Source organism: Citrus sinensis, chromosome 6 (assembly GCF_022201045.2).
Source record: "Citrus sinensis cultivar Valencia sweet orange chromosome 6, DVS_A1.0, whole genome shotgun sequence".
Lineage (NCBI taxonomy): Eukaryota > Viridiplantae > Streptophyta > Magnoliopsida > Sapindales > Rutaceae > Citrus > Citrus sinensis.
Genome location: NC_068561.1, coordinates 10593838 through 10665492, shown reverse-complemented (window position 1 = coordinate 10665492; position 71655 = coordinate 10593838). Strand labels below are relative to the sequence as shown.

The window sequence follows — 71655 nt, the reverse complement described above, 5'->3', positions numbered from 1 at the left end:
ACAGGTGAGGTTAATTTCTCTGCCACAAGTGCAAGCAAAATCTACATAAATCTTCAAATAGATTATGTAGCATCATTAATTGAAAGATTTTCTACCATCTCCAATGTTGTGCAAGTTAGTAAAAGTCTTTACTGGTATTTTACTTATTTCTTTTATAATTCAACGCATTGCTAAGGATCCTCAATTACAAAATTTAATTTGGAACTTATCAACTACAAAAGGTTAAGGTCTGTACACTTAGACTATACACGTTAATATATATTTTTAATGTTAACAAAAAAGTAGTTAACTTTCATAAATAACATTAATTTTATAAGGCTGCCTCATTTTTTAAAAAAATCAATTTATATTTTTTTATCAATTTTATCGAGTATAAAGAAAAAAAATTGATAATATTAAATTTATTTTCTAAAGCCGCGCGAAGCGCGGTTTTATTTTCTAGTATATATATAAAGTTAGGACTAGAGGAGGTGATGTGGCATCATTATTTCTCATCTTCTTGTATTCTCTATTATCTAATAAATTGGTTGATATTAAAAAAATAATTACATTACAAAATATTAAAAATAAAAAATAATTATTAGATTAAAAAAGATTATATGTCTCTTTCTCTTTCTATTTAAATTCAATAATATGTAACCATTAATAATAATTAATTATAAGTCTTCAAACATTAATTTATTTTATTATGCCAACAATTAAACTTTAGCGGCTTAAATATATCAATTAATTAATATAGGAAAGAATGTTCCTTCATCTTCCCTCAATAATGCCATTATGGTATAATTTTAATGCTATAATCTAATATTTAATTATGCAACCTTTTGCTTAGTGCCTTTTGGCTTCTTCAAACTCTATAAATATTAAGTAGTTAAGATTTGTGGCATTATTATTTCTCATCTTTTTTATATTCTCTATAATCTAATATATTGGTTGAGATTAAAAAATAATTATATTACAAAATATTAAAAATAGAAAATAATTAGTAGATTATAAAAGATTACATGTCTCTTCTTCTTTCTATTTAAATTCAACAATATGTAACCATTAATAATAAATTAATTATAGTTTTGAAACATTCATTTATTTTATTAAGCCAACAACTAAACTTTAGTGGTTTAAAATACATCAACTAATTAATATAGGAAGGAAGGTTCTTTCATCTTCCCTCACCAATACCACTAGGACCGAATTTTAATGTCACAATTTCATATTTAATTATGCAACCTTTTATTTAGTGTCTTTTGACTTCTTCAATCTATATAAATATTACGTATTTAAGATTTGTTAAGTTTGGGTTTTTTTTTAATTATTTAACCAACATCCTCTTTAGAAATGTTCTTGTGTTTTTATTTTTTGACTTATTTAAATTTTTTGTATTGTGTGCTTCATGTAGTATTCTTTTCTTCATGAGTTAAACAATAATAAAGATAGTTGGATGATAAGGGTTAGGCTTTGTAAAATGTGGGAGACTGTTAATACCAAGAAGAATAGAGAGTTGATTAGTGTAAACATAATTTTTATTGACGAAAATGTTGTATACACTTAACTATACACATTAATATATATTTTTAAAGTTAACAAAAAAATAATTAACTTTCATAAATAGCATTAGTTTTATAAGGCTGCATCATCTTTAAAAAAAAAAGAAATTCATATTTTTTATCAGTTTTATCAAGTGTAAAGTAATAAAAAAATAATACTAAATTCTTTTTTTTAAAGTCGCACGAAGTGCGGTTCTATTTCCTAGTATATATATAAAGTTAGGACTGGAGGAGGTGATGTGACATCACAATTTCTCATCATCTCATATTCCTTATTATCTAATAAATTGGTTGAAATTAAAAAATAATTACATTATAAAATATTAAAAATAGAAAATAATTATTAGATTATAAATGATTACATGTCTTTTCCTCTTTCTATTTAAATTCAACAATATGTAACCATTAATAATAATTAATTATAAGTCTTCAAAATTAATTTATTTTATTATGCCAACAATTAAACTTTAATGGCTTAAATATATCAATTAATTAATATAGGAAGGAATGTTCCTTCATTTTCCCTCAATAATGCCATTAGGGTCTAATTTTAATGCTATAATCTCATATTTAATTATGCAACATTTTGTTTATGCCTTTTGCCTTCTTTAAACTCTATAAATATTAAGTAGTTAAGATTTGTGGCATTATTATTTCTCATCTTTTTATATTCTCTATTATCTAATATATTGGTTGAGATTAAAAAATAATTACATTACAAAATATTAAAAATCTAAATCTATCTATCTCTATATATATATATATATAAAGTTGGGACAAGAGGAGATGTAGCATCACTATTTCTCATCTTCTTGTATTCTCTATTATCTAATAAATTGATTGATATTAAAAAAATAATTACATTACAAAATATTAAAAATAAAAAATAATTATTAGATTAAAAAAGATTATATGTCTCTTCCTCTTTCTATTTAAATTCAATAATATGTAAACATTAATAATAATTAATTATAAGTTTTCAAACATTAATTTATTTTATTATGCCAACAATTAAACTTTAGTGGCTTAATAAATCAATTAATTAATATAGGAAAGAATGTTCCTTCATCTTCCCTTAATAATGCCATTAGGGTCTAATTTTAATACTATAATCTCATATTTAATTATGCAACCTTTTGTTTAGTGCCTTTTGGCTTCTTCAAACTCTATAAATATTAAGTAGTTAAGATTTGTGGCATTATTATTTCTCATCTTTTTATATTCTCTATAATCTAATATATTGGTTGAGATTAAAAAATAATTACATTACAAAATATTAAAAATAGAAAATAATTAGTAGATTATAAAAGATTACATGTCTCTTCTTCTTTCTATTTAAACTCAACAATATGTAACCATTAATAATAAATTAATTATAGTTTTGAAACATTCATTTATTTTATTAAGCCAACAACTAAACTTTAGTGGTTTAAAATACATCAACTAATTAATATAGGAAGGAATATTCTTTCATCTTCCTTCACCAATACCACTAGGACCTAATTTTAATGTCATAATTTCATATTTAATTATGCAACCTTTTATGTAGTGTCTTTTAGCTTTTTCAAACTATATAAATATTAAATATTTAAGATTTGTTATGTTTGAGTTTTTTTTTTTTTTATTTAACCAACATCCTCTTTAGAAATGTTCTTGTGTTTTTATTTTTTGACTTATTTAAATTTTTTGTATTGTGTGCTTCATAGAGTATTATTTTCTTCATGAGTTAAACAATGATAAAGATAGTTGGATGATAAGGGTTAGACTTTGTAAAATGTGGGAGTTTGTTAATACCAAGAAGAATGGAGAGTTGATTAGTGTGAACATAATTTTTATTGATGAAAAAGTTGTGTACACTTAACTATACACATTAATATATATTTTTAAAGTTAACAAAAAAATAATTAACTTTCATAAATAACATTAGTTTTATAAGGCTGCGTCATCTTTAAAAAATATCAATTTATATTTTTTATCAGTTTTATCAAGTGTAAAGTAATAAAAAAATATTATTAAATTCTTTTTTTAAAGCCGCACGAAGTGCGGTTTTATTTCCTAGTGTATTAAAATTTGTGGAGTCTAGAGGAACAATGGATAAATCGCTTATCGTTCTAGTGCATGTTAATTGTGTACTCTACAAAGCTCTAAAGGGCTAATTTAGAGAACTCAACGGAGCTCAAAAGGAAGCTCAAGGGATTAAAGAGTGATCATAGAGCTTAGACAAGCTTAAAGGAGTCTCAATAGGATATCATAAAGAGCTCATTGAGGTCAAAGGAGCTTTATGGAGCTAACAAAAAGTGCAAGAAAGCTTCGAAACAACTTGGAGGGCTCAAGACCCAAACATAATATATTCCTCTAGAACTAAAATAATGGTGTGTTTACTAATTAGTAATTGGAATAGGGTAGAATCAGAATGAAGTGGAATTGAAATGGGCTGGAATCGGAATTGAGAATGGGAATCAGAATAAACTGTTTACTTTAGCTGTGGGAATTAAAATCGAAACGAGTTGTATTGTCATTGATATGTTTACTTTATCTTGGAATCGGAATAGATTGTTATAAGTTACTAAACTGACCTTAATTGATTATTGTCATTATTTATAATAATAATAATAATTATTATTATTATTATTTTGATAATTGTAATAATTATTATTATAATAATAATTTTTATATTGATAATAGTAATTAATTATGAATATTAAAATTTATAATAATAATAATAATAATTACAATTATCAAAATAATAATAATTATTATTATTAATCATTATAACTAATATTAATAATAAAATTACTATAATAATAATAATATAAGGAATGATAAAATAGAAATTTCAAGATTTAAGTAGGGGTAATATGGTCACTTTAGAAATGAGATTCTCATTCCCACCTCCCCATGGGGAGGTGGGAATGAGAACTCTAATAATCATTCCTAATTTTAGGTAATTCTCATTCCACCCCTCATTTAAGGAATTAAACACATCATTAATTTCTATTTCCTTATTCTTATTCTCATTCCCAATTAGTAAACACACCATAAAAGTAAAATCTACATAAATCTAAATAACACATCAAATTTATATAGTTCAATCTTTAACTTACATCAATGAAGTTTGTGATCAACCAACCTACTAGGTAAAATAAGATGTTACGAGTAATTCTCAGAAAAATAAATAATAAACAAGATAAACTATGTTGTATCTTAAGGGAATTACCCTCTCCTTTTATTTAATCGGCACAATTGTATGCCATAAAGCACTTACTATCGAAATTTTAGATAAAACCACGAGTACAGCCGTCGAAAAGGGGAAGAAAAGCAAAGCAAATAACAATTTTTGGGGCACACTAAAAACAAGTGCCCGCAGGTAAACAAAAGACACACAAAGTGCTGCGGGATCTACACCAGCTCTACTAAATACTGATGCAAATAAAATAATGTACAAATTCCATAGTCGCGAAGGCGCTTGACAGCCATTGATTAATCCTCCAGTAATTATTTTAAAAGTTAATTAAATGTTGGAGGAGCTTTTGAAGGATCCAAGAGCTTTAGAAGCAGATGCTCTGAGGATGAATTGGTGGTAAAATGCAGCAATTGCAGCACCAATGAAGGGGCCAACCCAGAAGATCCACTGCAACAAATACAAAAAAATAAACTTTATATTAGCATAACAAGAAACAGGATTAGAGAGAAAATTAGAATCAAATTCGGTTGGTGCATACTTGATCATCCCAAGCCTTGTCCTTCTTGTAAATCACTGCAGCTCCCAAACTTCTAGCGGGGTTGATGCCAGTTCCAGTGACTGGGATTGTCGCCAAGTGAACCATGAACACAGCAAATCCAATTGGCAATGGTGCCAAGACCTTTCAATTCAAACATATATAAACAATCAATCAACCATTCAACCAGATGTTGGTAAAGTTTCTGTTATCTCTTAAATCAGATGAGCATAAGAAAGTGTGATCACTTACAGGAACATGGGAGTCCCTAGCATTTCTCTTGGGATCGGTGGCGGAGAAAACAGTGTAGACAAGAACAAAGGTACCAATGATCTCAGCACCCAATCCAGTGCCAGTGCTGTACCCATCAGCGAGCTCATTGGCTCCACCGCCGTATCTTGTGTAGTAAGACTTCTGGAAAGCCTTAACGAGCCCGCAGCCACATATGGCTCCCAAACACTGAGCCACCATGTACATTACGGCTCGCACCAGTGACACCTTCCGCGCCAAGAACAGCCCAAATGTCACCGCCGGGTTAATGTGTCCACCTGTGCGTACAATTTCATCAAACGCCTTTGAGAAATCTACATTCGTGCATATACACAGCAACAAAAAATATCAAACGCCTTTAGACTGACTTACCAGAGATACCAGCAGTGCAGTAAACAAGAACAAAGATCATGCCACCAAAGGCCCAAGCGATGCCCAGAATGCCAACACCACCACATCCGTCACCGCCGTGGTTGGCGTCCGTCTGGCTTTTGTAACCAATCACTGTCAGCACAGTAATGTACAAAAACAAGAGCGTGGCGATGAACTCAGCTATAGTAGCCCTGTAAAATGACCATTGGGTGAGCTCCTCGGCATCGATCAATGGAGCTGGCGGAGGGTCATGGTAATCCTTAGCATGGAACTCGCCTTGCCCACCAACCTCAATGTCCTTGGCCATTGCTACGGATTGGTCTTCACTGAGAATTTAAAAAAAAAAAAAAATTCCCAATAGGAGATAAGAGAGGTGTGGATTTATTTAAGTGATGAAAAAGAGTGAGGAAAGTGGAGGGTATTTATGGGGGAGTTTAAAGAGATGATTGAGTATGAATTAAACTTAGTTTTTTGCCGCCCCATCGAGCTATTGTTTTGGTGTCTTTCATTTGCTACTTTCTTAGCCCCACAAATTAGATTATTGGGGTTGCTTTTCTGGATCTCAATGATTTGGCTGGCCAAAAGATCGATAAAAGACTTTAATTTTATTTTACACTTTATGTATTACTACTTATAGAAATTCTCAGCTGGATGTCCCATCATTTTTTTCTTGCAAACATACTATATTAAGCGATTTAGGTTGATAGAATTAATATTCAATTCATTATAAAATTATATAGTTTAATAATATATATGTATTAATTTTATTAAATTATAAAATATGACTTAATAGTGTGTTTACACACAAAAAATAAAGACCCCTACACTTGAGAAAAATTTTTATTAAATATATTCACAAAAGATATTTACTATTTAGTTGTGTATCTTTTATCCTACTCTTGCATTTTTAATTAAATTTTTAGTTGAATGAAGATGCATTTAATCAAGTACTACAAATACAATTGTTATTAGTTGATGAACTAGTTGAATTAATGGGTTTAAGTGTAAGATGATTCTGATCATTTTCCTCACGATCAATGTTTATTTCTTAAATGGTACTATCTTTCATCAAGAATATTTTGTAATCATTCAAACATTACGGTTAACTTACTGAAGGAATATACATGAAATACTACTAACAATTAACAAAGCAGCAGCTCACCCAATGGATGCCGTAATATTTTTCCGACCAATGAACTAAATTTAATTTAAATTAAATTAAATTGACCCAAAGAAAAAAAACAACTTCACATAAATGGCTGATAATATGACACGTTTGGCGTGTGGCCCCACAAATCATATGCATTATGTGTATTGGGAGGTCGTGACGTGGATGAACACACCGACCAATCACCAATGATCATTCATCTATCAGCACCACCGCCCATCCAACCCATGGTCCAACCGGCACCACCTCCGTCAATTCTTCTAAGCACTCATATCCTGCCACGTTTCATTGTTAATGCATACGGCCGCCACCAATCATTTTTTTTTTTAATTTAAAATTAGTCGGAAAAAGCAGCTCCTATCTCTATTCATCACTAATTAATCCCAGTTAAAAATATATATATATATTCTTGGCCACACTGACACCGTGATAATGTAATGAATGTAAAGTTTTTGGCTCCTATTTTGCCACTTGTCATCCCAGCTGGCCGGTTTGTCCTCTTTTGGTTCTTGGCTTGTACGCTGCGGTCCATGATAATGAATGTATGTCCACATTAAAAACGTGGCAGGTCTAAGGGTAAAAGGCCAAGTACAAAGTATGAAGCTTCGAGTTTTTTTGGTATTTGAATATATTTAACATACAATTGATGATCAAAAGCATATATTTTGATCTCCAAATGTGAGATTTTTGTTTTTATTCAAAACGTAACCTCTGTAATTTCGGTTATTAAAAAATACTAGAGTTGTCTGCATACTAATTGATTCGAATTGAAACAAATTGTATTTCTTAATTTCTTACGATTTCGATCCCTGAACACAAAAACAGATTACAACAAAATTATATATTTATATTTTTTAATACGTTTGACGTATTTTCCATATTTCTTACACATTTTATTTTAGACATAATAAATGTGTTTATATAGAAACTTATGGGAGAAATAAAAGTCAACCATTGGACTTTATAAGTGTTAGAATCTAATTATATTGGGTAAAAGCTTGTTTAATCTCTATATTATGAGTTTAATGCCCATTTAATTTTTATATTTTAAAAAATACCTCAAAATGTCTCTGCTGCTAAATATTGACACTCATACCATTATTTTTTTTATTCTTTTTAGCTTGCTTTTATAATATTACACTTTTACAGTAATTTTTTTGGATATTAATAAAAAAATAGATTTTTGAATTAAACCCAAAAACAAAATAAAAACAAAAAGGTATATATTAATTTTTGTGAAAGCTCATGTATGTTCAAAAAAATTAATATTGTAAAAAAATTAGGTTATCAATTTTTTAGAAAAATTAATATTTTAACTCCTCAGGAGAGTGTTCCACAAAAATTAATATATATTTTTTATTTCTATTTATATTTTGGTGTTAAACTAGTAATTTAATTTTTTTTATTTTAATAATGTCTAAAAAAAAGAAACATTATTGTAATAAAGTGATATTATAAAAATAAGTTAAAGGAACAAAAGGTAATGGCAAGGGTGTCAATAATTCAATGGTAGGGATGCTTTGAGGTATTTTTAAAAATATAAAGATTAAATAGACACTAACCTCCAAATATAAAGATTAAACTAACTTTTACCTAATTATATTTACAACGGTCATGTGTAACTCTTTTTAAGAGTTTCTTTTCATTGCACAGGTTGAGCCCGTTATGGGCGCTAATGTCAACATAGCTATTTCCAAGAGGAGTAGCTTATAACCCTATGGAGAAGAAAATAAAGGGAAAAATCTTCACAACGACAACAAAACCTTTTGCTTTCAAATTGATCTGTGAACAACAAAAGTTAATGTTTATTTATTTATTTATTTATTTTGATATGAGTTAACGTTTAAGTTAGGACTCTATTTTTGAAATAGAAGCTAGAAATTTTTTTAAGATAACGTTTATATTTTAAATTAAAGTGAAAATCATGTGATTAAGAGTGTAGAGTAGAAGTATTTGAGGTATGAATGCTTTGAGGTATTTTTAAAAATATAAAGATTAAACAGACACTAACCTTCAAATATAAAGATTAAACTAACTTTTACCTAATTATATTTACAACGGTCATGTATAACTCTTTTTAAGAGTTTCTTTTCATTGCATAGGTTGAGCCCGTTATGGGTGCTAATGTCAACAGAGCTATTTCCAAGAGGAGTAGCTTATAACCCTATGGAGAAGAAAATAAAGGGAAAAATCTTCACAACGACAACAAAACCTTTTGCTTTCAAATTGATCTGTGAACAACAAAAGTTAATGTTTATTTATTTATTTATTTATTTTGATATGAGTTAACGTTTAAGTTAGGACTCTATTTTTGAAATAGAAGCTAGAAATTTTTTTAAGATAACGTTTATATTTTAAATTATAGTGAAAATCATGCGATTAAGAGTGTAGAGTAGAAGTGAGAGTAGATTGTTTACTTATACTGGAATGAGAGTATAGAATCGAAATTAGAATCCAATTTATGTGTTTACTTTATTTTAAATTGAGAGTAAATGTTTCAAATTACAATTTTACTCTTATTTAAAGAATTATAATTTTTAATTTAAGAATTAATAAAAAATTATATAGGACAAAATATTTATTTTATTATATTTGTAAATTAATAATAATTATTAATATTCTTAATTATGTAAATCATATTTTTATATCAATTTTAATTTTAATAATGTAAATTAAAATTTATTGATAAGAGCAACATAAATAAAATAATATTATTAAAAATATACTACAAATTTGATATTTTCTTAGAAAAAAAATATTTATTATTATTAATCATTAATATTAGATAAATATAATAATATTAAATTTTTAAATAAAAATAGTACATAATAATATTATTAATTCTTTATGAATATAATATTATTATTTTTAAGTAATTTTAACTTAAAATCTATGTAAATTATTATTTTTGACTAAATATAATAATATTATATTTAAATAATTTTATTATTATTGTTATTTTTAATAAATATAATAAATAATATAATATAAAAATATTATGTAAATAAATATAATATTTTTTATTTTATTTTATTAAATATAATTATATTAAATTTAATAAATAAGGAATTTTCCCACCTCCCCCCGTGGGAGTGGGACTCCCACTTTCCACTAAAAAAATGGATGAGACCCATAGAGTGAAGTTTTCACTCCTCCCTTAAAATATGTAAGTAAACACTAAATTGGGAGAAATCCGCACTACACTCTCACTCAGTAAACATAGCATAAATTTTTTATTAGACCCATCACTACAACAATTAAAAAAAAAAACATTTTCATCCTTAGGGTTTAACACAATAGCCTATTTCATCTTTACTTTCTAAATAATAGTTAATTTCATCCTTATTTTTCAAACAATTAGTAAATTTTACAATTAGTTTCTTCTATAATTCATTGAGGATAAAATAGGATTTTCATGTAAATAAATGCAAACCATTTTAAAATAAGAATCTCAAAAATAATTGAATAACATCTAACTTTTTGCAGTATTTAAAATCTAAGGATAACTTAATAAAACAAAAATAACACTAAGGAATATGTAACACACATACACATGTATATATATACATGAACGCATGTGTGCATTAAATTTTTTTATGGAGTCAACTAAATTTTAAATAATAATCATAATAATAAATTTCCAATCATGAATTGGTTTCCCTGTTAAGATCAATGATAAGCTAAAAGATTAAAAAAATACACTCTAATGCAGTTTATTTTATTCTATAGTATTTTTAAATATATGTTTTTATGTCTTTAGTATGTATTTTTCTCAAGTAAATGAAGGAGTCTGTGTTTACTTTTAGTAGAATAACAGTACTGATTGATTATTTATTTATTTGTCTTGACCATATTAAAGTCAAGGATAAGCTAAAAGATTAAAAAAATTCACTCTAGTGCCTATGAAATCTATATTTTTTTCCTAAATATATCTTTTACATATTACTTAGCGTTATTATTGTTTATTCATTAATTTATCCTTAAATTCTAAATTTATGCAGAAAGATAAAAGTTTTTTTATTGTGTTTGAGAGTTTGTTTTAAAATATTTTGCATATCTTTATTTGATAATTCTATTTTATCCTTAATAAATTATACAGTATGTAACAATAAATTAACAAAATGGTGTTTTGGGCTATTGCTTAAAAAATATGGATGAAATAAATTATTATTTAAATAATAAGGATGAAACGGGCCATTTTTCCCTAATCAAATGGGGCTTTTATTGGACATGGACTGAAATAAAAATTTTTAATGGGTGCTGAAGGTTCATGAAACCTTTAATTATCCTATGTCAAATGATTAATGAAGAAACCAATAGTTAATTATACTTGTTTACTTCACCAGCTCTAAAGTTGATCTGTAGCCCTTGAAGATTTCCACAAATTGAACCCGAATGTGTACCTGCAAAAAGTGTTCCAACACCAAGTCAGTGTTTGTATTTAGAGAATTTTTTGATTTGGATTTCTCTTGACTTTTTGTTAGATAGCCAAAAGATCATTTCTGAATCCATTTTACCTCAAATTATAAACCGAGAAACACAGAATTGAGAGAAATTTCTTTCTAGATCTTAGTCTCCACCATCATTTTGTTCATTTGATTTTATATCGTTAGATTCTATAACTGTTTTTGCCTATGTCTGAATTCCTAGCATGTGATTTAGTTAGTAATTATGTAGCTTACCATTAGTATTTTTGAATTTTATCATTATTAATTATCTTCAGACTTTTCATATAAACTACTATATAACTATTGATCTCCAATTCGGGATCAATATAAGCCATATCCACATTGACTCTAATCTGGAATAATTATAAGTTGTATCTGTATCGATCTATCCAAGATTAATATAGGCTATATCTGTTGTATGAGCTAATAATATTTGTTGGACACTTGATGCGGTATAAGTGGTTATATTTTTTGTCTTTTGCTTTCTATGGCAAGTATTATCCATGAGTTTCTAATCCATTATCAATTTTTATAAATATATACAAAAATGGGAAGAAAACGTGCTAAGTACCAAATTATACTATGGATCTTCTAGTTTATTCTCTCTTGATAGCCTTATTGATGGGAAAAGTTATTTAATCTAGGCTAAGGACCCTTTAATAATTATGATGGATTTGATTACTTCCGTCCATTTAGATAGTGAATAAATTCCTCTTTATTTAATCCTTCACGAATTTGTTAATATTAATCCTATTATTATCCAAACCTTATGAAACACGTGAGTGTTTATATATATATATATATATATATATATATATATATATATATATATATATATTTTAATCACTGATATATATTACACAATCAAAAGTCTACTTCTATTCACATACACATCCATTAGAACTATTTAGATCAAGTTTGATTATAGCACAATTCAAATTTCTACCTCTACAAATCAATATTGAAAGAACATCTATTTCACCCATAAATCATTAGAAAAAATACCTATCTCTGCTTAATTTTTAATTGGAAGAAGAATGAAGAAATTAAAACTAAATAGATACATGTACGTGAGCTCTAATCAAATTAAATCTTGGTAAATGTGTCTGTGAACCACAATTTTTGATAAAATATTAGTGAGTGATTACAAGTTTTTAAAATGTACGCATAAATGTTAAGAAAGCTAATGGTATCCGGACAGAGCATATGCTTGTGAATTATCAGGAAAGTGGAGCTCAAATAGATAATGCTGGCTAAATTCAGGAACCAATTATTGCACATTTCCTGGAAGCTGGGGGTTGTTTCTCGTTGCCATTTTTGTCGTGAGAAGCTTGTCCTCTGTTCTTTCATTGATCTGTTAATTAAGTAAATCTACAAACTGAAAGATTTTTTGTAGAAAGATTTCCGTGTGATAAAAATAGAAATCGTCATGAGTCTGTAGCAGCACTGGAAAAGGTCACTAATGCTGATAATAAGGGCGAAAATAATCAGAACAAAAACAGAAGACATAAACAACACTGGAATCAAAGAAAGAAAATGAACATATGTTCCATTAAACTGTCAAGATTAACTACAAAAATTAAAGGTCCGATACAGGACATTTTCCTGTAATTAAACAGAAAAATGAACTCCCCCACTTCACAAGTCTTCTTCATATTCCTCTGTTTCCTCTTCTGAAATCGTATCAAGACTTGGAGAATTTGAAGTTTTAAGAGGAGAAATCACAAGGGCAGGTGCAACTTCAATCCAAGAAATCAACCAGCTTGTCTGCTTTGCCATTGAACTTGTAAAATTACAATGAAAGAAAGCCTGGCAACTGTTAATTTCAATTAGAGATTTGGGACTTTTTTTTTCTGGAACTAACTTGCTTTGAGGAGAAGCGAACGAAGGTGGCCTTTTTATAACCATTTAAGGGCTTAGTAGTGGAATGGAAGGAAGGCCAGTGGGTCACAATGATTAATGAATGCTAATAAGGGGCATGTGGAGAATGTGGAAGATAGAGATGACACTTGTGACAAAATAATTTGATGTACAGACGGCATCCCCTAAACCGTGAACCTTTTTTTTTATTTTTTATTTATTGTGTGTGGGTGACTCGACTTCATATGATGAAAGGAGATTTTTTTTCATTCATGAGTCTTCATATAGTACAGTGCTGTATGACATACAGCTTACTTTTTCCACTTGAACAACCGGTATTTTACCGGTTGTTCTTTCAATAATTTTAAAAAAATCATTTTTAATGGAGAAAAAATAAAATAAAATGAAAAAAATTAAGGAAATTTATAAACATTTAACTTAAAAAATATTTGAGTGAGAAAAATATTTTTAATCTAAATGAAAGTTAAAAAAAAGGTAAAATAATCATGTCCCAATAGTTTTCGTTAAATATCAATATATTAGGTTGATGTTTCAAGTTAATTTCACATGTCTCTAATTTTGGTTAAACTTTCTCACAAATAGGTTCATTTGTTTCTACTTTCTAATTCACTAGTTTTGTGCTTAATATTCCTATTAAATTCGTTAGATACTAATATTTTGGGTTAAATTCCAAGTAGATTCGTTTCTCGTTAAAAAAGTTTCTAAATTTGGTTATTCTTTCTCCTCTTTTGGTTTATATGTTTCAACTATTATTCCACTGGTTTTGCATTTAATATTCAAACCAACTTGGTAAGATTTCGGTTGTTTGGGTTAAATACCCAACTTATTTTTTTTGGTTAGATTAGTTCCTGATTTTGGTTAATTTTTTTCATTTATATGTTCATATATTTCAATTTATTATTCCACCGATTTTACATTTGATATTCCTACTAAATTCGTTAAATGCCAAAATTTTGGGTTATGTTCCAAGTAATTTTCATTTTCCGTTGGATGAATTCCTAATTTTCATTGCACTTTCTCTCTTATTGGTTCACGTGTTTCAACTAATTGTTACTCTAATTTTGTGTTAAATATTCCCATTAATTTGGTAAGATTCCAATTATTTTGGTTAGGTACCAGATTTATTTTTCATAATTTTATTTTTGGTTAGGTAAGTTCCTAATTTTGGTTATACTTTCTCCCTTATGGGTCTATATATTTCAACTATTATTTCACTGATTTTGCATTTAATATTTTAATTAACTTGGTAAGATTCCGGTTGTTTGGGTTAAATACCCAAATTATTATTTTTGGTTAGATTAGTTCCTAATTTTGGTTAATTTTTTTCATTTATAGGTTCATATGTTTCAATTTATTACTCTACCGATTTTACGTTTGATATTCCTACTAAATTCGTTAAATGCCAAAAAATTTTGGTTATGTTCCAAGTAACTTTATTTTTTGTTGGATGAGTTCCTATTTTTCATTGCACTTTCTCTCTTATTGGTTCATGTGTTTCAACTAATTGTTACTCTAATTTTGTGTTGAATATTCCCATTAATTTGGTAAGATTCCAATTATTTCGGTTAGTTACCAAATTTATTTTTCATAATTTTATTTTTGGTTAGGTAAGTTCCTAATTTTGGTTATACTTTCTCCCTTATGGGTCTATATATTTCAACTATTATTTAACTGATTTTGCGTTTAATATTCCAATTAACTTAGTAAGATTCCGGTTGTTTGGGTTAAATGCCCAAATTATTATTTTTGGTTAGATTAGTTTCTAATTTTGATTAAGTTTTTTCATTTATAGGTTCATATGTTTCAATTTATTACTCCACCGATTTTACATTTGATATTCCTACTAAATTCGTTAAATGCCAAAATTTTGGGTTATGTTAAAAGTAACCTTAATTTTCCGTTGGATGGGTTCCTATTTTTCGTTGCACTTTCTCTCTTATTGGTTCAAGTGTTTTAACTAATTGTTACTCTAATTTTGTGTTGAATATTCCCATTAATTTGGTAAGATTCCAATTATTTCGGTTAGTTACCAAATTTATTTTTCATAATTTTATTTTTGGTTAGATAAGTCCCTAATTTTGGTTATACTTTCTCCCTTATGGGTACATATATTTCAACTATTATTTAACTGATTTTGTGTTTAATATTCTAATTAACTTGGTAAGATTCCGGTTGTTTGGGTTAAATACCCAAATTATTATTTTTAGTTAGATTAGTTCCTAATTTTGGTTAATTTTTTTCATTTACAGGTTCATATGTTTCAACTTATTATTCCATCGATTTTACGTTTGATATTCCTACTAAAATTGTTAAATATCAAAATTTTGGGTTATGTTTCAAGTAACTTTCATTTTCCGTTTGATGAGTTCCTAATTTCCGTTGCACTTTCTCTCTTATTGGTTTATGTGTTTCAACTAATTGTTACTCTAATTTTGTGTTGAATATTCCCATTAATTTGGTAAGACTCCAATTATTCTGGTTAGGTACCAAATTTATTTTTCATAATTTTATTTTTGGTTAGGTAAGTCTCTAATTTTGGTTATACTTTCTCTCTTATGGGTCTATTTGTTTCAACTATTATTCTACTAATTTTGGTTTGAACCTTCCCATTAACTTGGCAATATTCCAATTATTGGGTTAAATAGTCAATGTACTCGTATTACCAATAACAATAATATTAATAAGGTGAATTATGTTTAACCCCTTACTATTTTAGTAAATATCAACTTACTATATAGTACTAAAAATCTTTATTACAACCCTTAATCTTTTCTAATATTTTGTCTATAATCTAAGTCCATTTTTTTTCTATTTTCTTCACTTGAATTTGATTGTGTGTGTGTGTGTGTGTGTGTCTATATATATACATACTTGAGCGAGTAATCTTTATACATATTTATTCTCATTTTATCATTTTAATTAATTATTTTTAGTTATCAAGTAAATTAATGCATTCATTTTCAGCTTTCTCTTTACCTTTAAATAATTTCTTCAAAAATTTGACAATAGATTAAAAGTATATATAAAGGTGCGTGCAATTGCTGTGTTTTTTTTAAAAAAATAATTTTTTAAAAGTTTTGACAGCATAAATTATAAAAAAAGTTTAAACTTACAAAAGTTAAAATTTTCTTAATTTATTTGTGTTGAATTATCTTTTTTCTCTTTTTGGGGGGATCAATTGAATTGATAAGATTTCTTGAACTTGAATTTATTTATACTTAAATTTTGATTTTTGTAAATGTTATGCTCATTTTATCATTCAATTAACCATATTTATTTATCTTTAAACTAAAATAAATCAAGAATTAAGATTTTTTTTGAATTCGAATTAAATTTTTACCACTCTATTTTCTTTTCAAATTAGTTTTAGTAATTTCCAACTACTTCAACAAAATATTTATGTTATTAATTATAAATATTATTATATTATACTTGTATTATTACCACTATTATTATTATTTGTTTTTTTTAAACTATTACTACAATTATTATTACTACAATCATGAGATTTTTTAACAAAATTTTTTCTTACAATGAGTATTCTTCCTTTTCATTTTTAAATATGTATATAATTTTCGATTTATAAAATAAGTTCTTCAATATAATTTTCAGAAATTTGTTATGCCCAACAATATGGTACGATGAAAATCTAACATTATAGTAATATGATTTTGCATGTTTAATTAATTTATCTTTTTCAAATGGTCTTTTTTACTCATAAATTTATTGACATTTATTTGCAAATAAAATTATAACGTCCTACTAATTTATCCGATGCACTTAAAAATTACTCAAATCAAGAGTTTCATTACAAAAATGAGAACTTCGATCACTTAAGCAGTTACTTACAATAGTAACCTAATGTGAGGCTTATTGAAAAGTTAAAATTGCAAAAAGAGTCGAGCCTAAAACTACTTTTGTTCAGAAATTTTTTTACAAACTTGTGAGAAAATAACTCTTTAAAAACTATTAATATCAATAAAACTATTACAAAATTAAATCAATTCACAGCTTCCAAAAGCTAAATCAAATGTTAATAATTTGAGATTTAGATTTCATGGGTCTCTGCATAAAAAAAATACAAAAACCAAATGAAATTAGAAAAAAAGGCTGCAAAAAATAACAAAAATATTCAAATTTCAAAGGTATGATCCAAATTCTTAGGCAGGATCAGATATCTATTGTTTTGAACAAAAAAAATTGAAACTTAAATATAAAATAACACAAAACTATATTCTAATTTTAACAACATATTTTTTTGATGATTTTTTAACAACAATATTCAAAATATAAAAAAAAAATTCTCGACTAGGGTTTCTAACAATGGAAGAATGAGAGGTATTTATATTTTGAATCAAAATTTGGGGAAAAAATTAAAAAATTGTAAATGTACGTGGTATTAAAACAAAATTGCTTTTTATCTTGGCGGTAGTTTTACCCACCTAAATGAAACCTAAGTACTTATTGTTTCACCAAAAATATAATTTAATTTAATTTAAAAAATATAGATATAAAATTTAAGCTTGTTAATATTTTTACGTAATTTTATATTTTTAGTTGTTATATAAATTAACTTAATTTTAAAAAATATAGATATAAATGTAAGATTGAACTAATTTTGTGATCATTGCACACTATTCAGTATACAAATCATGAACCATCAAGTGAGTGTAGTGTTACTCAAATAATTTGATTTAATTTAGAAATGTAATTGTCGTGCTTAAAGTATATAACTGTAAAAATAATTTAATATAACATTATTCAATATTAGTAGCATTCAATTTGTAATTATCCATATTATGTACCATTATAAATTTGATTAATGTTTAGCAAAAAAAAATTACTATACCAAAAAAAATTAAATAAAGTAATTAATTTGACATAATTTTGTATGAATCAATTTGCATAAAAGATTGTTTGTGAGTTTTATTTAAAAATATGAAATATTAGATGCTTTATATTTGTCTAATATATGATTTTTTTTTAGAGGGTATACAAAGAACATATATTAGCCACTAATAATAACAACAACAACAACATTTGAGGGGTAAGTATGATGTTTGGTATAATAATTATTCGATAGTTGGATAAACATTACAATCATTTTCGTAGGTAGGGATTTAAGTCCTTATATGTGTATTGTGGTTTGTGGGATATTGAGATTGATTTCTTCCAAATATTTAGGAATGAATTGTTTTTATTATATGTTTAGATACTTGGATTTTAATGTGATTAAAAGTTGATAAAGTTGTTTTGATAGTTTTTTAGGCAAAACATCATTACATTTATAAAGTAATATAAAAATAGTTTAATTGATATATAATTTATTTTTTAATTAATATATAGTTTATTGTAATTTTTATATTAAAATATTATTCTTATTAGTACTTAAGTTACATTTTAAAGTAAAATATCATTAAATTTATAACGTAATATTAATAAAATAAAATAATTATTTTTGTTTAAATATATTAATCTATTAATTTTACTTAATTATATTTTTATTAGTACATAAGTTAAATATATTAACTATTTTTTCATGAATTAAAAGAAAAAGTAGTATTTTCTTTTTTTAAGTTGAGGGGGTCTTTGATAGTTTTCTAATTTTAGATTGATTATCGTAATATTTACCTAACGTGAGGGAGCGATATGATAGTTACCATTTAATATTTGCCTCTTTTAAACAATTAAAATAATAATTAAAAGTACCGGTGGCCGGTTATTGGTTGTATTAATAAAATAATAAAAAGCGGCTGTATGAGATACAACCGCTGTATTATAAGCGGACCCTTCATTTATATATGTTGATTGGTGAATGACAACGACATGGCTTTTGGGACTTTTTATTTATTTATAGTTTATTAATCTTGTTTTTACCATCGAGTGGGAACGGGCATTTTCGAAAGTTTCGAGGAAAATACTAAAAAAAGAACGTGAAAGTGAAGAGGAATTTTAAATTCACAGCATGGGAAATATGAGGTGGAGAACGAACTTTTTCGGAGTGGGTACGGGTGTTCACCTTTATAAGAGATTCTCGCACTTCTAAGATTCAGTAAAATAAAAATATCAAAAATATAATAAATAAATAAATTAATCACAAAACAGAAATTTTTATGTGAAAAAATTATTTCAATCACTTTAGTATTTTGATATTTTCCTTAAACCTAAAATATCAATAATATTCAATTTTTCTAAAAACTGAACTCAATATTATACAAATAAGTGGATTCAACCTCCCCATATATAATGATTATTTCGTTTACAATTGAAAAATGGAGTAACTAAAAAAAAAAATGTCTGATCCGAGGCTCAAGATTTTGTAGGTTAAAAATTTTTGTTTCAATCAATAAGATTACAATAATAAATATAATATAGATCTTTAAATCAATTAACCATAAAAACACTCCATTAAAAAACATGACATCGAAATATATTTTAATTTCAGTTAGCGTCAAGTGTTCACACAATAAAGTTGATTGTTGGGAGTTCTCTTCATTTAAATTTAGATATTTGGTTTTTTTTTTATTGTTTTATTATGGTAAAATGGTTTCTCTCTTATTTGAAGTCTCCAATTCCTAAATAAAAAAAACCATGAACTTTATATCAATCTCTATGCAAGAACGGTGAAGCTATATAACTTTGGTGCAAGAGGATGATATAAAAAATTTGAGGGATTGTTTTTTCATACACACACGTATATATAAAATATCAATGTCTTTAAAAAAAAAGAAAAAGAAATCAAAAGAATAAAATGAAAGTTACAGATATTTATATGAGGATTTTTGTTATGTTGCATAATTATGTAACAAAAATGATTATATAACAGCCGTTGGATGAAAATTCAATTATTATAGAAAAAATATAATTTTATTATTTTATATTTCTACGACTGTTTGATAAAAATTCAACTGTTGCTACATAACCATGTATGTTGCATGATTATGTACCGTAACAAAGTAGAATATTCCTAACCAACAGCCTAAAAAGGCTATTGGAACTCATTTTGCATAGGTAAATGAGTTTCTAGAAGGAGTGAAAGAGAGAAACGAATCTGTCACTTTTTTTATTTAGTTAAGAGTTCGTTTTCTATTTTGAAATTTAAATAGATTTGAAATGTCTTTTTTTTTTTTTTTACATATTTAGTCAAAAAAAATAAATAAGCTTTTAGTATTAAAGTCGGTTTGATAGATAGATACGTGATTTTGAACAAGAAATACTACAATTACAAAACTAATATACAAAGTTCACAGAATTTATATCCCAACAGATACACGTACAGCTCTTATTTAAGTGGTTCTCAAACCATTCGCTGTGTGATAATAAGATAATAGGTAATTAATTATTTACACACAATAGTTCATAATAGTGTCATGTCGTGCGTTGTGATCCACTCAGCGAATTAGAAAACGAGTTGGGAAATAGTTTTGGGTCATTTACAAAATTAAACGGTCCAATACAAAATTTGCACCATCGACTTTGAAGTTTGAAAGCATTATTAACAAACCTATAGGAAGATCCACAACTAATCTTCATCAAAATCCTCGGTATCCTCTTCTCTGATCGTCTCCAACCTTGGAGAAATCAGAAGGGCCGGCGCAACTTCAATCAAAGAACTCAAATATCTTGTCTCCTTTGCCATTTCTCTAACTTAAAAGAACGTTTTCTGAAAATGAAAATTCCAAGGACCAAATTGCAAAACAGGCTTATGCCCAGGTGAAGGCAACGAATCAGTCGGATACTGCTTCCCTCAGCTTCAAGAAAAGAGATAAAATGAAAGATGTAATTTTCAAAACCTGCTTAAAACGTAATCTGAATTTGTTTATGAGAAGCAAATGAGTGCAGCAGGCCCTTTATATAATGCAATAACAAATGGAGTAAAATAGAGGCAACAGCGACGAACTGATAACCTTGGTCAGTCACCCACTCAAATGGAAAACGACATGTGGAAAATGAGAAAGATGGGACAGACACTGAATTATTGATTACACTTGGCAAGCTGTACTGTTTACACGTTTTGGTGTTAATTGTGAGAAATTATTGCATGTCATTGATGGAGCTTGACACTGACTGGTTTTGGTGTTTTCCGTTTATTTATTGGTTACTTTTTGTTAGTGCAAAGATTAGTTTTTAGGTTTGTTGAACTAAGTTGGTTCGCTCTTTTCATTCTTTAATAAGAAGAAGCATGCAAAATTGAATCTACTGCCTAACTTGATGCTAAAAGCGAGAATCTCTTTACTTTTTCGCTTAAATTAATAAGTGTATCATCAATTATCATATGGAACATAGGTTTTGCTTTCAATTCCAATGCAAGTGAACGTGCATTTCACTTCCAACAATTGGGTTAAATAGACTAAGCTAAATTCATAAGATTTCTACAGTATCTTATAAGATCATAACGTGTAAAGCCTTTTTTTTTTTTCCAGTTATAAGGAATTTTTAGTGCACATATTCGTATTTGTATGCTAGGGTCCTAACTTAAGATTCAATCTTAAGCATGACTTAAATATTGTATATTCTCAATGTGGTCTCATGTTTTTACTCGATATGACGTGCACTGTCATTTTTTTGACAATTTTAATACAATTTATTATTTTAAAAAATTACGAATGCTAATAATTGAACACTATACTTTATATATCACTCTAAATAATTTTACCAATTGAATCAATTAACAGACTGTTCTATTCTAAATCAAAGCCAAAAATGTGACTATATCTTCGGCTTTGTGGTAAGAACTTGAGCCATCAATTTCTAGTCCCAGCTTTCATGTTGGAACTTAAATTTTTTCTCTTAGTTATATAATTAGATAGGAATCTCTTCCCACAGAAAATGTGGGAGTATATATTGTTGGTGCAAATTTTGTCCCAACTTATGATATGGAAATTTTGACTGAGGACAACCCCCTTAGGACTTGTGTTCCTCTTTGTTAGATTTTATGATTGTGAGTTCATTCTTTGGGCTGATCTTTATGGGCCTTTATATATGCTCTTCTGAGTCCACTTCCTTAGGCAATCAGAAGGTCCTTATCTTGTGATACTCTACAAACACAAGAAAATGATCAGAGGGCCGGCTTTGCCGGTGTAAACCCTCCGACGGTCAAGTCAGTCACCGAACTTTTGGAAATATAAATTTAAAAAGAGAAAGATTAGAGGGAGAAAGTTAACATTTTCCCCTTTTGAGTCTCTTTTTTGTCTTACCTTTTAATGAGAATGAAAAACATATTTATCGACCAAACTAATTTGACTTGGGTCCTAGTTATTTTGATGACAAATGTCATTGTTCTTGTGACATTTGGCAACACTTGTCCTCTAGTGTCCATGTGGATTGACACATGGATATACAAACTTGTCTACAGATTAGAGGAAGGAACGTTTTATCCTTAAGTTATTTTTACTAAGACCTTGGGATCATAAGAGCCTTCAAACTTAGGAGGTTTGTCCTAGGATAAGAGCTTAGAACCTCAGCACGTTTTGAATTTTAAATCCTTGCCACATAGTTGATTTATCCTAGGTGATTTGTCTTACGATAGGAATCTAGGACCTTGGCTCCATTTGGGCTTTGAAACCTTGTTACTTAAGAGGATCATTCTAAGTGATTTGTCCACTACTTCGTGGGCTTAATTGGGAGGAAATTTATTAGATGGGCCTTATTGAGATTAAATTTATTTTGGCCTTATTAGACTTATTTTATTTTTGGTCCAACAGTTCCCCCCCCCCCCCCAAGTCTAAAATTTTTAAATAAATAAAAAATTTAGACTTTCTTATTATTAGTTTTTAATATCTTTAGGAGAATTTTCTCCAAGAATTTTATCCTTATGAGGGTTTTCTTTAAGGAAATTTTCCTTAGATTTTATCCTTATGAGGATTTCATCCTAAGATGATTTTCTTTAAGGAAATTTTCCTTATATTTTATCCTTAGGAGGATTTCATCCTTGGATGACTTTCCTTAAATTTTATCCTTAAGATGATTTTATTCTAAGATGATTTTCTTTAAGGAAATTTTTCTTAAATTTTATCCTTAGGAGGATTTCATCCTATGATGATTTTTTTTAAGGAAAATTTCCTTATATTTTATCCTTAGAAGGATTTTATCCTAGAATGATTTTCTTTAAGGAAAGTTTCCTTAGATTTTATCCTTAGGAGGATTTCATCCTAGGATGACTTTCCTTAAATTTTATCCTTAGGATGATTTTCTTTAAGGAAATTTTCCTTAGATTTTATCCTTAGGATGATTTTCTTTAAGGAAAATTTCTTTAGATTTTATCCTTATGAGGATTTCATCATAGGATGATTTTCTTTAAGGAAATTTTCCTTATATTTTATTCTTAGGAGGATTTCATCCTAGGATGATTTTCTTTAAGGAAATTTTCCTTAGATTTCATCCTTAGGAGGATTTTTCCAAGGATCTTTATCCTTGATTTCCATCCTTAGCAATGATTATTTTATTTCCATCCTATGATGATTTATTGATGATTCAAATTTCCATCCTATAATGATTCTTTCCATACGTGGATAATTTATTTCCATCCTAGGATGATTTTTGGAGATTTAAGCTATCTAAGGAGAATTTGATTCCTTCCTAAGAATATTTTATTTCTATCATTAATTGCCTTAATTGCAAATCCTCTTTAATTGATTAAGATCATCTCTCTCTCTTCTATATAATGCCTCATTTCTCATTATCTCATGCAATAGTTTACAAGAGAAAAGAGAAGAGGTTAGAGAGAAAAATTTCTCAAGGTGCCCGACAGTGGTGTTCATAGTAACTGGCGACGAATTTTTGGCGGCCTTTTGCCGACTCTCTAGTGATTTTCCTGTGACTTTCCGACGTCTTTTTGTGAGTATTTATTTATCTACTTCTTCCTTTACAGCCAGAGATCTTTCGGCGTTCATACTTCTTCTTTTCTGTCGAACTGGTTTCATCTTTGGGTTAGTACTTAAACGATGTACCACTACCCAAGGATCAATGCTTGTTATATCATTATGCGTCCAAGCAAACACATCATGAAATTCTTTCAGAAAGCTAACAAGCTGCTTCTTCAGCGGATCAGGCAATCGACCCCCAATCTTCACGACTTTACTCAAATCTTCACCAAGTGGAAAGTCTTTCAAGTCATCAACTGGGCTCGCCCTTTGATCATCTTTTACTATCCTAGGATCAAGGCTTGTGATTTGAAGAGTTTCTTTGCCCATCTTGAACGCTATCTCATAACACTCCCTTGCTTCTTTTTGTTCTCCTCGCACGACTTCAACCCCAGCTTCAGTTGGACACTTCAACACATAATGATAAATTAAAGTTGTTGCTTTTAAAGTATAAAGAGTCGGCTTTCCTAAGACAACATTATAGGAACTTGGTTGATCAACTACAATAAAGTTAACCATAGTGGTCACCTTAGTTGGGCTTTTTCCGAAAGACACTATAAGCTCTATAACTCCTTTAGGAACTACACTTCCTCCTGCGAAACCATGAAGTGAAGTAGTGTAAAGTTTCAGTTGTGATCTTTCTAACCCCATTCGAGCGAAGGTTGACAAGAATAAAATATCAGCTGAACTCCTATTATCAATAAGAATCTGATGAAGACGTTTATTTGCCACTGGGAGGGTGACGACTAAAGCATCACAATGAGGATGATGAACTCCCCTAGCGTCATCCTCGGAGAAGATTATTGGTATACCACGAACCATTGATCCTTGAGATTGATTAGTCAAATTAACCTCGGGACCATTGGGTTCATGTCTTGCTTGGCGAGCTAGATTTTTCCTTGACTTCCTGGAGTCTCCTGCAGCCGGCCCTCCCCAAATGCGATTGACATTAGATATGCTTTCATCACTATCTTCATTCTTTTTTCCTTTTCTCTTCTTTGAAGATTCTGGTTGCTCACTCTTCACTCGATCCTCGGGATTTCTTACATACTCCTATAGTTGTCCTTGTCGAATTAAGCTTTCTATTTGTTCCTTAAGCTCAAAACACTCGGAGGTGTCATGCCCATGATCTTTATGAAAATGACAATACTTGTTTGGATTTCTTCGGGATGGATTTGTCCTCATAGGAGGCAGAGTTCTAAACAAAGTTGGATTTCTTACCTGCATGAGAATTTGCTCCCGAGTAGTATTAAGCTCTGTAAAGTTAGTGAATTGAGAGGCTAACCGAGGACGAGTGTCTCGGACTTCAGAGCGTTCCCCAGGACAAAATTGGTCTCTTCTTAGAGATGGATCGGGTCTGACCACTCTTCTTTCTCTCCGATCATCTTTCTCTCCGATCATCTTTCTTTTTCTTTCCTTTGGTTGGTTCTCATTTCTCTTGATTTCTGTTCTTGAATCTTTCTTCCGCATTGGCATATTTCTCAACTCTCGCAAGCATCTCAGAGTAAGAAGTGGGTGGTCTTTTTGAAACTGACCACCATAGTTTTCCCATCTTAAGCCCTTCCATAATACCAAAAAGTGATATGCCATCATCATAACCATCTACTTGGATGATCTCATTATTATACTTTCTGATGTAGTCTCTTAAGGTCTCCCATTCCTGTTGTTTGACGGTCAATAGGTAAGTCACTGGTTTTCTTCTTTGTTGGGCACTTCGGAAGTGAGAGGTGAATTCTCTACTCAAATCTCCAAAGGATGAGATGAAGTGTGGCTGCAACTTTCGGAACCATCTTCGTGCTGCTCCTACTAAGGTAAGAGGAAAAGCCCGATAAAGAATTGCTTGTGATGCTCCTTGCACTTCCATAAGGGTGCGATACAATTCTAAATGTTCTGTTGGATCCCTCTGCCCATCATAAGGCTCCATTTGGGGTAAATGAAACCTAGGTGGATATTTTGCTACCATTATATCAGAAGCAAATTGTGGCTCATGTTTTGCTGTTACATCATCAAGTGGGCCCATTTCTCGAACCATTTGCTCAAGTCTCTGCATCATTTCTTATAATCCTCTGTCAACTTCCTCTCATTGGTCTAAACCTTCTCTGGTCATTCTCCTCCTAGATCTTCTTTGGTTAAGGGAATGCTTGAGATTATCTTCATTTAACTCTTCTCTAGACTTGTTCTAAAGGAGCCGGAATCAACCACATTACCTCCACTTGAGTTCTCGCCTTCCTTAGCTCGAGCTGGAAATTGGCCGAAGATTCTATTGAAGTTACGAGCCAACTAATCCACTTGTTGTTGAAGTCGAACAACACGAGGCTGTCCTCGACGTCTAGTGTGGCGAGGTGGATTCAAATGAGGATCTGAAAGAGGATGGATAGGCACCACGTCATCATCATCTAGGTCTCGTTGTCGTCTCCTTTGTCGGAAGTGAACATCCTCATCCACTCTAGATCTTTCATCATCAGCCTCAAGGTTATAGTACTCATTGTTAGAATCCATGCTCATAGTAGGGCTTCCAAGACTTTTATCGGAAGATCCCCACAGACGGCGCCAAACTATTGGTGTAAATTTTGTCCCAACTTATGATATGGAAATTTCGACTGAGGACAACCCCTTTAGGACTTGGGTTTCTCTTTGTTAGATTTTATGATTGTGAGTTCATTCTTTGGGCTGATCTTTATGAGCCTTTATATATGCTCTTCTAAGTCCACTTCCTTAGGCAATCAAAAGGTTCTTATCTTGTGATACTCTACAAACACAAGAAAATGATCAGAGGGTCGGCTTTGCCAGCGTAAACCCTCCGACTGTCAAGTCAGTCACCGGACTTTTGGAAATATAAATTTAGAAAGAGAAAGATTAGAGGGAGAAAGTTAACATTTTCCCCTCTTGAGTCTCTTTTTTGTCTTACCTTTTAATGAGAATGAAAGACATATTTATCGACCAAACTGATTTGATTTGGGTCCTAGTTATTTTGATGACAAATGTCATTGTTCTTGTGACATTTGGCAACACTTGTCCTCTAGTGCCCATGCGGATTGACACATGGATATACAAACTTGTCTACAGATTAGAGGAAAGAACGTTTTATCCTTAGGTTATTGTTACTAAGACCTTGGGACTATAAGAGCCTTCAAACTTAGGTGATTTGTCCACCACTTCGTGGGCTTAATTGGGAGGAAATTTATTAGATGGGCCTTATTGAGATTAAATTTATTTTGGCCTTATTAGACTTATTAGACTTATTTTATTTTGGTCCAACATATACTTATATCTTTGATACTGTAACGATGGATAAATCTGGATTGTGCCACAATAGAATTGATCTAGATTAGTCTTAAAAAATTTCTTATAACAAATATTAGTAAACCTTTGATTATATTGTTACACTTCGATAATTGAAAAAAAAAATCAAAGCCAACAATCACACAACGAGCGTCGTTGAATTAACAAGATCACATTTCACATTCTATTAATATTTTTTCCTGAATAAAGCATACTTTTTCAAAAGTTAAAGAGTTGAATAATTCTTTTACACTGGAACACTAACAATACGAGCAAAACAATTATATCTATAACGAAACAAATTATTTATAGATGATCGGACTCTGTGACTTGTAATAGGGTAATAATTATGTCTATGAAGAAAATAATGACAAGAATCGCATTACTAATAAAAAATCACATGTCAATTTATAAACATGTTAATCATCTTCCAGCAAAACTTACACCACCTGTTAAAAGAGAAGAAAAAAAGGTTCAGTTTACACGTATATAGAATCTTATCCCATTGGGTTAACAATGACTGAGAAGCAAGAGAAACAATTTGCCACTATGATCACTGCGTTCAGCATCCTCCTCCTCGTTGGATTCTTCAATGATTGTGTCCAAACGAGGAGAATTTGAAGGCTTCTTTGGGTAAATAATGGGAGCTGGAGCTACCTCCGTCCACGACTTCAATTCTCTAATTGCCTTGGCCATATTTGATTGAATCACCCCAAAACAAAACGAGTTAAGAGAAAAAAGGCTGGAGTTTAAAAGGGTTGCAAAGAGTTGACTCTAAGAAGAGAGAGGTGGGATTTTAAATTGTCTATTTCTTCAGAAAAAAAAAAAATGATTTTCTTTTTGAACGAGGGCAGAGCAAATGACCAAGTAGCGGGCTTTTTATAAGCGAAGAGAGAACATAAGTAAATAGCGAAAGAATGGAAACAAAATGCGGGCCAATCAACAGGAAAAATTGGCGGTGAGGTGGGAGTACATTTGTCCAACGTTATAATGACTTGTAAAAAGATACTAAAAATATCAACAAGCAACCTCTATGCGTTGGAATTTGTAGAACCGAACATTCTGGAAAGAAACCGTATGATTCACAGGACACACAGATACACAACAAAACAGATGACAAATTATATCATGCATCAAATGACAAAACCTAACAAGTAAACCTTAAAAACCCTTTGCGTGTCCCGCCGGCTTGGCTCAAAAACACCCTATGTCGCACGCAATAATTTTTACCAGCAATTAAGATCCTAACCACTGATGAAAGTAAAAATGCTACAAATTTAATAACATACATGTGATGATTTCCATACGAGAGAAGTAAAATTATAATAAACTAATAAAAATATGGCAATTGGTACGACTCAAGATTTGGGCTTTGCACATTCATTTTATTCCTTCAGATGGCATTCTGACAAGATTAGATATAATCAGGGCGAGAACTGCTTTGTGCCACATAGCCTTTGTGTTTATTAGAATCATCCAATATGCATTGTAGAGTATCTGTGCATTTGTTATCCTATAACTAGTAAATATTGACATCTAATTCTGTACAGATGTCATGATTTCACAGTACATTTTCATACTCTGGATTCTGGAAATCATTAGTGGCACTAAGATCTACCACATTCGGCTACCTTTGGAAGCTAAGATTAAGTGTAGAATTAAACTAAATTTTAGGACAAAATATTAACCCATGCATGACATGCTGTCACTTGGATTGGACTAATAGCCTAAATTCAAATCTTAACACTAAATTTATGGAATTAGTAATCTCAATTTTTATGTAGATTTAGTTAAAATTAGACAATAAGAAAAAAAAATGTTAATCCATGCGTGACATGCTGTTCATTTATTTATTGTTATAAGTTAAGTAATTTATTTTTTCTTATTCATGATCTCCTTAAAAATTATTAGTTAATTTATTAGTTGAATAGTTTTATTTATTTTATTTAATGAAATAATAAATCTCATATGACATAATCTATGATTTAAAAAATTTATATTTCATTATTATAATTATTATAACCCAATAACTAATTCAATATATATATATATATAATTTTTTCTTATCAATTTTATTTTAATCAATTATAATATTTCTTATTAAACATCTATAAATAGCTGATGTTTAACCATACATAAGTCAGCACTAAACATGTAAACTAACCTAACAAAATCCAGTGTAATCTAGTCTAATCTTAATAGTTAGTCTAATGCTCCAATCCAATCCTCAGTGCCAAATGTAGCTTACAGCCTACATGTACTAAAAGAAGAAAGAGAAAACCCCACAAAGAACCTACACATTCAGAAATATCATAGTGTAACACACAAGCTTCACCTTACTTCAATTTAAACAGGAGCATTTACTTGCCATTTTCACAAAAGCAAAGCACATGCCAACTCTTCTATCTGAAATTAAAAAACAAAGATCGTCCACCCAGCTCCATAGTTCACTTATTCAACAATACATTAGAAGCACTGTCAATTTTTGTATGAATAAGTCAATCGCATCTTACCCTAGGATAAAATCATTAACAACCATGCTTATAATCACAATTACATTCATACAAACTCTAAGTTCAAGACCACCAAGTAAAGCACAAAATGAAAAGATAACCTTGAAAGCACTATTAATCAAATATGAACTTCATGAAGTGCAAAGTAACCAGAAACCAATTATAAATGCAATGAATGCATTATATGCCACAAAAATACAGCAATCAGGTAGTGATGGTAATTTCAAACAATTAGTTGAAACTAGGACAGAACTACCAGAACATATGCTTCCACAACCATACCGTGGACACCGTTAATCCAACAAACCATTACACAAGCATGTATTAACCCAAAGAAAAAATGAAAGAAGAAAGAAAAGAAAAGCTACACATGAAACAGATCGGCCCACGTGAAACATAACTCCCAGTTGTGTAAGGATCAGTGGCTTCACATGAAAATACCCATGGAATACTTAAAATAAAATCCTGTCATCCTCAAGATGGACTCGACAATGGTTTTAAGCATCAGACAAGCTACAATTAAGTTTAGAAGGTACTCATAGACCTAAAATTAAGAGAAAAATCAAGTTCAGCTATGCGTATGACAAATCTGAAACTCGAACAAATTGTGAAACATAACAAAAAAATCAAATAATACACATAGGGCATATAATCAAATCAACTTATTTTGAGCTATCTTAAATATGTATCCTATTCTCTAAAACTAAGTACTGTGACAAAATAATCAACCCGCGTCAACAAAAAATCTAACCAACTTTCTAAATTATCTCGACTCATTACACTTATTTCTTCTAATCAGTATCCCACACCAATAACACTATGTAAGACATCAGCACACAATTTCAGCAGGATTGACAGTCTGTCAATAGATCAAAACAAGTTATCCAAAATGAATTCTCAAACATCAATGTGATGACACCCTAGTGCTGCAGGCGCTTCCATAGCCACCACATTAGCTTCAAATAATATAAAAACACAATGCGAAATAAACAAGATTCATTTGCATTAGAAAATTTAAATTTCAAAGATCCAATATACGTTTTCTGAAGCATCATTCAACATAAGTCCACTAAATTAAACCTTACATCTCCTAAATTCCAATAATAAAGCACTCGTTTAAAGCTCGAATAATTGGAGACATCATCAAAATCCTTGTAAAGATCCAAAACTGATAATTAAAAAAAAAGGCACTGATATATAGAGATAAAAACAAAAATTAAAATCTAAAATAGACCCCCTCACAAACAGAGTCTTCAATCAAGAGGAATTTCGACATCACCATCAGTGATCTCCTGCTGCAGGTCCCTAGGGTCCTTGCCATCGACCGTACACCCAACAGAAACGCATGTGCCCAAAATCTCCTTAACGGTGCCACTCAAATCCTTAGCCATCGACCTGGGCCGCATCACTTTTGCGATTTCGATGACGTCATCGAGGGTAATGTTGCCGTTGTGCTTGATGTTCTTGGTCTTCTTCCTGTCCCTCTCGGGTTCCTTGAGGGCTTTAATCACCAGGGCGGCGGCGGAGGGAACGACGGCGACCTTGGCCTGACGGTTCTGGACGGTGAGCTTGACGGTGACACGTAAGCCCTTCCAGTCCTTGGCGGTTTCCTTGGCGATGTCCTCTCCGATTTTCTTTGGGGAGAGACCGAGGGGACCGATCTTTGGGGCGAGGGAACTGGCGGCTCCCACCTCGCCACCGGTCACGCGGACGTACACGTCCACCACTTGGCTCGGGTCGAACTTCGGCGGCATGATTGCTCTGCTGGTTACGGCTACAAAGAGTGTGTGAAGTGCTTTTTGCTTGCCCTGTCTTTTGCGATTTGCGGAGGCGCAGCAAGAAATGAATATAAGCAGAAGCTAGGGTTTTTAGCGGGGTTGAGGCCAAATTACGATTTTCTCCTCGAGGGATTGGAAGATTTTCGTGGGTCTTTATTTGGGCTTATTAATTGGGGGGAGGTGATGGATTAAAGGGCAGCCCAATTTAGTATATGTTTTAAATTGGGTAATTAGCTCAATACTCACTTTGATGAATACACAAAAATATGTATTAAATGGGTTTTGGGTTGTATAAAGCCTTATCCTTTCAATTCAGGCTCATTTTGGGATTGTTGTAAGAGTAGAGTTTTTGGCACCCCTGTAACTTCCTCAAAAAGCCCCGTTTATGAACTTTCAAAAACCCCTTTGTAATCCCAAAATTACCCTCATCTTTTTACTTTTTATTTCAACTGCAAATTTTAAATCTTAATTTTTCCCTTTTCCAGATTTTAAGAAAAAAAAATCACAATTGCAATAGCTGTGCTCCTAATAATCAATATTTCCTATTGAGGGAAGCGCTTGAAAGGAGAGGATTGGCGCCTGGTGGGCTGCCCTAAGTTGGTGTAGATCCTAGTTAAAATGATTGTGCAATGAGAAATTCTTATTGTTTAAATTGTTCATCCTCTTTTGATATAATGTCAATCTATTAATGATTTGTTCAACTTTGGCTTAAGAATAATTGATTCATTAGCACCCAATTTATGCTTATGCGCTATCTTATTATCTATAAAGAAGAAAGAAAGATTAGTCAATAGATAAGCGAGATAAACAATCATAAATAAAATAAAATTAAGTCTGTTGAAAGAAAGAGAGCTTTTTTGAGAAGAAGAAGAATGATGTTAGTTTTTCAATAAAAAATGGGTCCAAAATTATTTTGAAATCACCAATAGGGATGATAATTTGACCTGACCTAAATTTTAACCCTATTGATCTGACCTTAATTTTTTCGCACTTTGACCTAAAATTTTTAGTCTCGGGTCAGGTTTGGGCCAAAAAATTAAGATCCGATCAAATTCGCGCCAGGGTTTAAGCCCTAGCCAACCTGATCTTGAAATTAAAAAAAAAAAAAAAACACATGCACACATCACACACTCACACTCACACACACACATCACATACACTAACACGAACACATCACAGACCCACACTCTCTCAAGTCTCAATCTCACAAAACCTAAGTGAAAACCGCGCAGCGTGATTGCATGAATTAGCTCTGCTCGCCTACTCCAGCCTCCAAGTAACCAACACCGTCACTTTGTCAGTCTATCATTGCCTGCTCCAGCTCCAAGCCATCACGCACAACTGCACGAGAGAGGCTTCAATCCCACTGCCAGCCAACCAGCCACGCATGACTGCTCCAGCTCCAAGCTGCCACCCACTGCCAGTCAACCACCACAATAGCCATCACAATTGAGTTTTTTTTTTTTTTTTTTTATATTAAGTTGTGGAATTGAATTGTATGTGATTGAAATGGTTATGGAATTGAATTGTGTATTTTAAATTCGGTATGTGTTGATTATAATCCTCATAATCTTTTGAGGTTATAGTGAGTTTGCAACATTATTGAACTTTTTAGTTTGATCTGATTTAGTATTCGAATTCAAGATTAACAACCTTTGTGGGAAGATTATGTCATTTTTTTCCAATTTAAATTACTTGAAAATCTTAAAAAGAAGCTTCAAGGTATAATATTCAAAACAATTATGGTCACCTCGGCCAGGCATGACCTGAAAGAAAAATGATTAGAATTTTAATCGGGTTAAAATTTTTATTTTAGTAATTAGGTCAAGCTCAGGTTTGGCCAAACCCGAGCCTGACCCAACTCATTACCATTCGTAATCACCCATTTTACTTTAGGGTATGGCAAGAAAATGAGTTATTTGTAGAAATAAAAAGCATGCCAATAGCACCACTCTTTTAGTAAAATGAATTATAAGTTGTCAAATAAAAGTAAAATACATATTAGGTAACATCAACTTAACATTCAAAACAAAGTTTAAATTTTTTTGAAATACTTTTAGCGACTTTGCTTTGAAAGCATTTGGCAGCAAAAATAGAGTCTAAATATGATTTATCAATTATGATTGAATTATGTCTAGTCCATTTAGGCCACTCTATCCACCTCTTTCTTATCATGCATTAATCTCCCCAAAACTCTCTCTAAATTTCAATTCTCTCTTCAAAGAACTTTATAAAAATTCAAGTCTCTTCCCTTTTTCCATCCACAAGAGATTCTCTCCCTCTTCAATATTCTATTCTTCTTTTTGTTTTTTTGTTTGAGTTTTCCCCCCATTCTTAAAATGATAGCATTTTTTTTTTTTAAGTTCATATTTGAAAAGTTGAATACTATAGATCGATCATTGCCATAACTATTACAAAATCAATTAGTAAAGTAAACTTTGACAGTAGAGGGTACATCATAAGAGCTGAAGCTCATTCTAAATGAATTTAAGATTTATTGTACACACGTGAAGTGGAGGTATCCTTTGTTGATATCTTAAGTGCACGATCTTTCCTCTTTGCATGTCAATGAGTTATTATCATGGGTGAAAGTTCTTTCCTCCTCACACCTTAGTAAGTTACAATAACTTAGCCAGTTGTTTGTTGTCATGGATTACTATAATTTGATTCTACGGTCTACTGTGGACAGTGGTGTATTGGTATGCATTTGGATTGCAATGAACTATTATTTTCTTCTTCAAATTGGAGTACACTCCGATATATCTATAATTATAGTATGAATTATTTTTTTGTTTGTACAGATCAGGATAGATTAAGATATAAAGGATAAGAATTAGGCATAAGGGAAATTTACGTAAAAAACTTTATGAATTACAAAAATAACTACGCCAAATTTTTTCTGTCATAAATAGCCAAAATTTTAGACATAATTACCCTTACATTTCTAAAAACAAAAAAAAAAAAAAAAACACTAAAAGATTACAATAAACAACCTTACAACTTCCCTCTTTAGTGCTGATTACAACAAACTTCAATTCATAGTTAAAGCGACTCGATGGCAATGGCGAATTAAAGGCAGCGTATACTAGCAACTTCGATTTTACACATTCTTCACATTTTTGGTACAATGAATTAGAAAGTTATGTTGGGTTATGGTGGGTGTTGCGACTGAGTTGTTGTGGTATTTTTAAGAGTTGTATTGATGATTTTGTGAAGTTGTAAATTTTGATTTTAGTTGAAAAAGTTATTAGATTTGCAAATTGTTGCATTTGGAGGAAATGATATGTTAATAATATAGTACAAAAATATAGTGCACACTCAGTGTTTGACAAAATGCCACACAGAGTTATTTTACTTTTGGTTTCTTCTTTTAAGATTTTAAATGGCCTTTTTTTTATTTATCTTTTTTCTATATGCTCATTGCCATCGCCCAACAGCGAGCTTAGTACCATCGCTGCCTCCAATGTATGTGAAAGTAGCAAGCTTACTGCCATTGCCCTCAATTGGTTGTCATTTAAAACTACCTTTTATTATTTCCTAACATTAACATGTTAACCACTATTTCATTTATCTCTCATCACTCTATCCAAGATTGGTGCAACAGGCTACCAAAAAATTTAGCAACTATGCTTGGTGTAATAGGCACATTTATTTCACTTGTGTTTGGTGAACATAGTTTTTTTGTGTTTTTTTAATCTTTTATTATAATTTTATAATGAATAAAATTTGGATTTGACTGTTATGATTGCGGTAGTTTTGTGTGATAGGTTGGTATATGCATTCATTTAGGTAGTGTTTACTTGCTGGAGTGGGAGTGTGGAGTGTGGATTCTTCCCACTCCAGTGTTTACTTACCTTAAAAAAGGGGAGAGTGGGAGTGGGAATTCGTGGGTCCCACTCAATTTTGGAGTGGGGAGTGGGAATCCACTCCCCCCTCTTCCCATTTTATCCTTAAAATAAAAATAAAAATAAATAAATAATATTTAATAAAATAAATAAATAATATTTAATAAAATAAATAATATCATATTTATTAAAAATAATAATTATATCATATTTATTTTATTAAATTTAATAAAATAAAAATAAATAAATATTATATTTAAATTAATAATATTAAACATTAATTTTAATAAATATTAATTAATTATTTAATTAATAATAATAAATATTTTATTCTAAAAAAATATTAATTTTGTACTATATTATCAATAATAATATTTCATTTGTGTTGCTATTATTAATAATTTTTATTCACATAATTTAAATTAAAATTAATAAAAAATTATGATTTACATAATTAAGAATATTAGTAATTATTATTAATTTATAAATATAATAAAATATTTATTTTATTTTCTAAATATATTTTTTATTAATGTTTTAATTACAAATTATAATTCTGTACATAAGGATAAAATTGTAATTTAAAACAATTTACTCCCAATCCAAGACAAAGTAAACAAAGAATTGGGATTCTCATGGACAATCCATACTTTCATTTAGTCTAAGTAAACACTCTACTCCCACTCCCACTCTACTCCCACTCCCACTCTACACTCCTAATCCAAGGATTCTCACTCTAATCCAAAAAGTAAACACAGTATTAGTGCAGTAGACATCATTTGTGCCTATATTTAGATGCCTATCGGTTAGTGTCTATCGCACTTATAATGTGTATATTGTGGTGCATTTGTATATTTTCTAGGTTTTGTCCACTACTTCGTTTTTATTCTAAATTTTATGATTCTTAATTTTTTTTTTTACATATATACCAAGGCAAACTAATGATTTTATGAATCCACATTATTTAAAAAACAACATTTAAAATATTGTCCTTATTATTTCATGAGTTTAGTGATTTGTTGAGAGTGATGAGGTTTAGAGATTTGTTGAGAGCATTGAGGCTTGATGATTTAGCAAGTGGTATTGGTTTGGTAATTTGTTGAGAGTAGTGAGCGTAATTATGTCCAACAAAAATACCATTGACTAATTATGATTAAAAAATAATTAAAGTGGCTAATTTTATAAAATCTTAAAGTTTTTAGGTTATTTATATAAATTTCCTTAAACTCGACCCATTTACCTCGTATGTCTAGTCAACAATGTAATGTCTATTTTTCTTCCCAGGTCCCAAACTGATAGGCGAGAATGTACCTTCATTTTCGACACGAAATGTTATATATATGCTACTTACCAATTAATTGATCCCAAATGTAGCTCTAAAAAATCCCTAATTAAGACCTTCATCATGATAATCTAGAAGATGCCTAGTTACTTATTTTATACAAGAAGACTATATATATCTTATCCTACCGACGTCCTTGATGGGATAAAGATATCGCTTGTTGCATTTCAAGCAGAGACAGAAAAAATCCTAATAACACTTGATAGAAAAAAAAAAAAAATCTTTTAACAAGAGTGACATTATTGGGCTTTATCTTTTACTAATAGCTTTGATGATTTCATTGGATGCCTAAGTTTTTGTTTGTTATACTAATTCAAGATAATCATTTTTATTGTACTTGATTTTATACTTGTTTTTATTTTTTTTATGTGTCCATACATGACCTACAAAAATTGGGATTAAAGAAGTGTTGAGGCGTAGTGGGTCCATTACTTAGGTCCGAGGGCCTAATCTTCTAACCAAGGATAAGATATGATACTTTTAATTTCTAAAATATAATTAATGACCCATTATTTGCAGGCACAAATTCTTTAATGGTTGTTGGAGATTGCGCTTGATCACATGATGTGCCCAAAATCCAAATAATTCTTTGATACAATAATGCATAGCCAAAGAATGCATAAATATTATAAAAATCCATTTTCTTCTGTCAAAGGTAGTGAGAACATAAAGGAAACTTTACATCCATAATTTGATGGAAATCAACTAGTATAATAACTATATAAAAAAAATTTGAGAACATGAATGAGCCATAATTGTAGAGGATTTGTGTATATTAATATATAGTAAGATCAGAGTGTTTATTATTATGTTTAAATGTATATAAAAATGGAAGATAGACAGACATGCATGGATTAGACAAACTTATATAATTGGATTCAATTTTTCATTGAAATTAATGGTACACAAAGAAAAAGAATAATTAATCAAATTGAACATAAATTTACTTACAACTCAATTCAATTCAACTTAACTTTTAACTCTGGCTTGTAGCTCAATAATGAGGTTGTGCCCTCAATAATAAGGATTAGTTTGATAATATTGTAACTTTTACAATAATTATTGTTGACTGTACTATATAAATAATTAGAAGTAAAGAGAATTGGTTAAACAGCTGGTAAAATTAATTGACACATTTATAAACATGTATAAAATATTTTTTTAAATACGTATATATAATAATTGATAACTAAAATAAATATTTATTATTATTTTTTTTATTTTGTTATCTCAATATAATTGGTAATAATAATAATCTCTTTAAAATTAATGAATTATTTCCTAATTAACAAAGATAATTTTAGATTTTTATAATAATATGAGAGCATGTATAATTGCATTAAATATAAAACTGACGATTTTATTAAAAGTGATTTTTAAAAGAATTTATCAAATACTAAAATTAATTTTTGATTTTTCAAAACTATTTTTAAACCTTTCAAAAATAATTCCAAACAACCCCTAACTCTCATTAAAATTTTCTCCTTTTTCACAAAATATGAAATAAAATATATTTATCATAAAATTTAATATTATTACTGATAATAGATTTTTGAACTATACTCAATAGATCCTTTGAAGTGTACCATAAACACAGATATTGATATTCTCAATTAACCAAACTCTACGCCGGTGGCAAATCACACAGTGGCGAATAATCACACATGGGTCAATTTTTATTTATTTATTCAATTTATTTTGTGATAATGCGTGACACCACTCCCTACTTTGTCGTTTCTTCCAAGTTTGTGACACGTGTCTTCTGAATTTCGCTTTAATTGGACCGCAGATGAACAAGCCACGTCATTACCACTGCGCGACAAAAATGGAAGCATCGAAGGCGTAAAATTTCTTACATGACGTGTCAGGATATTGACATTTGGATCACTATTGGACGGCGATTGGCGGTGGACCCCACAATGAGTCGGATGAGTCTCAGACGAATGAGTGATTTAATAAGGAGTGTCCGTCGGTCCACGTGTACGTTGGTCCGAACCGGTTAAATCCGACGTTATCCACTTACCAGTGCCGCTGTGTACGGCAAAATTGATTTATAAAATAAAATATTATATAGCGTGTCATATTTTCAAGTGATGAGAATTTTGCATACTGTGGATTGTATTTGTAAATTATTATCCTACGTGCATTCCGGTGGAAATCGAAGAGTACATTTGCCCGTCGAGAAATTCTTATCTGTTGGTGAGTCCATAAATGTATTATGGACTCTCCTTTTGATTTGCGTTTAGGATACATAATATTGCCTTCTCAAGAAATATGGCATCTAATGATAGGTGGTGGAAGATTAACGTTTAAAATATCACTTGAGGTACATAGTCTGTCGCTCAAGTGATATTTCACTTATAATTATTAATTATGTATCCCATATAATATATCTGTAGTACTAATTATTGATTATGTAATTATGTGCAAGAAGCTCAAAAAATCCTAAATAGACTGAAGTTTATAATATTTTGAGATATTTTAATTCAGTTATATTCTAAATAATTTAATTTCTTACTTAGAGTTTTATTATTTAGGCATGAGTCTTATTAGAGTAGTATTTCTAATTTAACTATGATTAGGTTATAACTAGTATTATTTTAAGTCGAGACTTAATATTTGTTATTGATCACATTTTTCAATTTAAAATTATATGAGTTGTTGAATTATGTTACATGTAAGTGCTTCAATTTTATTATTCAAATCTCTAGTCATTCTGTGGAATCAACGAAACTTTACACTTATAATCAAAATCAATATATATTTAGTTATTTTTTCTTATTCATAGGTATTCTCAAAATTAACGAAATATCGTCAAAAATATCTCTTATCTATTCATCATCCTACATCTTTTATTTTTTTGCTGCGTTATTTTTGCTGCAGAACATTTTAAACGTTTTGTAGAACTTGATTTGTGAGCTCATGCTAAACGCGTGAGGGTGCCCGCTTTTAAGCATTTTCATTTTACTTTACACACAATACTTTATTATTATCTGCCTATTCAAAGGCCGAGCTCATGCTTATCCAATACACTATAAAAATGAGACTCAATCAAACGATACAAAGACCCCCCAAAAGTTAAGTTAGAGTAGAAGAAACACATAACTGATAATAAACGTCTGCAAACTTCCTCCGTTTCAAAGAAAGCATAAAAAACCAAATCCCCATTTCAATATTCTTCTTCAATGGCATCGTCAAGAAAATTCTTTCATGCAAAACCAAGCTACATATATCCGACCCCAGTAGCTGAAACCGCAATCACTGCTACCGATAACAATCTTTTTGAGTTTGATGAAGATGACATGTACAGACCCAATGAGTCTGTTAATGTCAATGTTCACGTGGAGGCTGCCAAGAAACCGATACCCAGTTCACGTTCATCAAGAAAGCTTGCGAAGAAGATCGAAGACCGGAAAATAATGCCCTTGACGTCGGCTTCATTGCCGGTGAACATACCGGACTGGTCAAAGATTTTGAAGGACGAGTATAGAGAGCATAGCAAGAGAGAGAGCGATGAAGACCGCGGCGGAGGCGGCGGCGATGACGATGAAGACAAGGAGGAAGAGTACTACGGGTTGGTTCCTCCTCATGAATATTTAGCCATGAGGAGGGGAGCTTCATTTTCTGTTCATGAAGGCATAGGGAGGACTTTGAAAGGAAGAGATCTGCGCCGGGTCAGAAATGCAATTTGGAAAAAAGTTGGCTTTGAGGATTAATTAATTAATTAGCAGCAATTAAACATTTTATTTATTATTACTACTTGAGTGAGGATCAATTATTGAAAATTTTGATAGAAATAGATGATCAAATCAATGTCCCGGTGCTTGTATTTTGTTATCTCGCTCCTCTGGTTTTTGATGTTTTGAGTACATAATCAGAGGATGAATTTTTGCATTTTGTAATTATTTGACTTTGAGATACATAAATGTTGGTTTAGCTTTCATAATTTAAAATAATTATCAAGTTTTTCTTTGTACTTTAAAAAATGACCTAAATAGTCCCTATTCTATCATATATTTTTCGCATGTTGCTCGATAGATTTATTTAAATTTTAAGTTATCTAATATAAAAATGTTTTTTCACGATTGAAAAGTTGAATCCAACATTACGAAAGTAACAACACTAGGGTTTTCGATGATGTATACTTAAAAATACATATACTAAATGAGTAATTAGTTTAGATTATAAGAACTAGATGAGTATTTTTCCACTTTTTTTTTTTTTTGGTTGTTGAAATAATGGGGTTAATTCATTCAATAATGCAATTTCGGAGAGACAATGAGGAAGATGAAGATGTGGACTTGTAGAGTTGGTGGTTGGCACGAAAGCTACTGACAAGCTGAAACAACCCTTGAAGTAAAAAATTCATTCATCATTAATATTCTTGCTTCTAGAATGGCAATAATATTAAAGTCATTTTCTTTTGCTTTTCTTCTTCAATTTGTTTCGTGACAATAAATGGGAATAAAAATGTTTATTTTATGGGGCAACAATAATGCGTATTGCAGTTTGTACATTATTTTTTAATGGATAAGGATGAAAGATAAAGGATGGAAGGAAATTGATCATTCGCCTGCACTTTGCATGGGACTCGATGACAGCTAGATTCAATGCAGAAAAGATGGAAACTCTTATCTTCGATATCATGGTCTCTCTTTCACATAGATAAATCAAACACAAAAGTGTATTATTAATATGCACGTTAGATAACTTTTGGAACTCAACATTACCAGAGCTTTAAATTTCTTTGAAACATCTTTCCTAAGCTAATGTGATGAATAAATTTTTCTAATGAACCCATAATATATAAAAGTAGAACCTCTATAAATTAACAGAGTTGGTATTATATAAAATTTATTAATTAAAAGAAAAATTAAATAACCGGTAAATTAATAATTTATTAATTTATAGAGTTACTTACAAATTCAATCAACATATATTAACAAAATTTCATAATTTCTTATTACAATTCGAGAAGTGGAGACTAGAGACCGAAAAAATTTATTACATAATAAAGATTATTAACTTGTCAAGTATTAGTTTAAAGAGGTTCTAATGTATGTGTGCATATATAGCTTCGTTATAATTGAAAAAAAGAATATGGAAATAAAAAGTCTAAATAAAATAGTCAGCCCATCAATACCAAATTTTCTTGAAAAAAAAAAAATTATCCTAATAATCTGGGTTTTGACCACGTGGGCAACGAGATAAAATCATGTGGATCATTGCCAAACCAAAACGCATGGCAATTAAGACTCCTTTCTGTTTGTATTATAATAAATGATGAAACAAGGGGTGGTGCAGCTGATTGATTGAAATTGTTGGCCATGGCTTTCAATTTTAATGCATTTTATTTTTCCTACCAAGGTTGCGTATTGAGTAAACTTGGGCCACCGCAATGGTTCATGTCATTAGTTGTCACGAAGAGATGAATGGTCAAGCGTACGCAAACTAATGCTTTGTCAATTTATGTCTACGATGCTTTTAAATCTTGATGATGGTTGTCGCTGCAATTCCACGAAGATTAGCTGAGTGGACAGTGAGGGTTGGAGAGAAGGAAAATTACTCGTTCTTAAAATCAACATTCTTGAGCCGAAAGAGCAGACGCAAAAAGGGGGGAATGTTTTCCATTTCTAATCCTCCCGTGGCTGCATTCTTAATTAGAATAAGATTCTGACTCGGCACCTTTTGAAAGGAATTGTTCTTTTAGAGAGCACAGTGCACAGAGTTCTAAGCGTACGTAAAATTGATATCTGACATTTTTTTTTTCGCTGGGGTTCTAAATTTTAAATCACAAATGTTAAAAGGTCGATTGGATAAAAACTAAAAAAATCACTGTCAATCCAATTGGTTTTTGGGTCCGGGTACCTTGTACCTACTCCCTATTTTGTCCATTTGTGAGTTGACCGTTGGATCTAGCCACAAGTTGTTTCGACGGTGTGGATATGTTTCTTTGGGTTTTAACTTTTCTGTCCTTGTTTTTTGATGAAAAAGCAAAAAAAATCAAATATTTCACAATTTTGACTCACAAGTTCCAATTATTTTGAATTTTCACACTTAGGTCCATTAACTTATTTCGGCCATTAAAATTAATGACGGCGTAAACTAGGATGGCAATAAAATCCAAATCCGACCCACATCCGCAAGGATCCGGAACTTCCAGATCCAGGAAAATTCAGATTCAGATTTAAAAAAAATACCGATTCAGATGTAGAAAATCAAGATCCACACGGATTCGAATGCGGATCGCTAGATCCAAATGCAAGTACATCTAGAAAACTAGATATCAAAATCCAATTAAATTAAAAATTATATATTAAAAATTAAAAATAAATTTTATTTATGGATTTATGATGTGTTGTGTGTTATTCATGTTGAATTATGATTGAATTTTATTTGATATTATTAGGTAAATTATTGAATTTTAACTTAAATTAAAATATATATTAAAAATTAAAAATTAAATTTTATTTGTGAATTTATGATGTTGTTGTGTATGTTATTCAGGTTGAACTATTGATTATTGAATTATGATTGAATTTTATTTGATATTGTTAGGTAAATTATTGAATTTTTTAAATTATGCATTAAATTATTAAATTTTGATTTTTGCAAATCCGGATATTCAAAATATCCACCCCCATCTATTGCGGATATTACCTGTATCCGGATCAACATATTTTTTTTTTTACAGATATGGATGCGGATATGAATCCGGATGTAGGTAGAGATGGCCAATGGGTCAGACAGCATGTGACACGGCATGACATGAGCACGGTGGGGCACGTGACACGACACGTACGTGGGCTGGGTCAGGCTTAAAATTTTAGGCACGCAGACCTTAAAAGTACGACATGAGTAGAGATGGGCCAAACTCGACATAATAAAAAAGCCCGCAATAAACACGTTTTATTTTTTTAATGAAAGCAAACTTAAAATTTTATGATTTTTCAAATAACTTGAAATTGAATTTTTTAAAATCATTTAATTCTTAGTTAAAAAATACTATAATTGATTTATATTTATAATTTATTAAATGAATAATTGATATCATGATTTTAAAGAATAAATTATAAATATCATGATTCTATAAATATGCATTAATATTATGGTGAACTATGATCTATGACTTTATGTAAGTCCAAGTTAACAATTAAGTTAACCTTAATAAATTTTTTTTATTATTATTGTTGTTCAGTATTAAAAAAAAATCTAATATTATAAGGTCAAACTTAGTAATTAATATTATATTCTCTTACTATTATTAGTTTATTATTATTGAATATGAACTTGATTTTTGAATTTTTGATTCTATTAAATTTGGATAAAGGTATAGACCTAAAAAAAGTATATACACTAGAAAAAAAGTAAACCAACAACTTAGTATGCGCTCTTAAAAAATTAAGAAAAAATAATTATTGAGCTTTTTTTCTTAGGCATGGCACGACAAGTGTGGGCACTGCATGAGTGAGCATGATACGTGTGCCGGGCCGGGCCTAAGCAAAAAACAATTAAGCACGGCACGACATGGGTACGAGCACGCATGTGTCTTATTTTGATGGGTTGGGCCTGTTAAAAAAAATAACAGTGAGTTAACAATTAAAAACAGTAGCTAATTAATGTGAAATTAATTGATAACAAAATTAAACTGTAGCAAGACAGCAACATGAATTAAACACCAGGGAGAAGAAATTAACGAAACAAAGAAAATAAACCCGAGACCTGTAACACAGTGTCCTTACAACAAATTTACCACCTACTTCAGTGCTTTAGGTTTGCTGGTAACTGTTTCTCAGGATACAACGGGTTCAAATTATCCGTCAAGCATAGATAAATAATTCCAGTGAGCCACAATAATGGTCAAACTCGATCAGAAACCAGATGTCAGAAGGAGGAAAGGAAATTTTAAGTGCTCTGTGTGCTAGTTGCTGTTTGTGTGTCCAAAACAGAAGATGAAGCTACCTTTTTATACACACGTGAGTATGTAACAGTAGCATAAAATTGAATTTTCGGATTCAATATATGCGATTTAATGTTGTAACAGTTAATTGAATAAAAAAAATTCAATTCAGTCTATTGAATTCAAAATTGAATTGCATAATAGCCCAAAAAATAATTGCGAAGCTGTTACAAATCCTTTGAATTTAAAAGATTCACAAATAATAATTGTAAACTGTTTCAAAAATTTAAAAGGAAATTAAAAATGTGTCATGCAAGCTTAGGTGATTTTGGGTTGACATTCGCATACGCAGGACGCGCGGGCGCACACGAGTTCAACCAAATCAGTCTTGGATTCGCACCGCCCCCCCGGTGAGCACGCGTGTGGAGAGAGTCTCTATCATTATAATTCTTGCTCATGCTTGGGTAAGTGTCTATATATAAACGCAAATCCCTTGGCTTATTTTTCCCTTATGGGATAAACCTCATTTCCTTTCAAATTTTCAACTTCAAGGGTGAACTTTGAGAGACAATTTCTCATTCACCCAAGCACCATTTTGAATAAATAAATATACACTTTCAAAGTATTCACGGAGTAAAATCCAAACCTCACAAGATTTTTCACTTTTGCTAAGTGGGACCCACTCAAAATGTGCCCTCAAAATAGCATATTGCTATGCTATTTTTTCAACAATGCCCCACATGAATGAAAATTGGTAGTAAAACAGAAAAAACTGCTAAATTTTGACATTAAAGCCATTTTTAACCTTAATGATCGAGTTTATTGGATCGATACCTAGCATGTTTTACTCTTTGAACCTTCCCTTATGATAGTATATTTACTTTACTGGCTGATCAATAGATGCGATGTCTTTGAACTGTTCTGCCGTTAGTGTCAACGATCATATACTACACATAGGTATTTCTCCTAACACTGTTGAGTTTTCATGGTTATGTTTGTTTTGGCCTTGAACATCTACTTAGTTCTGCAAGAGTTTCTAAGAGTTGAACCCTTAACAATTCCATTTGAAGCGACCCCACTTCTCTCTCATATAAGTGATATCTTAATTAAGAGTAACCTGTATTACTCCGCTCGGATTTTTGACGCATAAGAATCATTAAGAGCCTAGCTCAACCTTATTTCCCACGGGCATTACTGTTTCATTATAGGAATGATCAATGAGGCAATCCTTTCAAGAGAATGACCACCCACAGTGATCCAACTTTAGTATTTAACAATTAAGTTGTCTTATTGAACCTAGATCTTGGGATCTTCCGTCAACTAGGTTGCGTTTTCCTTCGTTATTGACTACTCATTCTATGGGTTTTAATCTCATTCCCTTTGATGATTTTCCACTAGCTCTCTATTTAATCATTTAGTTAGAGGATCCACAATGTTATCTTTTGACCTCACATAATCAATAGAAATAACTCTAATAGGAATAAACTGTCTAATGGTATTATGTCTACGACGTATGTGTCTAGACTTACCATTATACATATTACTCTGTGCCCTACCGATAGCTGATTGACTATTGCAATGAATATAAATTGTAGGCATTGGCTTTGGCCACTTTAGAATACCTTCTAAAAAGTTGCGTAGCCATTCTGCTTCTTCACCACATTTATCTAATGCAATGAATTCTAATTCCATTGTAGATCTGGCAATTACTGTCTGTTTAGAATACCTCCATGATACAGCTGCACCTGCTAGTATAAACACATAGCCGCTAGTGGATTTTGAATCTTTTACATCAGATATCCAGTTAGCATCACTATATCCTTCTAATACTTCTAGATACCTAGTATAGTGCAGTCCATAATTACGAGTGTATTGAAGATTCCTAAGTACTTTTATGATAGCTTTTCAATGATATCTTCCTGAATTACTCGTATATCTACTAAGTTTGCTTATTATATAGGCTAGGTTTGGTCTGGTACAGTTTGTTAAGTACATCAGACTGCCTATCATTCTAGCGTATTCTACTTGAAAAATACCTTCTCCTTGATTTCTTGATAGATGTATACTCGTATCTAATGGACTTTTAGACACGGTGTTATCATCTTTATTAAATTTCTCAAGAATTTTATCTACATAATGAGTTTGACTTAGAATAAGTTCATTAGAAGCCCTTGAGATTTTGATCCTCAAAATGACATCCGCAAGACCCATGTCTTTCATGTCAAATTTAGACTTCAACATATTCTTGGTAGATTTAATCATGTCATCATCACTCTTAACAATGAGCATGTCATCAACATATAAACATAAAATGACATAGTCATTTTCTGTTTCTTTGACATAAACACATTTGTCATATTCGTTGATCTTAAATCCACTTGTGATCATCGTATGATCAACATTTTCATGCCACTGTTTTGGTGCTTATTTCAAGCCATATAATGACTTTATTAATTTACAAACTTTCTTTTCTTGTCCTAGAGCAATAAAACCTTCAGGCTGCTCCATGTAGATTTCTTCATCTAAATCTCCATTCAGAAAAACTGTCTTTACATCCATTTGATGTGTCTCGAGATTGCGCAAAGTTGCAATTGCTATTATCATCCGAATGGAATTTATTCATGTAAAAGGAGAATGAGTATCAAAATAATCAAGGCCTTCTCGTTGCCTATAACCTTTAATTACAAGCCTAGCCTTGTACTTATTGATTGATCCATCGGCTTTCATTTTTCTTTTGAAAATCTACTTATACCCCAAAGGTTTACATCCTGGAGGGAGATCTACTAGCTTCTAGGTATGATTTTGTAAAATGGATTCAACTTCACTGTTAATGGCTTCTTTCCATAAAGCGCCTTCAGGTAAAGTTACAACTTCTTTGAAGCTTTAAGGTTCATTTTCTAACAAAAACGTCAGAAAGTCTGGACCAAAAGACTTTTTTATTCTATCTCTTTTGCTACGTCTGACCTCAACTTCTTTTTCTTATTATTCTTCTGTAGCTTCATCATTTTCTTCATTTTGACTATTTTCAATTATTGCTTTATGAAATTGTCGTAGTTCTCTCGATTCCACTATAGAATTACAAGAAAACACATGTTCAAAAAACGATGCATTTCTTGATTCTATTATCATATTTTTGTGGACATTTGGAACTTTAAACTCATGCACCAGAAATCGATAAGCACTACTATTTTGTGCATAACCAATGAAAATGCAGTCAACAGTTTTTTGTTCTATTTTCACTTTTTTATTTAAAGGAACTACTACTTTAGCAAGACACCTCCACACTCGTAAAAATTTATAAGAAGGTGTTTTACCTTTCCGTAGCTCATACAGGGTTTTATCTTCTTACTTTCGAGGTATCTTATTTAATAAATAATTAGCTGACAAAACAGCTTCTCCCCACATATTCTGGGGTAACCCAGAGCTTATCAACATTGCATTCATCATTTCCTTTAAAGTTTGATTTTTCCGTTTTGCAATCCCATTAGATTGAGGTGAATATGGAGCCGTGACTTGATGTATGATTCCACTTTGTTCACATAATGACTCAAACGGAACAACATATTCACCACCACGGTCACTCCTTAATTCTTTGATTTTTCTATTAAGTTGATTCTTAACTTTATTTTTCTATTAAGTTGATTCTTAACTTTATTTTTATAAAGAATAAACTTTTCTAAAGCTTCATCTTTACTTTTCAACAAGTATACATAGCAATATTTTGTGCAATCGTCAATAAAGGTAATAAAATATTTATTACCACCTCTTGTTTGAATGAATTTAAAATCACAAATATCATTATGTATTAAATCAAGTGGTTCAGTGTTTCTTTTAATTGTTTGGAAAGATAACCTAGTTAGTTTTGCCTCAACACAAGTTTCACACTTATGTTTCAAATCAATTTGGAAATTGGGAATATGCTTCATGTTAATTAATTTACGCAATGAATTAAAATTAACATGTCCTAATCTACCATACCAAAGATTAGAAGACTCAAGCAAATAAGCAGAAGAACTAGTTTCATTATTAATTTTTGGTTTCACAATCATTACATTGAGTTTAAATAGCCCATCATTAACATAACCCTTTCCCACATACATCCCATTCTTTAACAAAACTACCTTATCTAACTCAAACACCATTCGAAAACCATGTTTGTTCAACAGCGATCCAGACACCAAGTTCTTCCGAATTTCTGGCACATAAAGCTCATCGTTCAGAGTCAGCTCTTTTCCAGAAGTCATCTTTAGAATCACCTTCCCTTGACCCTCAATCTCAAACGTAGCAGAATTCCCCATGAATAGCTTCTCTCTATTGCTAACTGATTCAAATGAAGTGAACAACTCTTTGTTCGATCAAACATGTCTGGTTGCTCCCGTATCAATCCATCATTCTCTCGGATTAGAGCCAACCAGATTCACTTATGAAACCACTGCATAGAGGTTTATGTCTGAAACATGTTGAGTGATGTTTTCCACCACATTAGCCTCTCATTTCTTTTTAGGCAATCTGCAATCCGAAGCCTTGTGACCCATCTTGTCACAGTTAAAGCACTTTTCCTTGAAACTTTGTTTGCTTCTTGGAGATTCCTCATTTCGGACCTAATATTTTTATTTTTCTTATTTTTAGGTCCATATTCAACAACATTTGCCTTAGCCACAGAAATTGCCCTTCTTCTTTCTGCATTTCTGTTATCTTCCTCAATTCAAAGCTTAACAACTAGCCCTTCAACATTCATTTCCTTGTGTTTATACTTCAAATAACTCTTGAAATCTTTCCAAGTAGGAGGCAATTTTTCAATAATTGCAGCCACTTGAAAAGTTTCACTTAACATCATTCCTTCTACAAGGATTTCAGATAATATGATTTGAAGCTCTTGTACTTGACTTATTATAATTTTGGAATCCACCATTTTATACTCTAGGAAGCGGCCAATAACAAACTTTGGTACCTACATCTTCAGTTTTATATTTTCGGTCTAAGGATTCTCATAGCTCATTGGTTTTTTTTTTTCCTATATATACATTATACAAGGAATCACTAAGCCTATTCATTACATAATTTTTACATAAAATGATGGGATCCACTCAAAATGTAACCTCAAAATAGCGTATTGCTATGCTATTTTTTCAAAAGGGCTCGCATGACATGGCCCATTAGCCATCTCTAGATATAGGTAAACTATAAAGTGATAAAACACTGCAACATCAATGTTGATTCTTAAATTAAATGTTAGTTTATTTTTGTCATCTTTCCATCTGTTTGTTTTTATTTTAATTTTGGAATTAAAATATTTTTGAATTATGGATGGCCGAAAATTTTAAATCTCTAATTATTTGATTTTTTTTATCTCGATTAAAATTGGGATTCGGGGTAACATTTCATCTCATTTAATAAATTGGTACCAAGATGCTTCAAAAAATTTCGTTGAGATCTCAAATTGTCGATTGCACTGTTTTTTATCTTCATTTAATTTAAAATATGATTATAATAGATAAAAAAAAATTTAGAAATGGAATAAAAATATTTAATATCAAACACATACCATTTGATTGTAGCATGATATTTAGGGTAAAAGTTAGTTTAATCCCTATATTTTGACATTAGTGCCAATTTAGTCATTATGTTTTAGAAAAATACCTCAAAGCATCCCTATCGTTAAATTATTGACATCCCTGCCATTATTTGTTATTTCTTTTGGCTTGCTTTTAAAGTATTACCCTCTTACAATAATGTTCATTTTCTTTAAAATTAATAAAAAAATAAATTATCAATTTAACAGTTCGATTCAGTTTTAAATCGAATTGAACCGTTAATTTTTTGTTAAAATAATAATTTAAACCGAATTGATTTTGTATGATTTTTTAATACTAACAGTAATTTTCTTTATGTTTTAATTTTTTTTAAATTTTTCTCATATAAACTGATCTTTTTTTAATTTTAAAACCTATTGCACCGTTTTGGATCAACTATACAGATATTTTTTTTTAGGGTGCGTTTAGAATTAAGGTGCTGTATCTTAAAAGTTATAGTTGTTGTGGAAAAAAAACTGTAACTATGAAACAAAAATTAATAATATATAGTAAATATAAATTTTAAATAATAATTTTGATAAAATTATTAAAGATGTAATAAATTTTTTATTATACAAGTAAAAAATTATATCAACATAATTTCTAATTCACAGACAAATAATATTTATTAAATACTTTATTACTGTAACTTTTAAGCTACAGCTACCCAAACTCAATTTCAAACGCATCCTTAACCCACCCTAGCCATCTCTACGGGTAGACAATTGCTTTCAATAAAATTTTAATTCTTTTAATTTATTTAATATTTCCTTCTAATTCTTAATAAAAAAATCCATCAAAATTTTTTATTTTCTTAATATTCAACTTGTAATCAATTAAAAGAAAACTAAATATATTTATGTCATTATGGTTTGGAAAGGGGAACAATTCAAAGCTCATCGTAACAAACGAAACGATGTGATTTAGGAAACGTAAAGAAGGGGATGGCAAGCAAACATCAAGAGCACCCGATTCACCCGAATGACGCCGGTTAACAAGTCTGCTTATCATGAGACGAACGTCTTACCTGGGGCGTCGTCTTGTCTTTGTTAGGCAAAGCGAATAACAGAGAGCGAGTAAGAAAGAGAGACACCAAACAAGAAAATTAAGACATGAGGGGGAGGAGGGCGCGCGTGTTAGTGGGTTTGGTGATAGTTATGTTAATGGGTACCGCCGTTTACTTGAGGCTCTGGATTATCGATTATACTGTTTCTTCTGCTGACACTGAGTTGCTCAGGTTTTCTTTTATTTTTTGTTTTACAAGTTTTCTTTCTTTACTGATTTTGCCCTTTTCTTGTAATTGTAAGAAATGGGTTTTCTTGTGGAATTGTAATATTTTAGGAGACAGTTTGATCTTGCAAATAGGGAGGCAATGGATGAGTCTGCAGAATGGAGACTCAAATATGATAAACAAGTGGAGAGGGTAACCAAGTGTACTCAAGAACTAAACAGGGTATGAATTCAGTTGTTCAGGTCATGGCAATGTTTCTGTTGTGATTAATTAGGATTATAATGATTTCTAGGTGTTTTAAAGAATGCATTGATTGTCAGTTAGTTAGAAATAAGATCTGTGGTGGGAAATTTTCATGCTGTATTTTGCCTTTCCCTGTCACGTTTAGTTAGGTTTACTTCGCATAACAGTTGGATTTGCCGGATTAGATTAATTTTGTTAATGGGTATCTTTCTAATGTTTATAGTCAGTTTATATTGGTCTGAACAGATGAATTGAGTCCGGCAAGTCATCTATTCTTCCATTAGCACCAATACTCATTGAGTTGCGTCTGAGTTATCATGTTGTGCAAACTGTTCGGTAAAATTAATTCTTTAATTTTTCATTGGACATTTCCAGTATGACGACTGGTAAAAGGACTTAGACATAAAGTACAAAGCAGGCATTGAATTTTAAAGATGTTATTAGTGAAATATTATCGGATTACCATTATCCCTGGGTTTAAGCAAATGCAGTTGTGAACAACTATTCAATTTTGTTCAATATTATACTATATTTTGAGCTTGTGTTTTAGGTAACAATATGCCTGCAGAAAACTACTCATTTTTGTATTTAGGAGCCGAAATATTGAGTTTGTATTGTACACATTGGGACTGAATAATATTTGTTACATTTAACAGGTTAAGGAATCTTTTGAGAAGCAGATCAAGGATCCTGCTAACATCAACCAAAAAATTGTAATGCTTCAAAAGGTGACACTTTAATGCCACAATCTCTCATTTCTCAATGTCGGCTACTACTGTTTCTTCCCCTATAGGCAAAACCTTTGAAATTTGTTTAGTATTTAATTTCTTATCCCTCAAATATTTTCTCGTTCTGCCACTTAGGGAACACCAAGATTTAGTCAGTTTTGCATGAAATAACTTGATCAGTGTATTAAATACTTTGCTCCAGTTGAAATGAACTTCACTCTGGCTTTTCTTAACAAGGCCTAAAGATTTCATCAAAAGCATTTATTATGTTCCGAGTATAGTCACCTCAATTTTCTTTCCTTTTCTTCATTTGATTTTGATATTTTTTAACAAGTTTTTATTATTTCTAGGAAAATAAAGCCTTGCTTGAAAGGATAAAAGTCTTAAATCAGCAGCTTGAGGCTCAGAAGATGAAGTGCAGCTCATGATAGATAAACTGGTTTCTGAAAGGTTGAATAGATTTCACCAGAATTATGTATCATGACGTAGCAACTAGTCAGTGGTTGCCTGATAGAAGTTGTAGTCATAAGTTTTGCCCAATGAGTTCGCAACTTCCAGGAAGAAGTTATTCAACTACGAAAGGCCATTTTTTTTCAGTATACCATCATTCTTCTCATCCATGTACACTGTGGTCTGGGCATAGTATTTTTTTTTTTTTTTTTCAGCTAAAGGGGATCCATGTAACAACAGCATGCTGTTTCCATTTCTTGTGGGTTTCTGGTATATAATGGAAAAGGTTGGTTAGATATTTCAGCTGCTTGATGCTCAATAATGTAATTTTTTTTTAAAATTTGGAGAACCTCTTGCTCTTAGTGCATTTTTTTTCTTTTTTGAACAGATAGAGCTGCAATAAGTCATAGTGCAATATTTTATCTTGAGATTCTTTTGTGCACACAAAGGCAAAATCAGAAGTTGAATAGTCCTGTTAGACGGTAGATAGTCTCCCCAACTTTCGGGTTGTACCTCCATCTTCCATTCATAAATATTGGATGATCAGATACAATAGTCAGATGCTGATGAAATTACATATTTCTGGTTCCGGAGCCTTTCTTTCCAATCTTAAAATCATAGTTAGTTAGCTATTTTTGATTTCTTGTGCTTGACAAACCATGAGGATCTGTTGTAGAGTCGGACTCAGTTCTCAGATCCTGGAGAAACCTCGATATCGTCTGCACAAATACCTCATTTTGGTCTGGCTGACTTGAGGACGCAGGGGCAGTAGTAGTAGCAGCATTGCTGCTGCTTCCTCCACATCTCTATAAAAAACCAAGAAACCAAACTATTAACACGCAAAAGTATGCCAAATATGGTAATGTTGAAATGCATAAACAAGCTGCAATTATAGCTTAAAAAGAAACTTACAGAGGCTACTCTTCTTCGTTTTGGTGGTTTTGTCCTGGCACTCATCATCTCAATCAGCTCATCAAACTGTGGGTCGAGCCGAAAAAGTTTCAGTCACTTTCCAATTACATAGAGCTAAGCATTGCAAATAAATAAGCTACAATATTATAGAATGTAATGGTTGCTTATATTGTAAGTATCCTTGTTACACAAATACCTGCTTCACAATTATTTTGTACTTCCTCACACATTGATACAGCCTTCTTTCATCGTCTTGTTCGTTGGACATATTTTGTATGACAATGTTGTTGATTATGTGAAAGCTTCCTGCAGCCTTAGTATATATAAGTGTTTAAGAGCATGTAATTAACATGAAAAGAGGTTGCTTAAAGAAATGTAATATGGCCGTTACCACCGACCTCTGTTACAGAGGTAATAAAAAGTAGAAGAGAATAAACAGTTAGCTTGCCGCCATTGCCTTTCTCCTTTAAACATGTAAACGCAATTCTTGTGAAGAGAAACTTAATGAAACATATGTAACCACTTCTACTCCTAGAAAGAAGTAACAGAGCCAATAACAAGATAATAAAATTCTTGCCATAACAAGAGATTTGACACGTAAAATATAATCAACAGTGTAACTAACAACATTACCAATCCCCCCACAAATCATGAGAAAGAAAATAACAAAACAGCTTTCCATACATTATACAGAAAATAAGTAAGAGAGTTTCTCCTTTCTGGCTGCTAATGGGGTTTGTTAAGAGTTAACTGCTTGAGACTGCAAAAAGAAAAATCCTCAGGTTTTTTGCCATACAAAGAAAAATTTGAAAATTATGAATAATTAATTCCGAGAAGGAGCAGCAGCTCCAGGCTCTGATCCAGCCTCCCCAAGTGAGTTTGTCTTCTGTGCTGTTGTTTTGCTTCGAGCTCTAACGCTCTTTGCCTCTGTTATTCAGCAAGCTAATCCATTTTTGCCTTGTGTTCCGGTTCTTCCTTTCTTTGTCTCTCAGCCTCTTCGTGCATCCAACGGTTCATCAGCACTCTTTCTTGGAATATGTTCTTTTTCTCCAACAACCTTGAAAGCCTATGCTTTCCTTAAGGTCTTCATCATGGCGTTGTCTGCTCAACTCAACCTCTTGCTGTTGTTCGATTTCATGAAGCACCCTCTCCTCCTCCAACCGTTGTTGGAAAGCAGCTTCGATCAAGGGGATGGCCTCCTCTCTTTTTGCTCTTTCCAAATAATCCAATGTTTTAGCCAGTTTTCGTAACTTTTTATCCATCTCTTGCCTCTCCCTCAGCTGCTGATCCATTATTGGCTTTTTGGCTTCCTTCTTTTTACTACTGCTACACTTCTCAGCTTCCTCATCAAGCAGTGCTTGTGCTCCTTCAAGTTGTATGAGGAGGATTCTTTGATTTTTCCTTAGCTCAAATTCAGCTGCAAGCCTTTTCTGCTCAGCCTCTTCCGCTGTCTTCTTCTGTTGCCTTAACATCCTCCCAGACTCCTCCTCCCATTCCATTTCAATAAGTTGGCGTTTGTGCTCTTCCAGCTTCAATTTCTCAATGATTGATTTCCGAGCAACAAGTCTCTCATGTTCCTTATCCACAACCTCACCTAAACCTGCAGACAACATTTCACGTACCTTTGATGCAGAACGAGGATACATTATTGTGGCCCTGATTTCATTTAAAGACTCAGATGATCCCTAATCAGACCATCGCCCAAATTATTACCAAATACTACAACACCTCTCCTATGGTCAATTTTTTTGGCTATGAAATTGTATTCTACAGCTTCAACAGAAATCTTCTCAACGACAGAGAAATCGAAAAAGGGGATCACCTGAGACAAAACTCTCGATTTTGATCACCTGATACACTAGAGATACCTGTTGAAACAACCTCAGGGTAACAACCTTTTCAAGGGCAGGAACATAACAGGAAAGTTAACCTAACTATGAGATTTTGGCCAATAGAGGCTGCGCCTTTGAGGCAAGATCCAAAGGAAGAAACTCATGCTCTAAAAGATTGTAAAGTTGTTTCACTTCCTGAGTTGCACAGCTCATTACACCTATGGAGGCCAATTCGGAGAGAAGGGATGATCTTGAAAGCGCTCATTTGTTATCAAATCCTGTAAGATTAGCACAAGCATTGCGACAGCGGTCATAACGGACCACCAGAAGTGCATCCAAAACAACAGATGATGCTATTAGCTGCAAATCCTTGAGGCTTAAGTTCTTACTGTATGTCTTCTGGAGTAGTGTAAAAAGCTAGCTTGAACCATGTATAAGCATGACAAAGATGACTTGACGATAACCAGAATATCTCTTTTAGCTTGGCATAATAGACAACAAGCAAGGATGGCTCAGGATTTTTCTTAACCATGTCCAAAAGCTTGAACCAGGTGCTTCTTTTGGGTATGCAGAAGCCCTCTTGTTTTTCAATAAGTTGTTTTAAAGGATATCCGCACTTTAAAATTTCGGACAAAAAAATTACTAATATATATATATATATATAATAAAAATACTTCTTTTCTAGATTGAAGTGGGTTTTCTTAATAACTGAGAAATAAATAGGATAGGTTAATCATAAACGGAAATTTTGAATTCTTCTAATCTTAAATGGTTAAACTTCAACTTTCAATTTATTTCAGTCTAATTAATTAAAATTGTGATACCCTGGTTCGTTTTCTGCAAGTAAAGATTATAATATTTTATAATTTAATTTATTTATAAGTGAACGCTTAATTGATTTAATAGTTTAGATTAAATATTTTTATTTATAAATTTTTGAAATTTATGTTGTAAGAGTGTTGGTAAATGAGACAATATCACTATCAGAGTTAAGATAAAGTCTGATGTTGAGACCTGCCAGTTTATTTTTAACTTCTTATTATAAATAAGTGATTCTCATTACTTTTTTTAGCAAATAGTAGTAAGATTAATTCAAACCTCTTTTAGTTATTCCCTCTCTCCTTCTGAATTCTTAATTAATGACAGAATCTATAGATGCTTGCTCTCTCTCTCTCTCATTCTCATCAGAAAAAACACTTAGATGCTGAAATAGCCTCAAGAGATTGATTATTCCCAATTGATAACTGATCAAGTGCTCGATATCCTTCCATTCCATCATGCTCATAATTAAGTTTATAAAAACAAGAAGCTTGTTATAAGCATAGTCAGAGCAAATTTGTTATGGCTAAATGATAACATAATCTCGGGGCATGATCATGCATTGCAGAAATGAGAAAGTACCTGGGATAGCGGTACCATGAACTTGACACTATAGTTATAAACTTGCTGATTCATGAATATTTTGAAGGTCGTATCAAACAAGAAATAAAATGGCCATAAAGTCCAAATAACTTGCTGAGAAAAATGAGAAAAGGATTACTACTGACAAGTGTGATAAACATTGAATAATTAATTGCCTAGTAGCTAGGATTTGTTAGCAACACCTTTTCTGATTGCAGTCCAACAACTATACAAAGGCAAATGATGATTGATGTACAAAACTTAAGCCACAAACTAATGAAAAATATAAAACCTGCATTCAATGAAGAATCAGCATCAACGTAATGCAAAACATCAAGTCCCGGAACCTTGGAATTGAATTGCTGCTCTTCTAACAGAATAATCAGCTTTGTTGTTGCAGAAAAATATGCAGAGTAGATTCATGACCACACGTATCTTCAGATAAAAGATCAACAAAAATCCCCAGAAAATCATAATCCCCGTGTAAGATTTCAACATATGGCCAGATATATGATTCTATATACATACACTTGAAGTACAGCCCAAAGACTACTGAGCATACATCTTGGAACTATACTCCCACAAGTATTTGGGGAGATATCTATCCCTATACAAATTTTTATGGAAAGAAAGAGCCCCATGGAGGCTCGAGGGTGCTACTTAGACTGGCAAAGATTAGAATGAATCCTATATTTATGTAAAAATCAATTCAAGACTTTCCGGGCCAAGAGTGTTGCACACAGCAGTCAGGCAGTGACAGCAAATCAAGATGCATGTAAATAACAAAATTCCATCAACCATATGTACCAGAGTAGCTGCTTCAAGGAGTCAGGTAGAAGGGTAAAATGACTAATGGTATCTCCTGAAAACAGATTCCTAAAGAAACATGAAAAAAAAAAAAAAACACTTTCTGAAACTACTGAGATCTGAGAATTAAAACATTTCAATGTGAAACTAATCAGGCAATGCAACTTCACACGGAGAACATTAACAAGGGCTAAAAGGATAATGTAAAGTCATTCCACGTTTCATATGTTCGTTCATTGAAAAATATCCAGCACACTTTATATATGTACACAGTAGGTACAACTTAATCAATTCCATAGCTGGAGTTACATAGGAAAATCTGTGCATCGAAAGTATGGTTCTTTGCTGATTATGAACTCTTGTCTACCCAATTCTTAGTGGTTCTTTGCTGATTATGGACTCTTGTCTACCCAATTCTTAGTGGGAAGCCAATGACCAGAAATTCAGGAGAAAGGATGGTGAAGTAGCAAACCAACTGATAAAAGCCATTGCCGTAGCAGTCTCAAACCTTGTACAGTGGTTAATTCCACATCGGTTAAGATCATTGCTGATAAGAACTGTGATTCCTGCAGATGAGCAGGCGGCTGCATATGTAAGGGTGGATGTGATCTGCACCGAGACATTACCCATTGTTAATGCTTGGGTCTAATAGATGAGATAAATGTAGAAGTGTTTGTTATTAATCTAAATAGTTAACTCTTAGCAATATGTAATCTTTTTCTAAGTAGGATGTAAACGTAATTATGCAAAATCAACATCTAATTAGCCGAAACAATCATATCTAATTAAATTTCCTCTCTCAGAAGGAATTATGTCCAAGGAAAGACTGATTCATGATTAACTACAAAATGAATTCTAACTCCCCACCCACTCGGAAAACTATCACGAAAGGAACGTTAAAACCAATTTAACAGTAAACCATTGAGATTGTAATATATGCCAAAACACTTGTGCAACCAATGAAGGCTATGTCAATTTTGAATTCAAGTAAACAAACATTTGCCAGGAATTATAAAAAAAAAAAAAAGACTTTATAGCAGATAACTAGCATCAACAAGCTGCAGATACAAAACCAGAAGCTCATGTCTATCACATACTATTAGATTTGAGGAAAGCTGACAATACTGATCCATGAAATGACAAAATGAGAGATAAAGGCGGCCAGATTCCTGGAATACCGGTGACCAATGGCAACTGATCTACAGATATTCCACAAAATATTCATCTTTACATTTGCCAGGCATGATAATAGTAGTTATCTTACCCCATCACCAACGGTAAATAAACGGATAACCTTATCATTCCGCAGACTTCTTCTCACCAGGATAGCATATATATCAAGCACTAACAGGGATAGACTCCACAAACTTTGCAAGCCTAGAGCAAGAACTAGGTAGCTGAAACAGAGAAATGAATAAAACATTGTCATATTCATGCTATGGCTTCAAATAAAGAGGATAAATTTTAATGCAAGAAATAACTGGCTTATATTCAAACTAACTTTACAGGCCAAGCATTTTAGGCAACAGAACATTTAAAAAAATAAGAAGTGTATTTGTAAGATAAGCTTAACTTCAATGCTGAGGTGCTTTTGCCACAATAGTGAAACTATATTAGAGAAGAAGCTATAAAATTTAGGCAATCTCCTTATTCAATCTCAGCTGCTGATCTTTTCTTGCTGTTAGCGTAATTCAGCCGTCTACTGAAAAGTGCACTAAATCTAATAATCAAATTGAATTTCTCTGTCACTTCCCAATTGTTTCCAAAACCCTTTAATTTTCACTTAAATAGAAATTTTCACCTAATCTGATTCTGGTAAAAGAAACCCCTTTTTCTAAAATTACTTTAAACCCAAAAAATAAAAAATAAAATAAAATGGCTTTCCGTAAAAGATAGAAGAACCCAGAAGCTAATATGGTTACCAAAAAGCGGTGGCTTCGTGAAAATCACTGGTGGAGGCCATGACAGAGACTGCTATGGCTGCGAAAACAAACTGAAGAAGACGAAGAACAAGGCCGCCAGGTGTCCCAGGCATGCCTTGCACATCCTTCATTCTAACTCTAAGTCCCGCCGCCTCAGTCAACGGTGGCGCCTCCACTGGGTGCACCGCTGGCCGGCTCGCGAACATCGCTTTCGGTTATAAGCCCCCCCGATTAATTTGACCAAAAGTCGACCATCAAAAACCCTACTTACCACACTTAAAGGGAATATAGTGAAAGGAGAAAGCGACCCATTTTCGGTTCTGCTTTCCACAAAATGTTAATGCTCACTGATGAGACTTGAGAGCGCACTAAGATCAGTTTGTCGCATCTGGGACCGTTCAAAAGCAACTGGACCCCAGTTCGATCAACGGTTTATATCAATCATCAAGTTCTTCTTTGTCGCTTTCTGAGACGGCTTCACGATTTAATTATTTTAACAACGGGTGTGCTTAATCGCGTCACGTGGTTTTTTAAAGAATTATTAAAGAATCAAACCGTGGCATTTTTTTTTTTTTGGTCTGTAATTTAAAATTGAACACAGTTTTTAGTTTGTTAATTATTCCAGGATTCATATTGCTGCGTAAATTGTAAAAAAATCAATGAATATGAGAAAATTTGAGAATATATATATTTAAAAACTACTGCTTATATTATTATTGCTGATAGAAAGAGGAAATTAGGCCCAAGCGGCTGGCCATTACACAATTGTAATTACAAAATAATTAAAGCAAAGCGCCCAATCCAACCTAATTAATTATTATTAGCGCCATCCAATCAAACGCGGACACATCCACATATATTTTTTTAGAAGTCACCACCACGGAGACGGAGGACAAGGTGGAGAGTGGACTCCTTTTGAATGTTGTAATCGGCGAGAGTCCGGCCATCCTCGAGCTGCTTGCCGGCGAAGATGAGCCTCTGCTGGTCCGGAGGAATCCCCTCTTTGTCCTGGATCTTGGCCTTCACGTTGTCGATCGTGTCGGAGCTCTCCACCTCCAGGGTAATCGTCTTCCCGGTCAACGTCTTGACGAAGATCTGCATTCCTCCCCTCAGGCGCAACACAAGGTGGAGCGTGGATTCCTTCTGGATGTTATAATCGGCCAGGGTGCGGCCGTCCTCCAGCTGCTTGCCGGCGAAGATGAGCCTCTGCTGGTCCGGGGGGATCCCTTCCTTGTCCTGGATCTTCGCCTTCACGTTGTCGATCGTGTCGGAGCTCTCCACCTCCAGGGTGATCGTCTTCCCGGTCAGAGTCTTGACGAAGATCTGCATGCCGCCGCGGAGACGGAGGACGAGGTGGAGAGTCGACTCCTTCTGGATGTTGTAATCCGCCAAGGTGCGCCCGTCCTCGAGCTGCTTTCCGGCGAAGATCAGCCGCTGCTGGTCCGGTGGAATCCCTTCCTTGTCCTGGATCTTAGCCTTGACGTTGTCGATCGTGTCGGAGCTCTCCACCTCGAGAGTGATGGTCTTGCCGGTCAAAGTTTTCACAAAGATCTGCATCTGTTAATCGTAATCAAAGCAAATAAATTAATTTTAATTAACTAAATCAACAACACTAATCAAGACCAGAACAAGGATAATGATTAAGAATGTAGTTACTAATTACTTACGTTGGAAGGCTGAGATTGGGAGCCTTGGTATCTAAACTAAGTATGTTTTTTGTTTCTTTTTCTTTTTTTTTTTATTGGTTTAATATAATCAGGGAACGAGCACGGAAGAGTGACGCCCGGGGGCCGGTTTATATAGAGATGTTTGCCGACTTGACGAGGAAATATCGCGAGCTAATTCCAAGAAGGTAACGCTTCCACGCACTTAATGCAAACACGCTAACGAAGGATCACCGTTCATTTAGCTGACGCTAAAAGTTGGTACTAAACGGCGACAGATCCACGGGTCCCACGACGCGCTGCTCCGCTCCACTACCGTCTCATGGTAGCCCACCAACCATTTCGGTCGTTAAGAAAATTAATTATATCCGAAGAAGAAAGAAAACGGCTAGTTATAATATTAAATTAAATTTAAAAAATATATAATTTAAATTCATTTTGGTAAAGAGTATTGTTGTTTTTTTTATATTTTAGTTTGTGTATATATAAAAATATTCAATGGAAGGTGGTAGCTGTCAGCATATGAAATTGATTGGTTTTAATTTATTTACAGTTGGTTGCAATATTATTATTATTATTATTATTAAATAGCGAATAATTATTGGTTTTGTTAATAAGGTAATAGAGATAAATCATTAATAACGTGTGACAGAGAAATCGCAACAAATATTCAAATCGATTAATCAATTTAATATAAATGGAGTGTTTAACCAATTAGGTTACGTTTGGCACGCTGGATTGGATTGGACTAATTATTAGGATTGGACTAGATTAAATTGGATTGGATTAAGCTGGATTATATTATGTGTTGTATTATGTTTGGTACAATATCGGATTGGACAATGTTAAATCATATTTAAATACAAAAAATATTTATGAATATTTAAGAGTAATAATTAAAATTAATTTAAAAGTAATTAACAAGGGCATTAAATATGTAGTAAATTAGTTATTGGGTAGTCATAATTATAATAAACAAATATAAATTAATAAAACTATTTAATTATTTAATTATTTTTTATTAGATATTTTAGATATATTTTATTTTATCAAAAAGTTAGAAAATAATGTATATATAAAATCAATTATTTACTTGTATTATTAATTTTCATGATTATTTTTAATATTACATTGGTGATTATTAAATTTAATACAATCAATTATTATAACGAATTATTAAATAGTTAATTTTATTGGAGTAAAAGTACCAATTTAATTAGACTATAAAAACAAAATAAAAAATAAATTCAAGTAAATCATGAATAAAATAAATAAATAATTAATTAATTAATTTTTAGGTTTAATTAATTAAATTTTAGGTTACAAGTAAAAAATAGTGTTATTTATGAAAGAAATATGAATAAATCTTTTTCTCTTATCCTAATCCCATCTAAACCCACTTATAAATTGGGATTGTTAATCCCATGATTTAAGGACTAAATTTAAATTTAGTCCTCCCTAATACAATCCAAACAAATAGCCAAATATGGGATAAAATATTTAATCCCAAAGTTAATCCAATCTCATGCTTAATCCTAACTCCCAAACATAACCTTAAAGTATTGCTTCAAAGAAACTGAAGTATAACTTGAGGACAAACTATGTTTTTGCTAACCCAATTGTTTGTTGGATAATATCCAAGGAATTACTTGAGAAGTCAATAATGTGATGGTAATAGTCAGAGACAATAGTATTAGGTAAACCTAAAAAAGAGTCTGTTTGGTTAGCTTTTGTTTTTTTTTTTTAATTTAAAAATAAAAGATAAGTAAAAATTTTAATTTATTTTTATTGTTTGGATGACTATAGCAAAAGATTTTTTTTTTAATGAGAAGTTCTTTTTGAATTGTTTGAATGACCATCTAAAAAAGACATTTTAATAATTATAAAGTCATTAATATCCTTAAAATTTGAGTCTAACAAATACTTATCAAATTTAAAAATAAATGACAAATAAAATAATTACTTGTTACTGCACATGAATGTCATATAATATGTAGATCAAACAATATTTTTCATTCTGAACAATTCGAACTAAATGCAATTCCTTACTTTACATTATGAACAATAACACTTCTATATGCCCATATGAATAAAAACCCATGTGAAATAAACAAAAACTTTATAAATTAACAATACAAAATTTATTAAATTTAATTCATCAACTTAACTTCTACTCTATATTCCACCAATTCGCAAGACAGTATTCTTCGTTCCAAGTCAACTTTATAAATTTACTTAAAAAAATAATTAAATAAAGCATAAGCGAATGGACAAAAAATCAAAGCATGAGATTTCTGTATAATTCCGTATAATCAAAGCATGAGATTTCCACACACACACACACACACGCACATTAAAAAATTAAAAATAAGATGCAAATCAAAGCATGAGATTAAAAAAAAAAATTCTCACTTGAAAGAAGATTGGTGTGGTAATTGTGCTCCTTCTGTTGGTTTTTTTTTTTTTAGTTGAACAATGAAGAGGCAAAACAAGAAAAATACTTAAGAAATAGGGTTTAAGGGTTTGGATATGGATGTAATATTTTTTATTCCTTTGTTAATTTAAGGTTAGTTTAGAAATTATGAAAAGTGTAATAGATGAGAAAATAACTCTTCAAAAAATCTTTTGGGAAAAGCTAGAAATCCTTACTTCTCCCAAAAGACCTTTTGGATTAAAAAAAGGACTTTTGGTTTGACACCCAAATAGCCCCAAAAGACCATTTTTAATTCTAAAAGCCAAAAAAGAGTTTAATTAAGCTAACCCAAACAAGCACTAATAATATTTGACTCTCTCATTATATCTCAACAATTTTGCTAATTATTTTTATGTTGATATTTATTTTATTCAAATATGAAATGATTTGAAAGAATAAATCACTTTTAAGTGCACCAACATAATAATTTTAATTAATAACTAATCAAGTTAATCTTTTTAACTTTTTTTAAACAGAATTCTTTAAACCTTAATAATAATGATCACTAATGTTTTTAGTCCAACAATTGCTTTATTAAACATTCAATCAATTTAAGACAAAACATCTTTTAACAATTCTTGACAAATAGAAATTCGCTACAGTCATCAGATATGAAACAAATAGCCATTAGTATGGTCTTGGTACCCCCTTCCGATGTTGACAACATTTTAATTATTCAATGGTACTTAATGAAACCAATCTCCTTGGCATGCTACGAAAGCATTGTTTGTAGCACATGAGCCCATACCTTCTGATCATCACATGAGGGTTCCAACTAACTCAACAAGCACGGGAACCGGGCCCATAAATCTTGCAGTGGGAGCTCCAAACATTAGAGTGACCCATGATTGATTGTTTTCTTTTTCTATCAAATAGAAAAGCCAGTTCGCTTAAGCTTATGTAAAACCCTAAAATCTAATTTTTTAAACTATTATCTCCCCTCAAATATTATATACTCTCTACTTCTGTAATCGTGGAATAAATTAATTTGCAATACTCAATAGAGGATGAAGAAGAAGTAAGCTTAAAGGTTTTTTTTTTCTCTAATTTTCGAACTCTATTTATCGTCAACACCCAAATAAATTTATATTTCTAACAAATTTTAGGCTGAAAAGCCTTCTAATCAAGGAAACAACGTCAGGAAAAAAAAATGGACATTATAGATGATTTTGGTTGTGTTTTTACCACTGATATGATATATAGCTAATTTTCACTATTGAGTTTTTTATTATTTATTATTAATATTATTTTATACTTTCTAATTAGATATACTATAATTGTGTTTGATTAGGTTTTTAATAGCAGGAAAGAATCAATTGAGTGGATGCGAAATGCTGGCAAGCGAAATGGATATGTTATTTTAATTAAAAAAATCAGATGTAAGTGCACATGGTAGAAATCTAAAATAATTTTTGCTTATGAAAGAAATGGTGCTTACAGGTGTGTTTCTAGTCAAGGTAAGAAGCCAAGACGTCCTAAAGCAACTTGAACAAAAAAAATGCAATTGTTCATTCATATTAAAAGGGCAAAATTTGGCAAATGATAGTCGCTGGGTTTTGAAAGTGATGTGTGCAGTACATAACCATCTTGAGGGGCACTCATATGCAGGTCGGCTTATTGAAAAGGAGGACAACCTATTGATTGATATGTAATGCAAGACCAAAGGACATACTATAGTCTATATATGAGAAACCAAAGAGATATACGTAGTGCTACTACTATGAGGTCTATTTACAATGCAAGATATAGATACAAAGTTAAATAACTAGCTGGCAGGTCAAACACGTAACTACTCATGAGCAAATTGACCGAGCATAACTACATTGAGTGGTATCAAAGTAATGCTGATATAGACAGTGTTAGAGACTTATTTTAGGCTCATCCTTTTACTGTTGATCTATTACGGGCATTTCCACGTGTGGTAATTACAGATTGCACATATAAGACCAACAAGTATGATTTTCCATTACTAGAAGATGTTGGTGGCACCTCGATTGAGATAACATTTTCAGTATGTCTTGCATATATTGAACAAGAGTGGGAGAATAAATAGAGAGATACCTTAATAAATGCTATTCAAAATGTTTTCCTAAATGCAACTCATCTTCTTTGTAGATGGCATAATTCAAAAGATCATTATATGCAACACCTACGAGTTTTGAGGGCGAATATGTGAAAAATGCATAGCTGGATGAGTGCAAGGAAAAATTTATTGTAGCTTGGGCCGACCTAGTAATGCATTTAGGAAACATGACCTCAAATAGGTAAATCACTATAAAATATTCTCATATTTAATTTTATTATTGAAAAAATAACTAAATTGTTTTGTTTTTTCTTTATAGGGCTAAGACATCTCATTTAGTATTAAAGGCAACTACAATTATTGTGAGGAACTTTTGAGACGTCATGGACTAAAATCTATGTTTCAGTAGAATTGCAACATACGGAGATTAAAGGTTCGTCAAAGAAAAGTTCGACAACAATGCAACATGATTTCAAACCTTCAATATTTAAGGAATTGAGAGGATTTATTTTGTGAAATGCACTCAACATGATGGTTTGTAAGTCTAAACAAGCTAATTATAGTGGTCTAGATCCATTAGCTTTTGGATGTGTAGTTTGCCACACACATAGAATTCCATGTGCACATGAGATTGCGGGGTATAAGTGTGAAGGAAGATCTATTTCTTTGTCTTTTACACATCCATATTAGAAGAAACTAGACTTAATACCAACTACTAAAGTTGAAACTACTGAGTTAAGTTGAGATAAAGATGATTTTGAAATGTTTTAATAATAATGATTACACTAGAAATTTAGAGATTTTGAAGAAGTTGAAAGAACTAGTAGATGGAACATCAACTTTTCTTATTGAGCTAGAAGTTAAAGCTAAAACTCAAGGTCAACATTCTCCAAAAGCAGATACTTCTACACATTAAGATCCATCCAAATTTGAACATATATTATCTACACAAAATTTTCATTCTCCATACATTTTATCTTCAAGTAAGATTTCTATACAATCTAAAGGGCGACCAAAAAAAAAAAGAAGATGCATCAATCTCAAATTCATAAGCATATTTCTTTCATTGATTCATTTCCACAAGGATTGAGGCTATATATTCATCATGTTAAAGATGTTGCTGCTGACAGTAATTGTGGTTTTCATGTTGTGGTTAATTTGATTGGTTTTAGTGAGGATAATTGGATGCAAGTCAGGAGGGACTTAATTGATGAATTACAAAGCCACTTTGATAACTATACCTAAATATGTAAGTATACAGGAGATCAGATGAGTTTCTACAAACACGTTCATATTTGGAAGCAATCCATTAGATGACTATTGGATGACTTTTCCTAAAGCAAGATATCTTATTACTTTTAATTATAATGTTATGCTAATATTCATATCTCAAATTCAATGTCTTACTTTTTTTCTACTCATATCAACTCCATTACCACAACCCTCTCAAAAGATTATTGCAATTGGATTTATTAACAACAGTCACTTCATACAAGTATTTTTTTTAGACTTTTTGTTAACAATTATTATTTCATACCACGACCCTCTAAAAAGGGAAAAAAGAGATTTTTTTAACAATTGTTAACCATGATTTTTTTAATATTTTACTTTTTTACTGAAGGTATTCATGAATCCAGGTTCACCAATGCCAGTGATAACAACTGGTTAGTTAAAATATCATGCTTCTACAGTAGAAGGATGGGCAACTCTATATGACAAGAACATTATTGCTTTTAAAGATTTATCACTGAATGTTGCAAGCAAGGAGACAATTGGCTTGGATAATTAATAAGTGTTTCCATTATTCAATTTTTTTTTTCAAATGATTTGGTCAAGTTATTATGTAATAAGTATTTAAGCTTATATACTATTTAGAACAACTTTAATGTCTCATACGATGTTGAGATTTTATTTATAACAACCCATAATAATTTTATACTACAATATAAGTAAAGAAAATAGCTTTGATGTTTCAAAGAAAATAATTTTATTCATTCAATAAATATAACAAACACTTAGAATAATATTTACAATTATTCTGAAATACATAATTTCTCAAATTTGTAAACACCACACAACCGGTCAAGATACTCAAAGGACCAGAAAAGATAATTTCTCCAATTTGTAAATACATAATTTCTATCAACGAAGCAAGTCTTGATTGCTTTGGAACATAAAACTTATCAAAATACTCAAAGAACTGGAAAAGCCAATGGAATTGAAACTAACTATGATTTTTAAGTACGTATTTTCTCAAATTTGTAAACACCGCACAACTCCATGCTAAAGAAGATTATAGAAAGCACTTTTCAGTATTAACATACCAAAAATGGAATCCACAAATTGCAATTGCAAGAAATAAAACCCACAGTTGGATTTGCAGGAAATGGTAACCAAAATTATCACGTGTACCTCTTTGGCTATATTCTTGTATTCCTTCACTTACCCTTGGTTTGACAGGCTTAATTAGCATGATACTACGATTCTTTAGGACCAACTCGACATAGTTAATGGTCCATTTCTTGGTGCAATCATCAAGTTCTTTTTCATGGTTACGGCAATGATTATGAGATTTTTTTTTAATTTAAAATTTTTATAAGTTTTATAGGTGGGTGCATGAAAAAAGATAAAAATTATAATAATGGTAAATTAAGGATTAAGTGGGGTATATTGAGAGATAAAATTAGTTAAAAACTTTTAAAGTGTTTAATTTTCAGTCGGGGCTTACTAAAAACTTTTAATAAGGGGTAAAATATGACCACTCAATAAAAAAATAAAATAATAGGATGGGGCTAATTGAACCTACCAGAATATTCATTAAACCCATTTATTTAATAGACCAGCTTAAAAAAATTTAAACTTTTATGTTTTACTTTACAAACCCATTTTAGTACCAAATATACCCTTACACACACACACACACACTCTTTCTCTCTCTCTCTCTCTACACACTCTTTTTTTCACATATGGAACATATATGTATGTATGTCTGTACGTGTGTGTGTGTGTGTGTGTGTGTGTGTGTGTGTGTGTGTGTATACATATACTGCTAAATAATAATAGCTAAGGAAAGGTGAAACTCTTCGTACGTAGAAAAATATAATTTAATCAAATTATGTTTTTAATTATATAAATTAAATTATTTTCTATTTATTTTTTTTCATATTTTATATTTTTAAATTTTGATTTATTATAGACAAACAAGAGAGTTTTGCTCAATAAATTCTTAATATCTTAGTATAAAGTATGATAAAAATGGTATTTTGACTTATTGTAGACAAATCAAATTTTGGCTCCCTAAGTATTTAATTCATAATAAATTTAATGATAATTTATACAATTAATCTCTTGGGCAATAACAAAGTAAAAAGAAAATAATTTATTAAGTTATATCTACTACCAAGCATAGATCCATAACCCTAACTAATTTATTTTCATAGTTTCACTTAAACTAAATAACATGAATTTAAATTATATTTTTTTAGTTTTTATATAAATTAAAAGAAATTAACAATTTAAATTTTTTCTCTGTGGATTGACCTCAGACTCACCGAGTTATATTATAATAAAATACTCTTATATTTGGGAGTAACCAATACTTTTGAGTCGTGTCAATACTTATATTTCTCTAAATAATTTCTAAACTACATATTGCCAACATTTAAATCATAATCTAAGGAGTTAACTACCATTTGGACCTCTTTAGTATCATCATCTTGTAAAGAATCTGCATCACTATCACTGTCACATTGGTTGCCCTCACTGTTCTCACTATCACTGTTGTCGTCAACATGCACAATATCATCAACAAACACAATAGTTGGTTCTTATACAGTAGGTTCTTCACCACTATCATCACTATAAATCCCTTTGTCTGACCAGTCTAATAGCAATTTATCTTCAACAAGCATAGTATGTGGTAATTGCACAACAGGTTCCTCATTATCATCATCATCATCATCATTATCATCACTGTCAATTCTTTTGCTTGACCAATTTGATAACAATTCGTCTTCGTCTTCAACTGAATGGTTAACTTTTGGTGCACCTTGATGTATTGTCCATTAGAAGGATAATTCAACATATTTATAACTTCTGAAGGCAGTTGTATTCCCAAGTTAAACAATATTTATTGTTAAATGGAGCCTCTACACATTGAGAGCATAAAACTGGCACAACTTCAACTTCAAATGTATTTAATCCCATTTAGTTATGTATTCCAAATATGAATTTCAACCCAAAATTAGAATATAACATTTTGTTCTTTGGATTCATAACATTTAACATGATTTTTCCAATTTCATTTAACATGTATACACCAATTATCTTCAATGCTTCAGCCTTTATTCTATAAACAATATAATCTTCAGAGTGAATCAAACCAAGATGGTGATTTTCTCTTTTGAAATAAATCACTAAGTCCACTAGAGACAAGCACACACATTAATCAAGCTTTTCAAAAACAAAATAGGAAATAAACTCCATATAATACTCAAGCGAGTACACGTTAGTCAAGTTTAAAAAAAAGCTCCAATTTGTTCAACTCAAAATATATAATTGCAAATGAGTATTTCAATTAACATACAAAAACAACCCCTTAACATACAAAAACCAGAACCAATGCAATTTATCATTTAAATGCACTTCACTTCAATTAACACACAAAAACATTACCCATATAAACCACAACCCATTTTGTCATTTCTATATTCTAGGGTTTGCAACAGAAATTAACTTAACACAAATTCAGATAATTTCTTGCAATTTCTTACATCTATTGATTAGATAATAGATATATTACATTAAACAAGTTTGATATATGAACATACCCAACAACCCAACGCTTCACTTATTATCTTTCAGCAAAATTAGTTTACCTTTTGGATCAAACTCTAAATCAAACTCCATGATGTTAGCTACACTTGTTTCATGATTAAATATTGAATGTATTTGATGAAAAGCTAGCGGAAATGAGCGGAAGTGGCTGCTTATTTGGTTGTTAGATCTTCTTATATATATGAAAACTTTCTCTTTAAGATTCGGGAATGGCTAATCTTTCACCTTATTTTTTTCTTTTTTTTTTCTCTAAGTTACAGTGAAATGACATTGTTTCACAATTTTGGTTTTTAAAGTTTCAGTGAAATGACAACATTTCACATAGATGAAACGACATTGTCATTCAATGAAACGACGTCATTGTCCAGTCATACATTGTCGTTTCACCTAAATGGTATGACATGTCATTTTTTATCATACCTTCTTCTATCTTAAAAGACTAGATTATACTTATGATGTTGGCAATTGCAAATGGTAGCTAACAGATTAGTGGTCGGCAGATGTATTTTGTCAACTTAAGGTAAATGACTGATACACTCTTAAAATGTTATAGTATATTTGATAACTGAGCAAATTATGGGTATACAAATGATAATTTTTTTTAAAGTTATCTTATAAAAAGAATGAAATAAAATT

At 31.2% G+C, this 71655-nt stretch overlaps 9 protein-coding genes, 1 long non-coding RNA gene and 1 pseudogene across 13 annotated transcripts; 3 read left to right on the top strand and 8 right to left on the bottom strand.

Annotated features, from left to right (window-relative positions):
• Positions 1–4741: 4741 nt before the first annotated feature.
• On the bottom strand, positions 4742–6469 carry LOC102609769 (aquaporin PIP2-2-like). The gene is made up of 4 exons (XM_006481396.4): positions 5906–6469; positions 5516–5811; positions 5267–5407; positions 4742–5175 (listed from the first exon to the last, which is right to left on the bottom strand). Exons 1-4 carry the CDS (start codon positions 6210–6212, stop codon positions 5056–5058), a joined length of 864 nt encoding a protein of 287 aa, XP_006481459.2. The 5' UTR covers positions 6213–6469; the 3' UTR covers positions 4742–5055.
• A 19224-nt stretch (positions 6470–25693) lies between these two features.
• Positions 25694–26317, bottom strand: LOC107177480 (uncharacterized). Its single transcript, XM_015531337.1, has one exon. It carries the CDS (start codon positions 26315–26317, stop codon positions 25694–25696), a length of 624 nt encoding a protein of 207 aa, XP_015386823.1.
• Positions 26318–31045: 4728 nt separating this feature from the next.
• LOC102610083 (60S ribosomal protein L12) lies at positions 31046–31910 on the bottom strand. Its single transcript, XM_006481397.4, has one exon. It carries the CDS (start codon positions 31811–31813, stop codon positions 31313–31315), a length of 501 nt encoding a protein of 166 aa, XP_006481460.1. The 5' UTR covers positions 31814–31910; the 3' UTR covers positions 31046–31312.
• An 8154-nt stretch (positions 31911–40064) lies between these two features.
• Positions 40065–40926, top strand: LOC102610402 (uncharacterized). Its single transcript, XM_006481398.3, has one exon. It carries the CDS (start codon positions 40210–40212, stop codon positions 40738–40740), a length of 531 nt encoding a protein of 176 aa, XP_006481461.1. The 5' UTR covers positions 40065–40209; the 3' UTR covers positions 40741–40926.
• Positions 40927–51340: 10414 nt separating this feature from the next.
• On the top strand, positions 51341–53489 carry LOC102611005 (uncharacterized). The gene is made up of 4 exons (XM_006481400.4): positions 51341–51734; positions 51839–51950; positions 52628–52699; positions 53050–53489. Exons 1-4 carry the CDS (start codon positions 51610–51612, stop codon positions 53125–53127), a joined length of 387 nt encoding a protein of 128 aa, XP_006481463.1. The 5' UTR covers positions 51341–51609; the 3' UTR covers positions 53128–53489.
• Positions 53490–53624: 135 nt separating this feature from the next.
• LOC102610699 (hypothetical protein) lies at positions 53625–54406 on the bottom strand. Its single transcript, XM_025100164.2, has 3 exons — positions 54258–54406; positions 54062–54127; positions 53625–53955 (listed from the first exon to the last, which is right to left on the bottom strand). The coding sequence occupies exons 1-3, from the start codon at positions 54327–54329 to the stop codon at positions 53779–53781; spliced, it is 315 nt and encodes a 104-aa protein (XP_024955932.1). The 5' UTR covers positions 54330–54406; the 3' UTR covers positions 53625–53778.
• An 83-nt stretch (positions 54407–54489) lies between these two features.
• On the bottom strand, positions 54490–55707 carry LOC102617782 (eukaryotic translation initiation factor 3 subunit A-like). Its single transcript, XM_052443588.1, has one exon. The coding sequence runs from the start codon at positions 55705–55707 to the stop codon at positions 55078–55080; it is 630 nt and encodes a 209-aa protein (XP_052299548.1). The 3' UTR covers positions 54490–55077.
• A 2593-nt stretch (positions 55708–58300) lies between these two features.
• On the bottom strand, positions 58301–60395 carry LOC102611299 (CASP-like protein 5A1). 4 transcript variants are annotated; one of them, XM_025099802.2, is made up of 4 exons: positions 60024–60388; positions 59396–59498; positions 59199–59300; positions 58301–58710 (listed from the first exon to the last, which is right to left on the bottom strand). In XM_025099802.2, exons 1-4 carry the CDS (start codon positions 60227–60229, stop codon positions 58519–58521), a joined length of 603 nt encoding a protein of 200 aa, XP_024955570.1. In that variant the 5' UTR covers positions 60230–60388; the 3' UTR covers positions 58301–58518. The 4 variants fall into 4 exon arrangements, with proteins under 4 accessions (XP_024955570.1, XP_024955571.1, XP_006481464.1 ...); XM_025099804.2 differs by having other exon boundaries at positions 58553–58710; positions 59199–59295; positions 60024–60395; XM_025099803.2 differs by lacking the exon at positions 59199–59300 and having other exon boundaries at positions 60024–60381.
• Positions 60396–60711: 316 nt separating this feature from the next.
• On the bottom strand, positions 60712–62010 carry LOC102618061 (polyubiquitin 11). Its single transcript, XM_015531338.2, has 2 exons — positions 61691–62010; positions 60712–61580 (listed from the first exon to the last, which is right to left on the bottom strand). The coding sequence occupies exon 2, from the start codon at positions 61578–61580 to the stop codon at positions 60888–60890; it is 693 nt and encodes a 230-aa protein (XP_015386824.2). The 5' UTR covers positions 61691–62010; the 3' UTR covers positions 60712–60887.
• Positions 62011–64728: 2718 nt separating this feature from the next.
• LOC102618344 (40S ribosomal protein S29-like) lies at positions 64729–65006 on the bottom strand (annotated as a pseudogene).
• A 39-nt stretch (positions 65007–65045) lies between these two features.
• LOC127903143 (uncharacterized) lies at positions 65046–68076 on the top strand. Its single transcript, XR_008055851.1, has 2 exons — positions 65046–65190; positions 67805–68076. It is a non-coding gene; the product is annotated as an uncharacterized LOC127903143 (long non-coding RNA).
• Positions 68077–71655: the final 3579 nt, after the last annotated feature.

Coding starts and splice junctions, on each gene's coding strand:
- LOC102609769 (XM_006481396.4), bottom strand. CDS start 6,212: ATGGCCAAGGACATTGAGGTTGGTGGGCAAGGCGAGTTCCATGCTAAG. Junction 5,408..5,515: donor CTAGGGACTCCCATGTTCCT/GTAAGTGATCAC, acceptor TTGAATTGAAAG/GTCTTGGCACCATTGCCAAT. Junction 5,176..5,266: donor ACAAGGCTTGGGATGATCAA/GTATGCACCAAC, acceptor TATTTGTTGCAG/TGGATCTTCTGGGTTGGCCC.
- LOC107177480 (XM_015531337.1), bottom strand. CDS start 26,317: ATGATGCAGAGACTTGAGCAAATGGTTCGAGAAATGGGCCCACTTGAT.
- LOC102610083 (XM_006481397.4), bottom strand. CDS start 31,813: ATGCCGCCGAAGTTCGACCCGAGCCAAGTGGTGGACGTGTACGTCCGC.
- LOC102610402 (XM_006481398.3), top strand. CDS start 40,210: ATGGCATCGTCAAGAAAATTCTTTCATGCAAAACCAAGCTACATATAT.
- LOC102611005 (XM_006481400.4), top strand. CDS start 51,610: ATGAGGGGGAGGAGGGCGCGCGTGTTAGTGGGTTTGGTGATAGTTATG. Junction 51,951..52,627: donor GTACTCAAGAACTAAACAGG/GTATGAATTCAG, acceptor TACATTTAACAG/GTTAAGGAATCTTTTGAGAA. Junction 52,700..53,049: donor AAATTGTAATGCTTCAAAAG/GTGACACTTTAA, acceptor TATTATTTCTAG/GAAAATAAAGCCTTGCTTGA.
- LOC102610699 (XM_025100164.2), bottom strand. CDS start 54,329: ATGTCCAACGAACAAGACGATGAAAGAAGGCTGTATCAATGTGTGAGG. Junction 54,128..54,257: donor ACAAAATAATTGTGAAGCAG/GTATTTGTGTAA, acceptor CTCGACCCACAG/TTTGATGAGCTGATTGAGAT. Junction 53,956..54,061: donor AACGAAGAAGAGTAGCCTCT/GTAAGTTTCTTT, acceptor GGTTTTTTATAG/AGATGTGGAGGAAGCAGCAG.
- LOC102617782 (XM_052443588.1), bottom strand. CDS start 55,707: ATGTATCCTCGTTCTGCATCAAAGGTACGTGAAATGTTGTCTGCAGGT.
- LOC102611299 (XM_025099802.2), bottom strand. CDS start 60,229: ATGTTCGCGAGCCGGCCAGCGGTGCACCCAGTGGAGGCGCCACCGTTG. Junction 59,301..59,395: donor GAAGTCTGCGGAATGATAAG/GTTATCCGTTTA, acceptor GAATATCTGTAG/ATCAGTTGCCATTGGTCACC. Junction 58,711..59,198: donor AGCTTTCCTCAAATCTAATA/GTATGTGATAGA, acceptor GTCTCGGTGCAG/ATCACATCCACCCTTACATA.
- LOC102618061 (XM_015531338.2), bottom strand. CDS start 61,580: ATGCAGATCTTTGTGAAAACTTTGACCGGCAAGACCATCACTCTCGAG.